The sequence below is a fragment of the Neophocaena asiaeorientalis genome, unplaced genomic scaffold, assembly GCF_003031525.2.
Source record: "Neophocaena asiaeorientalis asiaeorientalis breed wild unplaced genomic scaffold, Neophocaena_asiaeorientalis_V1.1 scaffold606, whole genome shotgun sequence".
NCBI classification, from domain to species: Eukaryota; Metazoa; Chordata; class Mammalia; order Artiodactyla; family Phocoenidae; genus Neophocaena; species Neophocaena asiaeorientalis.
Window position 1 is genome coordinate 11,877,245 of NW_020173687.1, and position 69,803 is coordinate 11,947,047.

The following is a 69,803-nucleotide window of genomic DNA, read 5'->3' on the forward strand; positions in this document are numbered from 1 at the left end:
AGAACCTCAGCCCTACACTCTTGATGGCCACACGGCTGCATGCAGTCTCTGCACAGAAGCAGATGAGTACAAAAGCATTCCCAAGATAGTCCTTCTGCAAGTTTAATCTGGGGGAGTCTCATTTGCTATGATTTGGGAAGACAGCACATCCAAAATTACTTTTTCATCTCTGCTACCTGAATTTCCACCATTTGCCACTCAAAGTTGTGAGGAGCAGCAAGGGGCTAGAAGAAAGGGGATCGCCAGGTCCAAATCCTACTGGATCACCTTGGCTGGCCAAAGCCCGCTCCTCTCTGAGCCACGCTCTTCCCATCTGCTGAGTAGGGACATTATTAAAGACCAGAGCCCCAGAGTGCTGTGAGACAGTAATCGGGTTGGATGAGAGACCCAGCCCACAGAGTAGGTTGGTGATCAATAAATGTTGGATCCCTTCAATTTTGAATTGTTTTAAAGCTGCCTTCATTTAAATATAAGTTCCTGATATCTCCAGGTAGAGGGCTCCAATCAATCACTCTTCTCCCTGACAAAGGAAAGTTAGATCATATCCGCTTGACAAGGTGACAGGATTTAGATTTTTGTGTCCAATGGGTGTGAAAAGGTTATTCCTGGAATTTAAAAAGGATGGAGTCCTCCCCACTGGGGGCTCAACAAAAGTGGACCCTAATTTCAACGCCTGGTGGATACCACTCTGGCAGGGGTCTCTAGAGGGAATGACCTAGACCCTGGTTCGGTGGCCACGGCCGGCACTAGGACCAGTGCCCGGACTTTACTTGCCCAGGGATCAGTACATCCCATCCCAACCCCCTCACATGTTCCACACACACACCCAGTTCTTCCGCCCCTCCCCGGACCACCCAGCCCGTTTCCTCTCTCGGCTCTCAGCGTCCCTCCACTCCAAACCCTCTCCAGGCTTCAGCCTTTCTCTCGGCTTCTCAACACCCCCTCCATCTGCCTTGTGACCTCCCTGCCCGCGATGTGGTGCGTGATCCCACTCGCAGTCCCTATGCCCCACGCCCTTCCGCCAGCTAAGGTTGCCAGATAAAATACAGGACGGCCAGTTAGATTTGAATTTCAGAAAAATAATAAGTTTTAATATAAGTATGGCCTGTGCAATATTGAGGACATACGTACACTTTAAAAGTATTTGTTATTTAACTGAAATTTAAGTTTAACTGGGCATCTTGGATTTTTATTTGCTAAATCTGGCACCCAAGCGCCCTCTGCGCCTTCGCAACCCCTCCACGCCTCACGAGCCCTGATGATCGCATACGCCCCCTCCTCCCTCTTACCCCTTCCAGCCGCGTGCACCCTCCTTAGCGAGTGCGCCCCCTGCTCTCTCTTGCCCGCTCCTCTCTTGCACCCCTCAGTGCCCGCACGAGCCTATTTCTGTTGGGGCCCCCGCGTCCCTCACCCGAGCTCCTGGCTTGCGCGCCTCTTCCACGAGCCCTCCATCCTCGCAAAAAATCTCGCCCGCTCTCCTCCCAAACGCCCCTCTATTCTCCTCGCATCCGTCTCCATTCCGCCCCCTCCCCCAGACTCGCGCAGCGGCGTCCATGCCCGCCCGAGCATCTTTCTCCGCGCGCACCTTTCCAGCCCCACTCTTCGCCTGGTGTCCTGAGCGTCCCCGTCCCCCTTGCTCTTGCGCCCCTCCAGGTCCAGAACCCCCTCCGAGGGCGGCTTCCTCTCTTCCTTGTACCGTCGCACCCCGGTACCCTGCTCCCCTCCGCGCTGGGAGCTCCGCCCATGCCACGTGCTCCCGGGGGCGCACCTGGGCAGGCCCGCGCGTAGTCGGGGCAGCAGTCCCGGACCTCTCTGCACGCCTGATCGCAGAAGCAGCGAGGGGGCCCGCGGGCCGCGCAGGTCGGGTCACGGCCCGGGCAGCAGCGGCCCAGCGCGGCGCAGCCCTGCCGGGACCAGAGCGTGCCCGACGGTCCCCGTGCCCAGGACACCGCGGCCACGGCGGTCAGAGCGAGCGCCAGCGGCAGGATCGGCGCCGCGCCGCGCGGGGCCATAGCCGGGCTCAGGCTGGGGACCGCAGGCCGACCGGGACCGACCCTAAGCGGCCCGCCCCATTGTGGGGCGGAGGCTCCTGGCCCGACCCCTCCCCAGACCCACCTCCTACCTGTCACGGAACTGTTATCCACCCCCATTCGTCCTATAAAAACTTTGCGCGGCTTGAGGCGGTGAAATATCAAGATAATAGTAATAATAACCGCAGCAACTTTGCAGCGTATCCCATTGCCCCCAGGTTCCAGGGAGTTAGAAGCGACACAGCGCTTCATCAAAACAATGCATTATAATAGATAACAATAGTGTATTGTTATAGCACTAATAACAGTAATAGCCGCTATGCCATAATTATAAGAGCAACAATAGCTGCCAATATTATTTAAATAGTAATAACGGGCATAATAATTGCCAGGTAAGCAGCTTGAGAGCCAGGCTGTGTACCAGGCCCTTTGTGTATCGTCAGTATTGCCCGAGTCCCTTGGATACACCTTCCTTTTTTGCTATATTCCTACCACTTTAACTATCATTTCCTGAATATTTATCCTTAAGTTGACCCATTTTTAAAATTTTTAAATGATTTATTTGTTACAAACCTGTATCACTCAAGAGGATGAGAAGAGGGACTTCCCTGGTGGTCCACTGGTTAAGAATCCGCCTTCCAATGCAGGGGACGTGGGTTCGACCCCTGGTGGGGGAACTAACATCCCACATGCTTGGGGCAGCTAAGTCCACGTGCCACAACTACTGACCTCTGGTGCCTCACTGAGGCAGCCTGTGTGCCGCAAACTACAGAGCCCACACGCCCTGGAGCCTGTGCCACCACATCTAGAGAAGAGAAAATCTGCACGCCACCACTAGAGAGAAGCCCACACACCACAAAGAAAAATCTTGTGTGCTGCAACTAAGACCCGACGCAGCCAAAAACAAAAAAGGAAAATAAAATAAATAAGTAAAAGAAAAGTATAATAAAAAAAAGAGGATGAGAAGACAAGCCACAGGCTGGGAGAAAATATTTGCAAAAGACACATCTGAAAATGGACTATTAGCCAAAACATGCAAAGAACTCTCAAAACTCAACAAGAAAACGAACAATTGGGTTAAAAATGAGCCAAAGACCTAAACAGCCACGCACCAAAGAAGAAATACAGATGGCAAAGAAGCATATGAAGAGATGCTCCACATCATGTCATTAGGGAAATGCAAATAAAACTATGAGCTACCACTACACACCTGTTAGAATGGCCAATATCTGGAACACTGACAACACCAAATGCTGGTGAAGATGTGGAGCAAAAGGAACTCTCGTACATTGCTGATGGGAATGCAAAATGGTACAGCCGCTATGGAAGACAGTTTAGCAGTTTCTTACAAGACTAAATACACTCTTACAACGCAAGCCAGCAATCGTGCTTCTTGGTATTTACCCAAATGAGTTGAAAACTTATGTCCATACAGAAACCTGCACATGGATGTTTATAGCAGCTTTATCCATAATTGCCAAAACTTGGAAGCAACCAAGATGTCCCTCAGTGAGTGAATGGATAAACTGTGGTACATCCAGACAATGGAATATAAATCACCGCTAAAAAGAAATGAACTATCAAGCCATGAAAACACACGGAAGAAACTTAAATGCATATTACTAAGTGAAAGAAGTCAATCTGAAAAGACTACATACTGTATGATTCCGACTATATGACATTCTGGAAAAGGCAAAACCATGGAGACAGTAAAAAGATCAGTGTTGCCAGGGATTAAGGAGGAAAGAGGGCTGAATAGGTGGAGCACAGAGAATTTTTAGTAGAGTGAAAATACCGTGTATGGTACCATACTGATGGGTATATGTTATTATACATTTGTCCAAACCCATAGAACTTACAACACCAAGGGCGAACCGTAGCATAGACCATGGGCTGTGGGTGATAAGATTGTGTGGATGTAGCTTCAATTTATCGCAACAAACGGATCACTCTGGTGGGGGATGTTGATGGGGGAGGGGCTGAGCAGGGGTGGGGAGCAGAGAGTTTATGAGAACTCTGTACTTTCTGCTCAATTTGACTGTGTCTAAAACCGCTCTTAAAAATAAAGTCTATTTAAAAAGAAAACATATCACTACCATAAGTGGAAAGCCGATAATATTTTTTTCCATAAATAGAATGAGAAGGAAGGAAGGTTGGAAAGAGAGAGGACGTGTAAGACAGAGGATACTGTAAGTGCGCTAAATCCTCATTTATTGGAGCAAAACTCAATAGATAATGTCTAAAGCTGATAAATCAACAAATGTCCACATGAGTACTTTATTTAGGTCTATGGAAATAACAACGAGAAGAAATAGCTACAAGGGCGAGACACAGTTGCCATGCCAACTAAGAATGTGAAGATAGTCAAACTTCCTAATAAGACATTTCAAATGTAAAAGTACAGAGATACCATTTCTTACCAAATAGGGAAAATCAAAAATGTTGATTTCTCTTTGAATAGAATTGGGGAGGGTATGGAGAAAGGATATTGAGTATGAAGTTGGTGGACAAGTACATCAGCACAGTCTCTTTGGAAGACAGTCCATCAATATCTATCAAAATTAACAAAAGTGTGTATCTTTGGACTCAGGAATCCTTACAGGTAGAGGCATGTGTGCAGGAAAATGAGAGTACAAGGTTCTTTGCTGCTTCACTATAATATCATAAAGTTGCCATCAGGCTTCCCTGGTGGCGCAGTGGTTGAGAGCCCGCCTGCCGATGCAGGGGACGTGGGTTCGTGCCCCGGTCCAGGAAGATCCCGCATGCCGCGGAGCGGCTGGGCCCGTGAGCCATGGCCGCTGAGCCTGCGCGTCCGGAGCCTGTGCTCTGCAATGGGAGAGGCCACAACAGTGAGAGGCCCGCGTACCAAAAAAAAAAAAAAGTTGCCATCAACCTCACTGTCCCTCATAGGGGCTGGTTAATATCCCTACAATGGGATATTATGCAGTCTCCTAAAATAACAAAGCACTTGTTTATGTACTGATACAGAAGATCTTGGAGATACATTATTAGGTGAAAAAGCAAGGTGTGTGACAGTGTTTGTAGCCTGTTACCATCTCTGCTTTATTTTAAAGAATATTTATATCATATGCTGACATATGCATAGCATATCTCTGTAAGGAGATGTACTAAACTGGTAGGAGTAATTGCTTTTGGAGAGAGGAGCTGCTGTGTGGTACCTTTTGAAATTTTCACATCATGCCCATATTACCTATTCAAATAAATGTGAAAAAAGAAAAAAAAGTTAAGTGATTGCCCCTAGAGAACTGAATAGGGTATGGGAAGGGTAGAATGGGATGGTGGCTTTTAATTACATATATATAATAAAATATATATTATATGTATGTAACAATATTACATATATATAAAATATTGATTTACAAATGCTTTAACTACCAAGAAAAAAGAAAGAAAGGAAAAAAGAAGAAAGAGATACAGAAACAGAGAAAGGTGGTCTCTATTGATGTAAGGGTCAGTTGGGGGCAGGCAACCACTCCTGACCATGGCATGTCCCCTTGACAAGGACCAGGGGCTTCCTGTAGTTTCCAGCCTCCTTTATCTGGTTTCTTTCTGTCCTGCCAGGTTTGAAGCATCCAAGTAACTGGTGACCCAGTTCCCAGAAAATCTCCCTTGTTGTCCTTTTGTAAGGGCCCTGGGGGCTGTGGGATTCTTGGCAGATGCCACATCTGTGGACACAAAGAGAAGCTTATTCTCCTCTTAGCAGGGAGGGGGGACCCATCAGAATGCAGAGAGCCGTCCAGCTGAGGCAGAACACCCCTCTCTCCATGGGTCTGGGCTGAAGGCTACTGGGCTCTGGGTGGGGGCAGGGGGGCTTGTCAGTCTCCCTTCACTGCTCACGTCTGTCTCAGTTATCTGCTGCTGCATAACGAACTGCCCCAGAACTTAGAGGCCTAAAACAACAATTTATTATTATCACTCATAGTCCTGTGAGTTGGTTCGGTAGTTCACTTGGGGTCTCTCATGCAACTGCAGTGAGAAAGCAGCTGCTGCTGGGAATTCCCTGGTGGTCCCATTAGGACCCCGCACTTCCACTGCAGGGGGCCCGGGTTCAATCCCTGGTCAGGGAACTAAGATCCCGTGAGCTGCTAAAATAAACAAACAAACAAACAAATAAATAAATAAGCAGCTACTGCTGAAGTCATCTCAAGGCTTGATTGGGCCAGACATCCAAAGCAGCTTCTTCACTCACCTGTCTGCTGCCTCGACTGAGACGGTTGGAACAACCAAGGACTAGCGGGCCATCTTTTTCTCTCCATATTGTCTTTTCACATGGCTAGCTTGGGCTTCCTCCCATCATGGTAGTCTCACAGCCAGACTTCTTCGATGGCAACTAATTTATCCCAGAGCAATGTTCCAAAAGCCAAGGTGGAAGCTACAGGGCTTCTTACAACCTCAGATGTCAGGCATGTCACTTCTACTCCATTCTGTTGGTTTTGCAGGGTCAGCCCAGAAATGAAAGTGGGAGGGGCCACACCGGAGTGTGAAGAGCAGAGTGTGTGGTTCTCTACGGGCCATCTTTGGAGGCCAGCCACTATAGTGTTGCCTGCCAGGAAACACTTTCTTCTCTTCCTCCTCCTCTTACCTCACCAGCCACTCCTTCTTAGTTGCTTTGAGTGGTTTTTGCTCATCTTCTGGCTTCAGATTAATCGAGTGCCCCCAAACCCAGATCTGGCCTCTTCTCTGCCTACACACTCTCCCTTACTGGTCTCATCTGGTCTCGCGACTCAAAACACCGATAAGTTGACAACTCCTGAATTTACATCGCCAACCTGGACCTTTCCTCTGAAGTCTAGCCTCTAATATCCAACTGCCTGGGACTTCCCTGGCAGTCCAGTGGTTAAGATGCTGTGCTTCCAACGCAGGGGGAGCAGGTTTGATCCCTGGTTGGGGAACTAAGATCCCACATGGCGTGGCCAAAAAATAAAAATAAAACTAACCATGCAACTGCCTAATTGACATCTGTGCTTGGGTATCACATGGGGACCTCAATGTTAGCAGCTTTAAAAACACCTTCAAGGGCTTCCCTGGTGGCACAGTGGTTGAGAGTCCGCCTGCCGGTACAGGGGACAAGGGTTCATGCCCCAGTCCGGGAAGATCCCACATGCCGTCGAGTGGCTGCGCCCATGAGCCATGGCCGCTGAGCCTGCGTGTCCGGAGCTTGTGCTCCACCACAGGAGGGGCCACAGCAGTGAGAGGCCCGTGTACCGCAAAAACAAAAAACAAAAAACACCTTCAACCCCCTGCTCCCAGACACTTCACAAAAGAGTATATGTGAATAGCCAGTAATTGCACATAAAAAGATGCTCCATAGCATTAGTCATTAGGGAAATGAAAATTAAAATCACAATGAGATACCACTGCACATCCATTAGAACATCGAAAATTACAAAGACTGATCATAACAAGTGTTGGCGAGGACAGGGAGCATATGGAACTCTCATACGCTGCTGGCGGAATGCAAAATGTGCTAAACCATTTTAGAAAATAGTTTCTTGAAACGTTAAACCTGTACCCACCGTACGATACCATCCAGCCATTCCACTCCTATGCATTTACCCAAAGAAACAAAATATTTGTCCACAAAGACTTGTACTTAAATGTTCAGAGCAGCTTTATTTGTAATCACCAAAAACTAGAAACAATCTAGAAAGTTCATCAACAGATGAATGGATAAACAAATCATGGAACATCCGTACATGGGATACTTCTCAGCAGTAAAAAAAAAGGAAAATTATTGATACCTATGACATCTCAATATCATCATACTGAAAAAAAGAAGCCAACCTCCGTCACCTAAAAATGAGTACATGCACTGTGATTTCACTTACATAAATTCTAGAAAGTGCAAACTAATTGATCGTGACAAGAGTAGGTCAATGTTCGGGGGTGGGGGGAGGAAGGGAGGGAGGATTGCAAAAGGGCACAAGGATGGATAACAGATTTGGAAGGTGATAGATGTGTTCTTTATCTTAATTGTGGTGAAGTTACCATGGGTCTGACACATAGCAAAACTAATCAAATCACACACTTTAAATATGTGCCATAGAGTGTATAATATAGTGTATTATACCTCAATAAAGTTGAATCAAAGGAAAAGAACAAAGGACCAAAAACAAGACATGTGTTTGGATGAATACACACCAAAAGTTAATGATCATTACCTTCAGGGAGTGGGAAGGGGGGGCAAGAACTATCACTTGTTACCTTACATGCACCCAGCTTCCTAGTTTAAATTTTTTCCAACACGCATGTATTACTTATGAGCTTAAGAAAAAGAGTAATACATTTTTTGCCCCAAACCTCAGCCCAGCGCTCAGGAGACCTGTGTCACATGTCCCCAGTGGACCAGGTTGTTCCGCTAAACAAAGACACCTCCTGGAATTGAGCCAAGGGTTTCTGGGCCAAATTCCCATCTGGAGACAATGAAAAATGCTCTCCCTTAGAACAGGGACTTTATTTACACCTTATATCTACATTCCAGACTGAGGCCCACATGGGATGATTGCCCAGGAAGATAATGGAGTCATTAATCTCTGCCCAAGACTGAGCTCTCCCAGCCAACTTCCCATCTGAGTAATTAAACCAGCTGGCAGCCTGGTATCAGTCTCCACGGCATCTGTGGGGCAGAGGGAGAGGGTACCTCTGGATGCCGCACTTGACTTCTCCAGAGGAGCAGCTTCCTGGATGACTTTAGGACAAGCGAACTGAACAAAGGCTGGGGTCCTTGGTCTTGACTTGGCTAAGGCCAGGACTCAGGCAAACATGGACCTCTTGGCATGTCAGGGCTTTGGGAACAGCTGTCTGAGCTTCTGCATTTGTGACGTTGCCCATGTGTGTGCTTCTATTTTTCCTAACCTCACCCTAAACACTGGTTCCACTGAATGCCACAGGAGTGGGCTACCCCACAGCTAGTCTACCTCTCCCCCAACTTTCTCCCTTCCTCAATAACAGCATCAAGATGTTTCAGGAGACGGCCGCCTCCCCCTGCCCTCAGACCCAGAAGGTAAATCTTGATGCGGCTTGGCCCTCACTACCCAGAACAGAGTCCAGCATCCGCATCACCTGGGAGCTTGTCAGAAATGCAGAATCTCAGGCCCCATCCCAGACTTACAGACCCAGAATCTTCTTTTTTAAAATTATTTATTTATTTATTTGGCTGTGGGGGGTCTTGGTTGCAGCAGGCAGGCTCCTTAGTTGCAGCACGTGGGCTCCTTAGTTGTGGCATGCAAACTCTTAGTTGCGGCAGGCATGTGAGATCTAGTTCCCTGACCAGGGATCGAACCCGGTCCCCCTGCATTGGGAGCGTGGAGTCTTATCCACTGCACCACCAGGGACGTCCCCGGGATCTTCATTTTTTTTTTTTTTTTTTTAGCAAGATCTCAGGTGATTTGAACACATTAGTTGTCAAACCTAGTTGAACACTAGAAGCCCCAGAGAGAGTTTTCCCAATACCAGTCCCTGAGATTCTCAGTTGAGATTTTGATTCAGTTGATCTGAAATACAATTTGGACATCTGTATTTTTTACATTTAGTAGAGTTAAGTACACTAACTTTAAATGGATAGATTGGTATTTTTACACACATGTACACCCATGTAGCCACCACCCAGATAATGACATAGAACATGTCCAGAAATTTCCCTCTTGCCCCTTCAAGGTAGGATGACACACTGTCCTGATTTGTCCAAGACTGGGGGTTTTTTCTGGGATGTAGGACTTTCAGTACTAAAACAAAGAATGTCCAGGGCAAAGTGGGACAAGTTGGTCACACTTCTTGAAGGTCTATACCCCAGCCCACTTCCAGAGGTAACCACCATTCTGATTTCTATCCAGTGGTAATTTTAAGAGTTACCCTGATGACTCCAGTGTGTAGCCCGGGCTCAATCCAGTGTGTATCAGAATCACTGGGAGACCTTGGGAAACCATTGCTGGGCCTCATCCCTCGCCTTTCTAATTCAGTAGACCTGGGGTAGAACCCAAGAATTTGCATATCTAACAGGTTTCCCAGGTGGTGCTGATCCTGCTGGTCTGAGCACCTTCCTTTAAGAACTGGCTGTCTAAGCCAATCACAGTCATCCTATCTCCTTGCCAAGGATGGTTTAGCCTTGACTGCAGGACGCTCTTCTGGCCAGGGAGATGTGAGGAGAAGACGGCTGGGAGCTGAGGCAGCGTTCCGGTAAAGTCTATTAAAGTGGTACCCCTGGGCTGTGCATATCAGTAGCCCTCCAGGAGCAGGGGGCTCTGGGAAAGACTTTCCCACTGATAGTGGGAAAGGCACAGGAGGGGATGCTCTCCTCTTCCCTTGAAAGTTCAGTAGTGTGTGGGTGTCCCCTGGAGCTGTCTCATGACCTTGAGGCAACAAGCCTGAAGACTAAACGCCAGCCACCTGGGATGGGGGACAGGAAAACGGGAGAGAGCCTGAGTCCTTAAAGAACTTGTTGAACTGCTGGATCAGCCAACCCTGAACTCCCTCCTTGGGAACTTCTTTCATTTTTATTTGTCACGTATAATTGGCTTCTCTCTTACTTGTGTCCAAAGGTATGCAACACCCTGCTATTCAAAGTGTTGTCCTAGAACCAGCAGCATCGGTCTCGCCCGAAATCTTGCTTGTATCAAATGGCAAAACTAAAACAATTTAGTAACGTGTTCGATGTCTTTGTTGAAGGGCAAACAATCCACGGAGTGGGGAAGTACAGTGTGCCTCCTGAGCAATGGGCCACTGTTCCTGAGGGGTTTGGGGCAAGAGCAAGTTTTATAAGAGCATTAGAGGAGGCAATACAAAACAAGGGGGACTTCCCTGGTGACGCAGTGGTTAAGAATCCGTCTGCCAATGCAGGGTACACGGGTTCGAGCCCTGGTCCGGGAAGGTCCCACCTGCCGCGGAGCAACTAAGCCCGTGCGCCACAACTACTGAGCCTGCGCTCTAGAGCCCCCGAGCCACAACTACTAAAGCCCGCACGCCTAGAGCCCGTGCTCTGCGGCAAGAGAAGCCACCGCAATGAGAAGCCCGCGCACCGCAACGAAGAGTAGGCCCCGCTCGCCGCACGTGCGCAGCAACGAAGACCCAAAGCAGCCAAAAATAAAAAATATTCAAAAAAATACAGAACAAGGCATGATGGGCTAGAAGGTCCTGCTTTCCAGGGTTAAGGTCAGCTCGTGAAGTTGGAGGATTGTGATTGCTGTATGTTAGGATTCCTTGACAGGTGTTTCCCATAAGTGCAGGCAGACTTAGGTTTGGATCTGTGACATGAGCCAGGCCACTGAAGCAGCCCTCACTTTGTGGGTCCTGATATACAAATTCACTTTATCACTAGAAATGCAGAACCTCGGGCCCCGGCGCAGAATCTGCCTTTGAACAATGCACATTACCCCCACAGTAAGGCCTGAGAAGTACTGCTCTAATCTACACAGCAGCATGTATGTATGCTTTGAATTTTCTGGGCCTTTCGGCGGGCTGCCTGCCCCACCTAATAGCTGCATGCAATCATGTTACTGCAACCACGCAAGGGCTCCTGTGCCCTTGGCGCAGAAAGCCAAACTCTTGACAGCTGATGTTTTCAGCAAAGCAGGGTGCCAAGCAAGGGAGTGGGAGACAAGCCTCAGATGACTCCAACTTGGTCTCTGATTAGGTTTTTTTTCTTTTAAAGGGGAAGAACAAAGAGGCTGGGATTAATCATCTTGTGACATTTCTTAATCCTAGTTTCGAGAGTCAGAATGTCTCTGGTTTATGATTCTCTGGCCAGGTGGGCCATGACTTGGGGGTCTGTTAACTCACCTTGCCCTGAAGAAACAACCTGAGTTCGTACGTTAATGATGACGTATCTATAACAGCGATTTTAGTACGTTAACAATATTACTGACAACGGCAATTGTAGTCACAATTGTAGTCACAACAGCAATTGTAGTCACTCATCTGGTTGATGAGTGGTTAGCAGAGGACTGAGGTCAGAGGGGACAAGAAAGGGAATAAAGTTTTGGAGAGAGAGATTAATCATAAACTCAGTGAGGGAACTTGGTTTTAGGGAGACTCAGTTTCATGATTATTAATAATCATATGAAAAGATGCCATGGGCACTGCATCTAGAAACTCCCTGGCCAAGTTTCCCTTGCATCTTATTGGTCAGAACTAAGCTGCGTGCCCTAATGCAAAGGAGGCTTGGAAGGTGAGTGGCTGGCTTCATCTGCCTCTAGAGTGAGAGACAGGTTCCAGCAAGGACACGAGGCAAGGAAATGGCTATTGGGTAGGAACCAGCAGTATCTACCACAAATAAATATTATTAATGACTTTTGCAGAGGTTGGACAAGGCTCAGAGGTGTGAAGTCACTTGCCTACAGTCACAGAGCTAGAAAGTACTTGCCACTTCGTAGAAAACTGGTAAATTTTTATAAATGAAGGTGGCTGAGTCAGTGCCTAAGCTGGAACTTTAACCCTGATGTCCAATATAGTGATCTAGCCACTTCCTCAAGCTGCCTTCCTCTCGCCCTTTGCGTGTGTTTATATCTTAAATAATATGTTTTTGAAGGACAGAGCTAACTCAGTGGGCAATATGTGTCTGTGTGACTTCCTGTATGGCTAGCCACACCCAGAGTGAACAGAGGGATGCCTGATAAAACTGGAATTTTCCCAGCTGCTTTTTGATACCACCCAAGCCAAAATGCATATGGCACCCTCAGGCACCAGGAAAATGTTATTTTCACCATTTCCTGCCAAATGTCTGGCGGGCTCCACTGGTAAATGATGAAGTTTAGGGTGGAGCCAGGTGCATGACCCTCTCTGGATGGTTAACCTTCCAGCTCAATTTCCCTCTCTGGCAGAGAGAGTCTGAGAAATTGGAGGCCCATTAGTTAGAGATGAGGAAAATTCCTTCAAAGCAAATGAAACACAAGTGTTTATAATGTCTGGAGTTTTCCATTTTTACTCCACATTAACAAGAGTCCAGGTCTGATAAGTGGTTTTTTGTTTTATTTTGTTTTTTATAATTTTTTTTTTTTTTTTTTTTGGTACGCGGGCCTCTCACAGTTGTGGCCAACCCTGTTTTTTATAAAATTTTTAAAAATAAATTTATTTATTTATTTTTGGCTGCCTTGGGTCTTCATTGTTGCACGTGGGCTTTCTCTTCCCGGGCCAGGGCTCCTACCCGTGTCCCCTTCATTGGCAGGCAGATTCTTAACCACTGTGCCACCAGGGAAGCTCCTAAATTTATTTATTTTTTATTATTTATTTTTGGCTGCCTTGGGTCTTCATTGTTGCACGTGGGCTTTCTCTTCCCGGGCCAGGGCTCCTACCCGTGTCCCCTTCATTGGCAGGCAGATTCTTAACCACTGTGCCACCAGGGAAGCTCCTAAATTTATTTATTTTTTATTATTTATTTTTGGCTGCGTTGGGTCTTTGTTGCTGTGCGCGGGCTTTCTCTAGTTGTAGCGAGCAGGGGCTACTCTTCGTTGCGGTGTGCGGGCTTCTCATTGTGGTGGCTTCTCTTGTTGTGGAGCTCGGGCTCTAGGCATGCAGGCTTCAGTAGTTGTGGCACACAGGCTCAGTAGTTGTGGCTTACAGGCTCTAGAGCGCAGGCTCAGTAGTGTGGCTCACAGGCTTAATTGCTCTGCGGCATGTGGGATCATTATGGTTTATCACAGGATATTGAACATAGCTCCCTTTCCTATACAGTAGGACCTCATTTATCCATTCTGTATATAATAGTTTGCATCTTCTAACCCCAAACTCCTAACGCATCCCTCCTCCACCCTCCTCCCTCTTGGCAACCACAAGTCTGTTCTCTATATCTGTAAGTCTGTTTCTCTTTCGTAGATAGGTTCATTTGTGTCACATTTTAGATTCCACATATAAGCGATATCATATGGTATTTGTCTTTCTCTTTCTGACTTACCTCACTTAGCACGTTAATCTCTAAGCCTATCCATGTGGCTGCAAATGGCGTTATTTCATTCTTTCTTATGACAGCATAGTATATCATTGTATATAGGTACCACATCTTCTTTATCCATTCATCTGTCGATGGAAACAACCTAAAAGTCCATGTCTTGGCTATTGTGAATAGTGCTGCTATGAACATAGGGGTGCATGTATCTTTTTGGATTATAGTTTTGTCTGCATATATGCCCAGGGGTGGGATTGCTGAGGAACCTCCCTACTCTTTTCCATAGTGGCTGCACCAACTTACATTACCCCCAACAGTACAGGAGGGTCCCCTTTTATCCAAACCCTCTCCAGCATTTGTTATTTGTAGACTTTTTAATGATGACCATTCTGACCAGTGTGAGGTGGTACCCTACTGTAGTTTTGATTTGCATTTCTCTAGTAATTAGCGATGTTGAGCATCTTTTCATGTGTGTTTTGACCATCTGTATGTCTTCTTTGGAGAAATATCTACTTAGGTCTTCTGCCTATTTTTTTTTAAAGCATTTTGGGGTTTTGTTTGTTTATTTCTGGCTGTGTCGGGTCTTAGTGGCGGCACATGGGATCTTCATCACAGCACGTGGGTTCTTTGTTGTAGTGCAAGAGCTTCTATCTAGTTGTGGCTTGTGAGTTTTCTCTCTCTAGTTGTAGCACACGGGCTCCAGAGCACGTGGGCTCTGTAGTTTGAGGTGTGTCTGCTCAGTAGTTGGGGCATGTGGGCTTAGTTGCCCCGCAGCATGTGGGATCTTAGTTCCCGACCAGGGATTGAACCCGTGTCTCCTGCATTGCAAGGCAGATTCTTTACCACTGGACCACCAGGAAAGTCCCCAAGACTGTCTTTTAAATGGAAGATTTCTTCAAAAATGACATATTCTAATTTTTTTTTGGATGTGGACCATTTTAAAAGTCTTTATTGAACTTGTTACAATATTGCTTCTGTTTTTTGTTTTGGTTTTTTGACCCAGAGGCATGTGGGATCTTAGCTCTCTGACCAGGGATCAAACCCACACCCCCTGCACTGGAAGGTGAAGTCTTAACCACTGGACCGCCAAGGAAGTTCCAGAAAATGACATATTCTAATAAGTCCATTGCCAGCAGAAGTTCATATTCTAATGATATGTCCAACACCAGCATTGCCAGAGGAGAGTTCATTATTCCTCACTGAGAAAGGACCCTGGGCCAGATGTCAGAAGAAACTCACTGTGTCCTTGAACAAAGCAAGCTCTCTCTTTGGGACTCAGTTTACTCATCTATATAATGGGGATAGGGTTGAGGGAGGGCCCTTTTCCAACAGCTCTTACATCTCTGACAGCCAATGACTATAAGCTGTGATGCAAATACTTTTTTCCATAAGGGTCATAAGCTAGTAGACCCACAACAGTAAAAACCAGAGGGGACCAGCTCTAAGATGAATTATTTGGGTGGAACTATTTTACACCTATGTGGGTCATGGAAAGTTACATTATGTTAACACTGTGGCAGACACTGCTCCTTCCATATTACCAGAGTTTATTGTTGTCCTTGAACATTTTTTTTCTAATTGTGGTAAAATACACATAAACATAAAATGTACCATCTTAGCCATTTTTAAGTGTACAATTCAGTAGTGTTAAGTTGTGCAACCAATCTCCAGAACTTTCTCATCTTACAAAACTAACACTCTGTACCCAATAAATAACCCCCAATTGTCCCCTCTCCTCAGCCCCTGGCAACCACCCTTCTATTTTCTGTTTCTACGTGTTTGACTACTGTAGGTACCTCATATAAGTGAAATCATACATTTTCTTGTCTTTTCATAACTGCCTTATTTCAAGGATACTGTCTTCAAAGTTCATCCATGTTGTAGCATTGCCAGAATTTCCTTGTTAAAGTTGAGTAATATTCTGTTGTATGTATATACCACATTTTAAAAATCCATTCATCTGTCGATGGACATTTAGATTGCTTCCACCTTTTGGCTATTGTGAAAATGCTGCTGTGAACATGGGTGTATAGCTATCTCTTTGAGACCCTTCTTTCAATTCTTTGAAGTATATACCCAGAAGTGGAATTGCTGGATCATATGTCATATTTTTAATTTTTTGAGGAACCACCATAACATTTTCTAAAGCAGCTAAACCTTCCTACCAACAGTTTGCAAGGGTTCCAGTTTCTCCATATCCTCACCAACACTTGTTATTTTCTGCTTTTTTTGTATAGTAGACATCCTCGTGTGTGTGACGTGATATCTCATTGTGGTTTTGATTTGCATTGCCCAAATGATTAGTGATGCTGAGTATCACTTCATGTCCTTGTTGGCCATTCATACATCTTCTTTGGAGAAATGTCTATTCGAATTCTTCACCCTTTTTTAAAAAAAATTTATTTATTTATTTTTGGCTGCGTTGGGTCTTCGTTGCTGTATGCAGGCTTTCTCTAGTTGCAGCGAGTGGGGGCTACTCTTTGTTGCGGTGCACGGGCTTCTCATTGCAGTGGCTTCTCTTGTTGCTGAGCATGGGCTCTAGGTGCGCAGTCTTCAGTAGTTGTGGCACGTGGGCTCAGTAGTTGTGGCTTGCGGGCTCTAGAGCGCAGGCCCAGTAGTTGTGGTGCACGAGCTTAGTTGCTCCGTGGCATGTGGGATCTTCCCAGACCAGGGCTTGAACCTGTGTCCCCTGCATTGGCAGGCGGATTCTTAACCACTGCGCCACCAGAGAAGTCCCAGGAAATGTTTCTCAAAATGATTCTCATTAAGAACTTGGGGGTAGGGTGAGCGTGGGTGTGCAAGACTTCACTAGGAGATTGTTCCTAAGAACAAGTCATGTCAAGCTAGCATTGTTTTTTATTTGTTTTTAATAGAGTCCATATACTAGCAGGCACAGAAAATGCACTTAGCAACATTTCCTGTAATTGTTGGAGTAAAGAACAGAAATGAGAGTAGATCCTGGTCCAACCCAGAATGAAAACACCGTGGCTGGCAGGAGCAAGCAGTTCTAGGATGCCATTAGCAAAGAGGTTATTTTGGAGTCCTTGGGTTCGAATCCCAGCTCTGCCTCTCTACCAGTCCTGGCCCACTGGAAATAGAATAACTCTAAGCAGAGTATAATTCAAGAAGAAAACAGTGGTGCTCACAGAATATAAGGAAACCACAGGAGCTAGTGCAAAACCTTGGAGCTGGAAGTAGAGGGGATACCCCTACATCTGAAGGGGCCAGGGAAGGAGCATCAGAGCCCAGAAGGAGGGTCAGGTGGAAGAACATCTGGAGAGGTGTCCCCACAGGGTGCGGCCAGGGGGATGCATAGGTCATCCTCACTCCCCAACCCCACCTCCATCTCCTGCTGAAGCTCCCACCACAGGGCTTAGAGCTGACGCTGATGTGTCCCTGCTCTAGGAGCGGTGAGCAAGGTGGACTAGGGTAAGTAGGGGACCTGGATGGACAAGGAAAGGCATTGGTAGAGCCATTTACTAACCGTGTGACTTAGGTAAGTCACTTCCCCTTTCTAAACCTCAGTTTCCTCATCTGTAAAGTCAGGATGATAATATTACTGCCCTTGCAGAGTTGAGGCGAGGAATAAATTATTTTAAAATGTAAAGTACCCTAGATTAGAGGCTGGTAAGAAATTTCAATAAATGGCATTGCAGTTATTCTGCTGTTACTATTATGATTCAAGTAGGGAGAAATGGAGCTTACAGAGGAATGTTTGGACTTGACCATACAGTGTGACAGTGAAATATTTGAGGCAGCCTAGCATTTACTTTGATGAACACCACCACTCTCAGCAGGTAGCTCCTCTAGCTGTAAAAACACCAGGTCAACCTGGGCACAGCCAAAAGTGACGACAAAGTCCCAGTTTGCACATGCCACCATTTTAACACTGGAGCAAAAAAAAAAAAAAGAAAAGAAAAAAATGCTCTCACCCACCAGGACCACCCCCATCCCAAACCCTCCCACCTGCAAACTGTGGCCCTGTGGCGCCAGTCTGTTTTAGCAAAAGGACCATTTGTTTAAATGAGCCTGCCAAGTGAAAGGATCCAGATTTCTCCTTTTCTCTCTTTAAAAAAGCCACAGATATAAATAAGCCCAAGATGGTCTGTTTCTGCCATGACTAACAGATAAAGGAAAAGACAGTTGCCTTCTAAACAAACCTGCAATTAATCAACATTGGGACCTTGGGAGAAACTGATCAGGGGACCAGCCCAGGGGACAATAGGACCTGCCAATTCTACCCATCCAGGCATTACAGCCAAATTGTAAACTATCGGGAAATTTCAGAAACCCCAATTACCCCCCACCAAATAATCTGAGAGGAAAGTTCAAGTTGGCAGAGATACAAGTTACTCAGAAGGAATGAGGTCCATCAAGGCTTCATCTTAAAGAACAGATGCACCATCCCAAGCCAGATGCTCCCTGGAATGAGGTTGCCAGATCTAGCCAATAAAAATACACAACACCCAGTTACATTTGAATTTCAGATAAATAACGATTTTTTAGTGTAAGTATGTTCCATGCAATATTTGGGACATGGTTAAAATTATCTGAAATTCAAATGTATAATAACTGGGCATCATGTGTTTTACCTGCACCAGGAATGACAAGGGCGGTGCTGAAAGGGTCACAGCTCAAACTCCAGAGGTCTTACACTGGTGGCCTCTGGGCTATATGAGGCTCACACGTGTGCATTGTTCAGTCTTCACAGTTTATAAAATTGGAATCAGTTGCCAACATTTTAAGGATTTCTGGCTTTCTTTAAAAATTGGAAGCTCCAACCATGTTGGTAGTAGCTGCTCCACTACAACGGGAACAGAAGGGAACATGGAAAAGTGAAAACTGATTACTGATATGTTAGATGAAGGGATCATGGGTAAATTTGTTTTTGGTTGTTTTCTTACACTGTGAGTGGTGGTCGCACGATCAGCAGCCCATGATTCAGGCCCGGGGAACTCGCCCTTTCTCAGGCTCCCCCGCGACAGCCAACCTCCAAAGTGCTGGCTGCAGGATCTGAAAATCTGGCCTAACTATGAAAACTCCCCTGCGGGCCATCTTCCTTCTTCCTAGCCGGAGAGTGGAGGCATCTCGCACAGGCTGGAGAAACGTGTGTCCACAGCGCCCCCTGCAGACACAGGCTGGAGCTGCAAGTTCTGGAAGGGATAAATGGGATTGTAATGAACAAGGGTGGGGTATGGATTAATGAAATAATAATACAATATGGCACATGGTAAGCACTCAATGAGCACACTTCTTACATATCCCCAGCACAGATTTTCTCCCATCTCAATGTGGCAGGAAGATTTGTTTATTCACTAGATATGAATTGTGTCCCTATAATGTGCCAGGCCTGGGCTAAGTGCTTTACAGACCTGATTTTATTGAAGATTTCAATTCTCTGAAGCAGGCATTGTTATGAACCCCATTTCACAGATGAGGAAACTGAGGCTGATAGAGGTAAAGAATGTGCCCGAGATCCCTCAGGTAAGAGGACAAAGAAGTAGAATGAGTCTGAAGCATCAAATGTTTTGTGGGACTGAAGCTAGGGAGACAAGATGCAAAGAATTTGAGCATCTGAGGCCTATCATTGCCTTTGGGGTTCAGGGAAGCAGTGATAGCAAAGCCTAGAGACTTAAGGGGGTGGGAGCTCTCTAGGGAACTTCTCTGATCCCTGGCTGGTAGGCATTTGGGGCCACTTCTGACCTCAGAGGTGTCTCACCAACAAGGAAGTCAAAAGCATTGAACTGGACTTCCCTGGTGGCCCAGTGGTTGAGAATCTGCCTGCCAATGCAGGGGACACAGGTTCGATCCCTGGTCGGGGAATATCCCACCTGCCGCGGAGCAACTAAACCCATGTGCCACAACTGCTGAAGCCTGCGTGCCTAGAGCCTGTGCTCTGCAACAAGAGAAGCCACCGCAATGAGAAGCCCGCGCACTGCAACGAAGAGTAGCCCCCTCTTGCCACAACTAGAGAAAGCCCACAGGCAGCAACGAAGACCCAACGCAACCAAAACATAAATAAATAAAATAATAAATAAATAAAAGCATTTGAACTTTTCAGAACCGGAAATTGGCTCCCTCCTGTATCAGTCAGACTGCATTTCAGTAAGAGGCTGCAATTAAGCCAAGGGTTACAAACTCAAGAGCCAGACTGACAGGGTTCGAGTCCTGGCTCTACTACTTACTGACTGTGTGACTTTAGACAAGTCATTTTATCTCTCTCAGACTGTCCCTTCAACTGTCAAATGCGGTTAATAATACAATCTGCCTCATATGGTTGTTGGAAGAATAATGTTTTATTACATTTGAAGAACTGTAATTAACACACAGTAAGGGCTCAATAAATGTTAGCCATTGTTAGTATTATTACTACAGGGGCGGGTATATTAAAAGAGGGAGGGCTTCCCTGGTGGCGCAGTGGTTGAGAGTCCGCCTGCCGATGCAGGGGACACGGGTTCGTGCCCCGGTCCGGGAAGATCCCACATGCCATGGAGTGGCTGGGCCCATGAGCCGTGGTCACTGAGCCTGCGCATCCAGAGCCTGTGCTCCGCAACAGGAGAGGCCGTGACAGTGAGATGCCCACGTACTGCAAAAAAAAAAAAAGGGAAATACACCATTGTGGGGAACTAGAAAGCACATGACCTGCCTAAAAACACATACATACATACATATTAATACATATATGCATAAAACGTTATTCAGCCACAGCTAATTATCAGGCAGGAAAATGGGTCTACTATAATCAGATCTTCCAATTTTCCATAAGAAGCCACAGTGAACTCCTTTCTATGCTCCAAACACAAAACCCAACAAGCAGGCTTTTGCCTCAAAACCTTTGCACTGGCCTGGAACGTTCATTTCCCACTGATACTCACACCACTCACTCCCTGATCTGGTTTAGCTCTGTACTCAAATGTCCACCTTTACATTTCCATTTCTTTTCCGTTTCTATTCCTTTTCCTCACTTTAGTTTTCTCCATTGCACTTATTAAATAACATACTACAGTATATTACTTTTTATTGTTTCTCTCTCCACTAGCAATGTTATGTCCCATGTAGGCAAGAATTTTTTTTTTTTTTCCACTATTGTATCCTCAGCACCTAGAACAGAGCCTGACACAGGGTAGATACTCAATAAATATTTATGGAATGAAATCATGTCAATGCATTTTCTTTTAAGAAAGATTTTGTGGACTCAATATATCTTCAGGTTACCAGGTTGAGTGCTGGTTCAAGGAATCATTTAGTCAGTTTTGCCTCTTTGAGCACCTACTATGTGCAAGGAACAGCTTTAGAAACTGCAGGGGATTCAAAGAACTGAAAACACTTCTTGTTCTGGTAAAAGGCAGTTAAGTTGGAGAGAGAAAAGGAGTCAAATAAGTCAGAGTTTGTGACCTGATTCTGTCTCATATAGAGACTGAATTTCCTCATCTGTGCAATAAGAGCAAGAATCATGCTAGTTCTCACCTCACAAGGCTGTTGTGATGAGTAACAAAGTGTGCCAGTCAAGGGCTTCCCTGGCGGCACAGTGGTTAAGAATCCGCCTGCCAATGCAGGGGACAGGGGTTCGAGCCCTGATCTGGGAAGATCCCACATGCTGCAGAGCAACTAAGCCCATGCGCCACAACTACTGAGACTGTGCTCTAGAGCCCACGTGCCACAACTGCTGAAGCCTGCAAGCCTAGAGCCTGTGCTCCACAAGAGAAGCCACTGCAGTGAGAAGCCCACGCACAACTAGAGAAAACCCACATGCAGCAACGAAAATCCAACGTAGCCAAAAAGAAAAAAAAAGAATAAAATAAACCTTTTAAAAAGGTGTGCCAGTCAAGTACCTTAGCAGTCCTGCCACAAGGCAAGCGTCTGATTCACTTTTTTTTTTTAATATTTATTTTGCCAGATCTTAGTTGCGGCACACTGGATCTTTGTTGCAGCATGCAGGATCTTTAGTTGTGGGATCACAGCATGCCGGCTTCTTCGTTGCGGTGTGCAGACTCTTAGCTGCGGCATGCATGTGGGGTCTAGTTCCCTGACCAGGGATCAAACCTGGGCCCCCTGCATTGGGAGCACGGAGTCTTACCCACTGGACCACCAGGGAAATCCCAGATTCATTCTTTCATTTAATATTTATTGAATGGCCTACCATCCATGTGCTGGGATCTGTGCTGTGTGCCATGGAGGGGCCACAAAGGAGGGACAGCTGCTATCTACACTATCTCTTGTACTATCTACCATGGAGTCATGATCTAATGTAGGGAGACAGATGACAAATATATATGCTACATAAACATACACATATAATGTATGTATACTGCATACACATAGGCACTATTTATTAGGCAGTGAAAAATAATACGAAGAAAAATATAAGGGAATAGAAAGTGATGGGGAAGATTGTTTTAGATAGGTTCCCAGAGAAGGTGACATTTAAGTAAACCAAGGGAACCATGCAAAGATCTGGCGGGGCTAGGCCTGGTCATTCATTCCAGGTTGGAGTGCACCTAAAGTGATGGAGGACAGTTAGACCTGTGTGACTGGTCTAACTGGCAAGAGGATGTCAACAAGTCTTTTGTTGCCAAGTCAACAAGGCAGAAGTAATACCCTTCTTGGACTTCCCTGGTGCAGCAGTGGTTAAGACTCCGAGCTTCCACTGCAGGGGCATCAGGCCGTGGTGTGCGGCAAAAAAAAAAAAAAAGTAATACCCCTTTAGCGAGTTTTCTATTCACCGGATGCACTAGGTCCACACACTCAAGGGACTTGGAGTCAACATCAGGAATCAGATTAGAAGGTACAAAGTCAAAAAAAACCACAATGGAATCCTATCTTCCTAAGATTAGTCAGATCAAGTATCTGGGACAGAGTAGGGAAGTTAAAGTGAAACCAGATTAGCCCTATGTCACTAGTCTGTTTGGAACTTTCCATGTTTAAACATTAAAATTTTAAGTTTAATCTTAAAAGCTCTCTCTGCCCCTAGAGCTTTTTACCTCAAGTATCATTTGGTTCAAGGTCTCTATCTCCAATGACCAAATACAACAGTATTTTGATTCAAAGGATTTTATTTTCCTTCTCCAGATAGGAAGGCTACAAAGTTAAGAAATTTTTACCTAAGTTTAATATAATACTTGATTCTTCAAAACAGCCAGAGGCTTTTCAGCTCTGGACACTCAGGTTACACAGCAACCTTATGAGACTGATTCAACCGGAACCTTCATGCTTTCTCAGTAAACAGGGTCATCTTTTTCCAAGAGACCTTGCATTCCAACTCCACAGTTGAGAAACTCCTTAAAAGAAAAAAGATACATCAACATCAGGACTTCATTCTGATGTAAACTGATATAAACAGCTACTTGTTTGGGATGTGGAAGTATCTAGACTTCAGGAACTAGGTGGATGTTGAATTAAGTACCAGACCAAGGAGAGACTTCCAACCTCGAGTCTGGCACCTCACTGAAGTCTGTGTTGTTCCTGATAACGTCAAAATGTTCATCATCAATCTATAGCCTTTCTAGGTACAGTAAATAGAGGTAAGGGAGACATACCCAGGACCACACCAAAAGTTATGTTGATTCTAGAGGGATTTAACACAAATGAAGCTCATTCAAAAGATACTTTAGGGACAAATGGGGGCATCTGAAATATTAAGTGGATAAGCAGACATTAGGGATACAAAGTGTTATTTGTTTAAAAAAGAAAGGAGGCAGGAGATAGAGACTGCCTGTCTCCTTGGCTTGCTCACTGTGATGCAGCAAGCCACTGTGTTCCTTACCCATGGGGTAAGGAACTGAGGTTGGCTTCCAGCTAACAGTGTGAAGAATTCAACCTTTCCAAAAAAATTACAACCAATTTCAATCTCAACTCAAAAGATGGCTTGGAGCTCCTCATCTCGTATTATCTGCCAAGGCAGAATTAAGTTTTCATTTAATTTTCCCCCCTTTCTTAGGGAAAGACCTGGTAGTACCAATAGGTCAACAGTACTGCCAAGGACACGATCTTCCCCTCCCGTTTTACCCAACTTGGAACTGGGTACTCAGGTTACTCCCAAGTGGGCAAACCCAACACCTCTCTACCCTGAGCACATTTAGTAATCATTTTACTAAGGAGGGATTAATACCTAGATAACAATTTGCAGAAACCTCACCTGTCACAGGACAGACTGAACCAAGCTGAGATCAGGCTGCAATCAACCTACTTATGCCCTGATGCACAAAGGGCTCCGGTCCTGTAGGAAGTTAACAGATGAAGCCAAGATAAATGACTTGAATGATGGAAGAGGGAAAAACCCCATAGGGCAAGCCCAATTCCCACTAAAAAAAGCCCCACAGAAAGTAGTCTGTTGGTGGTTAAGCAGAAAACAGATATACAGAAGTTATCTTTGTGGCCAATGCATCAGACAAAACTGGCTAATAGTTCAGTTAGATCAACAGGGTCGATCTGACGGGGAAAAAAGTTAAGTCATCAGCTGCAATGGCCATACAGAAAGTAGAAAGCAATGGCGATAACCTCTTTCAAAGAAAAGCAGTTAATAATGGACGTGACTTACCAATTCTCTCCCAATCCTGGATCCATCATGGTCCATTCAAAGTCTGCTTTCTGCCAACAGTGAACCTGAGATGAAAACAGAAACATGACCGCCAGTCAGCTAGATACCCAAAGGAGTGGGGGACAGAAGAGATGCTCAAGCTGGCATATCAGACAAACTGGCTTAGAGAAGTTAGATCAACATGGTCGATCTGTCGGGGAAAAAAGTTCAGTCATCATTTATGCCAGCAGGAAGCTTTTCGCCTCTACAGAAAGAACCCTGGGGACTTCCCTGGTGGTGCAGTAGTTAAGGATCCGCCCGCCACTGCAGGGTACATGGGTTCGAGCCCTGGTTCGGGAAGATCCCACATTCTGCGCAACTAAGCCCTTGTGCCACAACTACTGAAGCCCACACACCTAGAGTCTGAGCACCGCAATGAAGAGCAGCCCCCGCTTGCCCCAACTAGAGAAAGCCTGTGCGCAGCAATGAACGCCCAATGAAAGAAGGGAGGGAAGGGAGGGTGGGAGGGAAGGAAGGAAGAAAAAAAGGAACCCTGAACTAGGAATAAGATTTGGTTCGTCTGTTTCTCTACCTTAAACTTCATGCAGTATTTCAGCACTTCTGTGTCCTTTTCTCGGCAATAAGATAGTAGCTAAGACAAATACCTCTGCCTTCTGTGCTTACATTTGATAGAGGCCAGCGTGGCTGGCAAGAATTGTGGGGAAATGGCTGGCTTTTACTTAGGTGACTGCAGGGTTTCGACTATGTGTTAGGATGTTACACTTTAATGCAAGATGTCATCACTTAAAACGCGACTTAATACTCTGGGACAACAAGGTTTAAGGAACACTTCGTCCAAGTCCCACCCTTAAAGTGCATTTCTGGACTCAGTTAAGGAGTTGGTAATTAAAGCAAATAGGCCAACAGAAACACATTTGGCTTTCCTTAAAAATGTCATCACACCTAAATGGGAAATAAATCTGAAAAGAGGGGATATATGTATACATGTAACTGATTCACTTTGCTGTACACCCGAAACTAACACAACATTGTAGAGCAACTCTACACCCATAAAATTTTTTTTAAATGTCATCACATTATCCATCCACTTGGAAGCTTAAGTATAAAAGAAAGCTGTTTATTAAGAAACAAGTGAAGGAATGGCATCTGAAAATGTGCCTTCAAGAGCATTACAAAGACATTTAAAATTTAACACCTATTCACTTTCAAGAGATAGTTCACTTATTTCACTTTGTAATAAGGTATGTTTTTGTGAATTATAATATAACCAAGCACCCAGAACACCTCAAAGAAAACCTAGTAACTAAAATATGCTAATTGGCTGCCCTTAATCATCTTTTCTTTCCCTCCAAGCTGCCTAGCAAACTAAGAGGCTCCTCAGAGCATGCGTTTCTTACAATAGGCCAAAGACAAATGCTTACTCCAGAGGTCAGGAGATTGAAGGTTGTTCATGTCTACACGTGGTTTCCTTGAAGGCCCAGCAGGGACCCCTTCCTCCAAGATCCATTCTGTATGCTGTGATCGCGCAAACCTGCGAACCAACAAAGAAAGGTCATCAAGCGCCATTTTCCCACAGTCGGAAGAGAACATGGCAGTGCCTTTTGAGGCCGGTGTCTCAGAACTAACTGGCAAGTATTCAAAGACATCAGCATTGTCGATCTGACGGGGAAAAAAGTGAAGTCATCATTTACACCAGCCGAAGACTCCTCAGGCCCGAGCACAAGGCGCGGGCTTTTCCAGCTCTAACTGATCTCCCCAAAGGCGCTGAGGCCTATTTAGAGTCAGAGCAGAGGCAACCACGAGGAGAGGGGGCCACCGGTAGGGGCGACCGCACAAAAAAGGGAAAAAGAGGCACAGAGATCTCGAAGCGAGGTTTCCACTCACCACATACAGTAGTAAACCCTGGTTGCCGGGATGGGACGACACGGGAGGAGAAACGCAGGAGCAAAGTCGAAGAGACAGCACCGAGGACGGAAAAGAACAAGAAGCTCCAAAGCCTCCCTTATATAACCAAAGGGGACTCACGCCTGCGCACTGGACCCGAGGCGCTTCCTCCCCGCCCCCAAAGCCGCGCCACGCGAGGCCCTCTGGGAAATGTAGTCGCCGCGCCGCCCAGGCGGAGGAAGCCTAATGGTTGTCAAGGCCACACTAGCCCCGCCCCTTCCCGGTACACACGAGGCCACCCGGGCTCGTCGGCCTCGCCGCCATGTCGCGCTTCACACGCACCAAGCTGTCCGCTGGGTCCCCGCTCCTTTGGGTACGGCTGAGGCCTGCAACGGCCTCGGGTGCCGTTAAGCCGCCCCCCGCAGTCCCCTCCCCTCAGCGGCGCCGGCCCAAGACCGCCTGCCCCGCCACCGCGGGGAGCTGAGGCGACGCCCGCGGGTCCAACCGCCCCTGCCGGGCCTAAGGGCGGGGGCGCCGGCTGCGCCAGGGCCCGGCCCCCGCCCCCTCGCTCGCCGTCCCAGGCCCCCTCCTGCTCCCCTCCCTCCTCCTCTGGGCCGGCCCCTCGGCCCGCCCAGTGTCTGCGGGGAAAGGAAACCGAAAGTAAGCTGCGCCGGGCGGGGCCGCTGACCTGCTTGGGCCCGAGTCCGAGCACCAGTCGGCGGCGGCGGCGGCTTCGCTGGCAGAGAGAGGACGCGCTGGAGCCCGGTGAGCAACCCCCGCCCCGCACCCCAGTCATGCATTTGCTCCCGCCCGCCGCGACCCCCGGCGCCCCCGCCGTCCCTCCACTGCCACTTTTGCCCCGACGCCCGCCTCAGCGCCCCCGCCACCTCCTCAGCCCCCGCGCCCCCATCACTCGCTTCAGCACCCGTCACCGCCTCAGTACCCGTCACCTTCTCAGCGCCCCCATCACCCACCTGAGCCCCTGACCCCTCTCCTCAGCGCCCCTCTTAGCCCCCTCAGCGCCTCCATCACCACCTCCGCCTCCAGCCTCATCACCTAGCTCTCCTCTGTTCTCCCATCTCCATCCTCATTTTCTGCCACAGCTCCCCCTTCATCTTCCAGCGTCCTCAGCTCCCATCATCACCTCATTCATCCCCATCCTGTACAACCACTCCTCGCACCTAGACTCCCCACTCCTATTTCCAGGCCTTCATCACTTTAGCAAACAGCCCCCAGCTGAGCTCCGCCCCACCCTCTCCTTGAGGCCCCCAAACCTCTTCCACTGTCCCCCACCTCCCCAGCGGCTCCCCGCTTCAGCTTTGCCCTGGCAGCTTCTTCACTGCCGCACACAGCCCTGGTTCTCCCTTGACCCTACAGTATCTCCATCAGGACCTTCTGGGCGCCTGGGTGACAGGGACTCCTCCATCCTTTCTTATACTCTCTCAGGACCCTGGAGACTTCCCCCTGAAACCCAGCTCTAACCTCTTTCATCCCATCCTGGTAATTAATATTCCTCTCTAATTTAACCACTACAGCAGCTTGACCATCACTGATTTTCTTCATCCTGCCTTTATAGGCCTTGATTCCCAAAGAAACCCGTTCGATTCTGCTTTTGTGGTAGCATTTCCTGTTCCTCTCTGCTCCTCCCTTTCCTTGCCTTTCTTTTTTCTTTTCTTGTTTCTTTTATCCCAGAAAATTTGTGAGTTTCTATTCAACAAGAGGAAGAAGGAATTTTCCTCTGAGCATTTTTTTCTAATGAGACAAACAAACAAAAGACTCTCTAAATATTGAACCTGTGCCATGAGAGCTGGGTTTGAGAAGATGAGGGATGAGATTACCAAAAATATTCCCAGCAGGAAGGAAAGGGACTCCTTTCTCTGATGAGGGTAAAAGCTACTCCTCATGTAATGCCAGATCTATTCACAGTTTCCGACTATGAATGTTTTAAAACTCAGTGAAAGGGACAGTCGAAAAAGTCCCTTTGCTGAGGACTCTCAGTTAGCCACTCTTTCCCTAGCCCCAGCCCACATGATGTGTATGAGTAGGATGGAGAAGTTTCCTTATAAGGGGCTTCCTCTTTCTCTTACAGGACTACTGTCGAAAACCATCAAGATAGAAGAAAGAGAAGAAGGAAAGAACTGCAGATATCTAGCTGTCCTGAGGAAACAGCATCCTGTAGATGCTAAGCCTCCTGGTTATTGAAACGTAATTTCTTTCTCTTGATTCAATAGAGCGGAGGACTTAATCAGTTTGGCTGTGTTCCAAAGAGTAGTATAGGGACGACTGCTCACTAATTATTTATGTACTATAGAGTACTGTAAGCTATAGAGTATTATATAGTATAAATGCTGGATGGAATGGTAAATACATGGTTTGGGGGTTAATAAAAATGTACTTCTTTCTGTCGTGGCAACAATATTTGTTTGCTTTATAGGAGAGGAAAGTGAAACCTAGCAACTGGTTAAGTATCTTGGCTAAAGGCATAAACCAAACAGGAGTTTCGAATGGGAATTGATGACACTCCCTTAACCCAAGAAAGTACGAGGATAAAGGGAAGGGGGAATTTGATCCTTTGAAGTTTGATCCTAAATTGTGAATTTAGTGTTTTGTATCCCAATTGCGCATTCGCAGAATTGAACACTTGTGCAGATGATTAAAATCGATGTTTGACTCTTAATTAACGAATCGTTAAGATGTAGAGGTAGAAAGGATTAGCCTCATCCTGTTTGGGTTTTCTTCCTGCTGGATGCTGTATTTCAAAAGGCACTGATAACTGTCAACCTGTGCAGACTTGCAGACAACTGAAAGTAACGTGAACGTGGAAGAAATCAGGTGACTCAGTCATGGAGGACCGAAGACCTTGTCCGGAGGCCCGGCCCAGGAATCCTCCTATTAACCACAGAGGTGAGCGAGGGTTTCTACCTTCAGATGGTCCCAGACTGATGATGGTTCCACTTACGATTTTTTGACTTTGCAACATGGTCCAAAAGCAATATGCATTCAGTAGAAACCATACTTCAAATTTTGAATTTTGAACTTTTCCTGGGTAAGATACTGTCTTGTGATGTTGGGCAGCGGCAGTGAGCTGCAGCTCCCGGTCAGCCACTCTGTCCCAAGGATAAACAGCTAATACACTTACAACCATTCTGTACCCAGACAACCATCCTGTTCTTTCAGTACGTTATTCAGTAAATTACATGAGATATTCAACACTTTGTTATAAACTAAACTTTGTGTTAGATGAGTTTGCCCAACGGTAGGCTCATGTAAATGTTCTGAGCACATGGTAAGGTAGGCTTTGCTAAGCTATGATGTTTGATAGATCAGGTGTATTAAATGCTTTTTCGACTTAATGTTTTCAACCTACAGTGGGTTTATTGGGAAGTAACCCAGTTGTAAGTTGAAGAAAATCTGTAATGGGAAGGAAATTGAGTTACTTATGAATGAGCAGGCCCACCAAAATAGACTGCATCTCTCAAGTAAAGAATGGTTTATTCCTGGGAATTCCCAGATGGCCCAGTGGTTAGGACTTGATGCTTTCGCTGCCAAGGCCCAGGTTCAGTCCCTGGTTGGGGAACTAGGGTCCTGCAAGCCGCACAGCATGGCCCAAAAAAAAAAAAAAAGAGAATGGTTTATTCCCTAGCTACAACATGAATGACTCAGACTAGACGACCGTCCCCTTTCCTTAAGAGAGCTTCTAAATGGGTGCAGTTCACTTTAGCAAAGGTAGTGTTGAGGTGTCAGAAATGGAAATAACTGTTTTGGGTTTTTTTTTAATATTTATTTATTTGGCTGCGCCAGGTCTTAGTTGCAGCACGTGGGATCTTGTTCCCTGACTGGGATCGAACCTGGGTCCCCTGCATTGGGAGCGCAGAGTCTTAGCCACTGGACCACCAGGGAAGTCCCCGGAAGTAACTGGTTTAGAGGAGCTTTATCCAGTAGAAACATAATGCAAGCCCAAAACTTAATTTTTAATTTTCTAGTAGCATCATGAAAAACAAAAAGAAACAGGTAATATACATTTTAAAAACTTTATTAATATAATAAAATTTGGTATTTGTCTTATTTAAGCCAGTATATCCAAATAATATTTTATTATAATTGAATATATTTTACTATTATAGTACTTTTCTTGGAGTTTTTTTTCTTTCCAGTTTTATTGAAATATAATTGACATACAGCACTGTGTAAGTTTAAGGTGTACAGCATAAATGATTTGACTTACATGTATCATGAAACGATTACTGAAATAAGTTTAGTGAACATTTGTCATCTCATATAGATACAAAATTAAAGAAATAGAAAAAAATTTTTTCCTTGTGATGAGAATTCTTAGGATTTACTCTCTTAACAACTTTCCTATATAATATATAATGGTGTTAATTACATTTATCATGTTGTACCTTATATCCCTAGTACTTATCTATCTTATAACTGGAAGTGTGTACCTTTTGACTCCTTCATCCATTTTCCCCTCCCCCAACTCCTTGCCTCGGGAAACCACAAATCTGATCTCCTTTTCTATGACTTTGTTTTTGAAGTATAATTGACCTACAACATTATGTTAGTTCCTGTTACACAACATAATGATTCAGTATTTCTATGTATTTCAAAATAATCACAATAAGTCTAGTTACACAATCTGTTACCATACAAAGATATAACATAATTATTGACTATATGCCCCACACTGTACATTTCATACCCATGATGCGTTTATTTTGCAACTGTAAGTTTGTACCTCTTAATTTGCCTCATCTATTTATCTTGTCCCCCTACCTCCCTTCCCTCTGGTAACCACCTGTTTATTTTCTGTATCTGTAACTCTGTTTCTGTTTTTTTGTGTTTGTTCATTTCTTTGGTTTTTTAGATTCCACATATAAGTAAAATCATACAGTATTTGTCTTTCTCTGTCTTATTTAGCGTAATGCCCTCTAGGTCCATCCATGTTGTTGCAGATGGTAAGATTTCATTCTCTTATGGATGAGTAGTATTCCGTTTTATATATATATGTGTATGTATATATATATAGTGTGTGTGTGTGTTTGTGTACACCCCACATCTTTATTCATTCCTCTGTTGATGGGCACTTAGGCTGCTTCTGTATCTTGGCTATTGTAAATAATGCCGCAATGAACCTAGGGGTGCACATACCTTTTCTAATTAGTGTTCATAGTACTTTAATAATCTTAATATTTGTATTGACTCCCCCAAATATTCAAATATTATAATTTTAAGATGTTATCAATATAAAAAATTTTAATGAGGTATTTAACATGTTTTGCTGTTAAGTCTTTAAAATTCCATGTGTCATTTTACACATCTTAATTCAGACTAGTCATGTTTAAGATGCTTAATAACTACACATAGCTAGTCACCGTGTATTTGATAGTACATGTCTAGAGTCCTAGGCACCAAAGCAAAGTTAGTTCCGAAAGCATCACTCTACTGTAGTGATTATTCTGTTTGCTCAGAACTTTCTAAAATGAAACTAAACTGAATGGATTCTTGCCTTTCCCTAAGTTTGCAACATGTCTTCTGAGTATCAGTCATGGAACGAATGAGGAAGAACTGTAGAACTTTATTTTATGAGCTATGTGAATGTTGAAAGGATGAGAAATGATACAATTTTCCATTCTTCCAAAACACTGAGTCTTCTAATCAGATCAGATTATTAAAAGTAGGACTTTCTTACGATGTCTTGGGAGTTTGAAAAGTAAATATAAAAGTAACAATTATAAAAATTTAAAGTTCAGTATTACAGTATTTATATTTTACCAAACTTTCCTTTATCTTGTCACATTAAAATTTTCTCGACAACATACAAAACAAGGAAATGTACATTAGTGGAATTAGGATCTGATGGCATGAAATGGTACAATCATCTTGAATATGATGTGCATTTGAAACTTTCATAACATTTGTTATCATCCAATCATGGCATACAGTCTTCTTTTGTTTATTTGTTCTTAAAATCTCCAAGTCATTCTGCTAAGTTGGGTCAGCTTTAGAATCAGTTTTAGAGAAAAGGAAATTGAAACAAAAAGGGCTTGGGTATGTTGGCCAAGGTCACTTATGAAATGTGTGGCAGATCAAGGAAGACAAATTCAGCTTCAGCCACAGGATGATGGTAGCTTTCCTGTGTGTGCTGGGTATGTCTCCTCCTTCTCCCCACACCTCCTTGTGTGAGGCTTGGGAATAGATAAGTACTAGGTCGATGAACTCGTGCTGCAGAAAGGAGGAAAAGTTAATTTTCATTTTTCAGTTTCCTGAATCACAGTTTGAGTTTCATTTCTCAGTTTCCTGAAATAGAACTTGAGTTTTATTTTTCAGTTTCCTTCACAATCTATTATTTGGCTCAAGAACATCTTGGTAAAGGAAGCCCTACCTTCCCCTTTGCCATCTGATGCTGAGGAAGGTTCAAAAAGCATTTCCCTTTATGGTTTTATCCCATTTGACGTCTCTGTTGCCTATGACCTAATTGTTTAGAGGCAGAACGAATGGCCCTAGAGATCAGTAGGGTATTCCCAATAAAAAATTATTAGTATTTCTGTTAGTAATTAACATTAATGAGAGCTTTTTATGTGTCAGGTAGTATACTAAGCATTTTATAAACATTTAATCTTTACAGCAACCCAGATGGTGAAGCTTAGAGAAATTATGCAACTTAGCCAAGGTTATACAGTAAGGAAGTACCTAGACCAAGGTTTGAACCAGGTCTGTTTAGCTGTGAAACTCATGCTCTCACTGTTGTTCGGCACTGCCAAGAGACTGAAAGCAATGAGATGACCTTTTTGAGCCTCTGAAATAATCCCAGCTTGTGAGGATTAAATGAATAGTTATCCTCTATCATGTATTAGGCACTCAACAAATGTTTATTTTTTCTTTTGCACCCTTTGAAAAAACAATATTTTTGTAATATATACAACAACCATTGTAAACTAGTTTATATTTATCACGACTTGGTCGGAAACCTTTTTTCTCTCCAAATAAAACCTAAGCTCCTTAGTTGTTTTGGAAAATGAAAGTATGTCCATATCATTGTGCTTACCCCAAATTCCCATTGTGTTTAGGGCCTGTGGATGGAGAATTACCACCAAGAGCTAGAAATCAGGCCGATAATCCACCGGCCAGTGCTCTCAGAGGAGGAGCCAACCAGCCCGCAAGGCATCCTAGGGCCAACAACCATCCTGTTCCTCATCGGCAAAGAGAAGAGAGGTTTGGGGCAGTGGGCAGGAACCCACATCAGGGAAGGAGAAACCAGGAGGGGCATGCCAATGATGAACCTAGAGGCCAAAGACATGGTCAGGAAAATGACACCAGGCAGAGAAATGGCAACCAGGAGGGAAGGAACCGCAGACCACCACGATCCGGTGAAAACTTTCAGCAGTGGCGGAACCCCCACCAAAAGCCTGCAGAACAGCCACAGCAGGTGAAGAAACTGGGCTACAAGTTCCTAGAAAGTCTTCTGCAGAAAGATCCCTCTGAGGTGGTCATCACACTTGCCACAAGTTTAGGACTGAAGGAGCTCTTGTCTCATTCTTTTATGAAGTCCAACTTCCTTGAGCTCATCTGCCAAGTTCTTCGGAAGGCTTGCAGTTCCAAAATGGACCGCCACAGCGTTCTCCATGTTCTGGGCATATTGAAGAATTCCACATTCCTCAGAGTCTGCTTGCCGGCTTATGTGGTAGGGATGAGCACTGAATCCATCCCCCATGTTCGAAACCAGTATCCAGAACACATTAGCAACATCATCTCCCTCCTCCAGGACCTTGTAAGTGTCTTCCCTGCCAGCTCTGTGCAGGAAACTTCCATGCTCATTTCTCTCCTGCCAGCTTCTCTTAATGCTTTGAGAGCCTCTGGTGTTGACATAGGAGAAGAGACAGAGAAGAACCTGGAAAAGGTCCAGACCATCATCAAACATCTGCAGGAAAAGAGACGAGAGGGCACTTTAAGAGTGGACACCTACACTCTCGTGCAGCCTGAGGCAGAAGACCATGTTGAGAGCTACCGGACCATGCCCATTTACCCCACTTACAATGAAGTGCACTTGGATGAGAGGCCATTCCTTCGCCCCAACATCATTTCTGGAAAATACGACAGCACTGCTATCTATCTGGATACCCACTTCCGACTCCTGCGAGAGGATTTTGTCAGACCCCTGCGGGAGGGCATTTTGGAACTTCTCCAAAGCTTTGAAGACCAAGGCCTGAGGAAGAGAAAGTTTGATGACATCCGAATCTACTTTGATACCAGGATTATCACCCCCGTGTGTTCGTCAACAGGCATTGTCTACAAGGTGCAATTTGACACAAAACCACTGAAGTTTGTTCGCTGGCAGAACTCCAAGCGATTGCTCTATGGGTCCTTGGTGTGCATGTCCAAGGACAACTTTGAGACGTTTCTTTTTGCCACCGTGTCTAATCGGGAGCAGGAAGATCTCTGCCGAGGAATTGTCCAGCTCTGCTTCAATGAGCAGAGCCAACAGCTGCTAACAGATGTCCAGCCCTCTGACTCTTTCCTCATGGTGGAGACAACTGCATACTTTGAGGCCTATAGGCACGTCCTGGAAGGACTCCAGGAAGTCCAAGAGGAAGACGTCCCCTTCCAGAGGAACATCGTGGAATGTGACTCTTATGTGAAGGAGCCAAGGTACTTGCTCATGGGGGGCAGATATGATTTCACTCCCTTAATAAAGAACCCCTCTGCCACTGGGGAATCTCTGAGGAATACTGAGGGCTTGAGACATTCCAGAGTTAATGTCTTAGACCCCAGCCAGTGGCCCTCAAAAGAAACCCTGAAGCTGGATGACTCCCAGATGGAAGCCTTGCAGTTTGCTCTCACAAGAGAACTGGCTATTATTCAAGGACCTCCTGGAACAGGTAAGAGAAAATTTTTCAGAGCACATGACATCTGCCCTATGAGATAGGCAAGGGAGGCTTGACTCTAGGTTTCTGGAATGTCTCAGTTTAAAACATTCCCCTGAAATGGGCATTGAACTTGTTGAAAAAGCAGCTTCTCATAGTGATTTTCCAGTGAGGATCCATTGGTATGCGTAGTAAGACTGCTGAGGGGTCAGACTTAGGGAGATGCATTACTTCTGCTCTGTTGCAGGCTATATTAATATGCTTGATCTTATATAAATTTAAGTTAAATAATATCGGGTGTATAATAGCACTGGACACCAAATACTGCTGTATATGATTTGCATCTGTTAACTCATTGCAACTCTGTGAGGTAGAAACCATTCCATTTTACAGATGAAAAAAACTAAGGCAAAGAGAGGTTGAATAATATGTTGAAGCTCACACAGATGACAAGTGACAGACCTAAGACTAGAACTCAGGCAGTCTAGAAGCCGGCTCCTGGCTTCTCTCTCTCTTCTCTTGGAAATATACCTCCCTACATCTTCCTCCCTGTGTGCCACTCTCTAATCCTCCTCTGAGATGATAGCTACTATTAGCAGTTTGACATGTGTCTTTTGAGATGTTTTCCAAAGTTAAAACTGATATATCTTTGTGCCTTTATGGGTATTTATATGTTTACATAGCACACTTTTCCTATTTTTTAAATAGCAAAAACAAGATTATGCTCTGTATATTGGCCTACAGTTTATATATATGTATATAACATGTACGGATATTTTTACATTCTTTACACTACAGTCACATTTAGAAATATACCTCACTCTTTTTTACCATGCCTGCATTCATGGCATGAATGCACCAAGATTTTTTTTTTTTGGTTTCATAGACAGTGCTTAATAAGTATTCATAATCTATATCTGTGTGTGTTTATCTCTGAGTACTCTGCTTATTATTTCTGTAGTTTTTTTCCTAACGTGGGAATTCACATTAATAGTTAGGGTAGGTACTGCTAAATTACCCTCCCAAAAGAATATTTAAAAAATAAAAAACAAAACAGGAAGAGGTTCTTTAAAAATGACGATAAAAGAATGGCAACTCATGATAAAAAATTAATGTAACAAAATGCAAGGTTCTTTCTGATAAGAAACACCCATATGATGGGAAAATCTGCATAATTAAAGTGATGCTTTCAGGGCTTTAGAAGAAGAAAAAGGATGTACCAGTTTGTACTGCCACCGAGAATGAATTAGTGTTCCCATTTCCTTATATACTTTCCAGCATTGTTGTATGTTATCAATGTTTGCTCATCAGCAGTTTTTGCTGATCTGAGAGGTTAGAGTTTTTGGCTCATTATTAATTTTAACTTTATGTTTTAATAAAAAATGGTTCAAATATTTTAAAAATTCCACGTCTCTCTCCTCCCACCATCCCACTCAGTTCCTTTATCTAAAGCAATGTTATAGTCTTCCTGTTTATCCTTCCCGAGATAGTCTATGAATATTCAAGCAAATGCATACTTATATTTATTTCCCCCCACTTTTTTTTGACTGACTATGCTAGAAAACACTTTGCATGTGTTTTGCTTTGCTCACTTATAAAACACATTGGTGATCCTTTCATACTGGTGCATAAGTATTATCTCAGTCCTGTTTGTGGCTGCATAATATTCCATTGTATAGATAGCTCATAATCTCTTTAACCAGTTCCCTATGGAAAGATTTACTGATACAAACAATAGGTCAGTGAATAACCTTGTTTGTGAGTCATTTCACACAGAAGCAGAGTATATCCAGGAGAGAAATCCCTAACTGAATCAAAGAATATGTGGATTAGTAATTTTAATAGATAGTGCCAAATTGTCCTCTGGAAATGTATATCACAGTGGTTAATTTGTATTTCTTTAATCAAGAGTGAGATTAAATATCCTTTCTTGTCTTTATTAGCTATCTATATAACTGTTTCTGTAGATTGCCTTTTCGTATTTGCCATATTTCTGTTGAATGGTTTCTTTTTCTTACTGATTTATAGAAGCTGTTTGTATTTTCAAAATATGCATGTTGCAACTAATTTCCCCTAATGTTATCATTTGACTTGAGATTCTTTAGCTCCAAGTATAGTAATATAATCATTTCATGCTGGGTTGATACACACACACACAGAGCACTAAGAAACAGCCTACCTGTGAGTTTGAGAGGGATGTGACAAAGGGGATCATTTTTGAGGTGGAAATCCTGAAAAGTATCCATTCTAAGGGGAAGGAAGCAGTAGGAGAGGATGGGGTAAATATTGAATTATAAAGATTTTCTTTCCTCCGAAGGACTCCTTAGCCATCCAGTCCTCCAAATTAGAAACATAGGAGTTATCCTTTTCTGTTCCTCACCCCAGCCAAACCATTATCAAGTTCCAATCAAGTTTATCTCTGAAACTTCTCCCCAGTCTGCGTAATTATCTCAACTGCTGGAGCCAGACCTTGTCCTCACTCACTGGAAGATGTCAGGAACCTCCCAACCAGTCCATCTCTATTCCCCCTTGCCTGCTCTTACTCAGTTAGCTTCCCAGGGAAGCCTCTTCTAATCTCATTGAGTAGGCCAGAATCCCAATTATTTGTTTTCTTGGTACCATGTATTTCTCATTTCCCACATTTGTGATTTTTACATGTGTTTGTGTGATTATCTTTCTCTTCTGCAAGTCTGTCAGGTCCAGGAAGATAAGAACCATGGCTGTTTTGCTCACCATTGTATTTCTTGCACCTAACCCAGTGTCTAACACCTGTTTGGCACTCAATACATATTATTTGAAGAAAAAAAAGGAAGCAAGAAATTGTTACTTATCTATACTGAAAAGTATTCAGCTGTACTGAAATGTTTATTTTCTTGTATTGCTCACTCAACATTGAGTATTTTTTAGGACAGTGGCTACCTTCTCAGCTTGACACAATGTAAGAATTTAGCTGTTTGTAAACAATTAATTATTGACCATTTACTAATGAGCCCATAACTCTAACTCCGATGTTGATTTCTGTGAGTTTTTCACTCCTATCACAAAGGCAAGTCTACTGTGGTATATTAAAAGCATTTCTAGGGCTTCCCTGGTGGTGCAGTGGTTAAGAATCCACCTGCCAATGCAGGGGACACGGGTTCGAGCCCTGGTCCGGGAAGATCCCACATGCCGCGGAGCAACTAAGCCTGTGTGCCACAACTACTGAAGCCCGTGTGCCTAGAGCCTGTGCTCTGCAGTAAGAGAAGCCCTACAATGAGAAGCCCAAGCACCACAACAAAGAGTAGCCCCCGCTGCCCACAACTAGAGAAAGCCCGCGTTCAGCAACGAAGACCCAACACAGCCAAAAATAAATAAAATAAATAAATTTATTTTTTAAAAAAAGCATTTCTAATTTGCCATGTGAGATTGGAAACAATGTATATGTCCATCAACAGAAAACTGGCTAAAAAAATGCCTTACAGCTCTGAAAAACAAAAAGAGGATTCTTTTTATGTACTGATAGAGAACTATATTAAGTGAAAAAAGCAGGATGTAGAACGGTGAAAATAGTCTGCTACTGTTTGTATTTTAAAAAGGGGGAAGGCTAGAAAAAGACTGTATATTCGTTTTTGTTTGTGCATAGAATGACTACCTCTGGAAAGTTACACAAGAAACTAGTAACGCTGGTTGCTTCCAAGAGGAACTAGGTGGCTGGGGGCAGAAGAGTGAGGAGGACATAACACACCCATTTGCGCTTTAGGATTTTAAACCATCTCAATATATTACCTTAAATTTTAAAATAATAAATTTGCTGTACATAATTACTCCTTTTAGAAAGTCTCTAAGTTTTTTAACTCTCCTTTTTCCTTGTTTTTTAGGCAAAACCTATGTGGGTCTAAAAATTGTTCAGGCCCTTCTAACCAACGAGGCTGTTTGGCAAATTAGCCTCCAGAAGTTCCCCATCTTGGTTGTGTGTTATACTAATCATGCTTTGGACCAGTTTCTGGAAGGTAATATCTGTAGGCAAAATTGTTCTCTGTTGGGAGTTCCCTGGTGGCCTAGAGGTTAGGATTCTGGGCTTTCACTGCTGTGGCCCGGGTTCAGTCCCTGGTCAGGGAACTGAGATCCTGCAGGCTGTGCAGTGTGGCAAAAAAAAAAGTTCTCTATTAAGACATTTGTAGTTGAACCATCAGCAAGTTCAGTAGCTTTCTGTTGCTCTTTGGATAAAGTCCACAGCCTGAAAGGCTGTGTGTGGTTTGCTCCAGCTTAATTCTGAACCTCATCTCCTACCTCTTCCCTTGTTCTCTCTAACTCCAGCAACCCTGACTGTCTACAGTTTCTTGACTTCCTCCAGCTTCTCCCTTGGCCCATGCTGTTCCCTCTGCCTAGCATGTACTTTTTCTTTCTCCCGCTGTCTCCATCTTGATGCATCCAGCCTGGATGGCTCCAGCTGATTCCTCAGGTCTCACTTCATGTGGACTTGCCCTCTTGGCCCCAGACAAGGTTAAGACTCCTTTTGTATTTTTCCTTCAAATACTTAATTAGCATATATGTACCAGTTTATTTGTATGTGTCTCTACCTAGACTATAAGCAGTAAGTGGATTGGTCCTGTTTCTTGCTATATTCACAGATCCTGGCACATACTAGACACTCAAACAATACTAATTGCATAAATGAATGAATAAATATTTGTTTTTCCTCTGGAAAATAATGCTTAGACTATTATTTTCCACTCTTTCATATCCTCCTTTCACCTAGATTAAATCTTCCTTATTCCTAGAGTATCAGTTTAAATTAGATCCTTAAAAATTAGATCTCTACCCCACCCAAGCTAGTTAAGGTCCCCTGTTATACACTTTTAGCATGTATTTATAGTATTAAGTTTTATTATGATAAAATGTTTTAATATGTATCTTCTCTGGTAGACTGTGAGACATGAGAACAAATGAGGAACTGAGCCTGTGTTTTGACCACTGTATCTTCAGAAACTAACACATGCCTGGCACAAATAAGCAATTAGTAAATATCTGCAGAGTGAATAATAGAGAACATTTACTAATGCTTACTTTGGGCCAAGCCCTCCCTAGGAGCTATAAGGATACGCTCTCGTTTATCCAGACTATAGCCCTATAAGGAAAGTATTACTGTCTTCAAATCACAGACAAAGAAACTGAGGCTCAACTTAAGTAACCTGCCCCAGGTTACATAGCAGTAAGTGTGCAGACAAGACTTGGGTCCCCAAGTGTCTGATTCTAAAGCCTGTGCTCTTAAGCACCACACTTTACTGCTCTTCAGGTCACATCATCTCAGGGGCCTTCTTGTTCACTGGTGGGGTAGGTTCCCTGTAAGTACCAGTTTGTACCCTAAGGGACCGGCTGCAACAACATCCCAAACATATACAGCTCTCACCTGAGAGAATCCAGCATAGCTCCTCTTAACTCTGCCATGTTCTGCTTTGCTCCACAGGCATCTATAAGTGTCAAAAGACCAGCATTGTGCGGGTAGGTGGAAGGAGCAACAGTGAAATCCTGAAGCAGTTCACCCTGAGGGAGCTGAGGAACAAGCGGGAATTCCGCCGCAACCTCCCCATGCACCTCCGAAGGGCCTACATGAGTGTAAGTCCCAGCTTTGGAGATCTGAGGTAGCTCAAGGGAGAACTAACCAAGATAGCAGTGGCTTTCTGGGTAGGCAGTCCAGGGGAGATAGGGAGGCTCCACAAAGCTGTGAAGGACCCTGGTTCCTCCAGCATTCCATTCGGGTAATCCTACGGTGTGATCTTTGCCCTCATAATCCAAGATGGGGAAAGGACAGAAAAGGGCACACCACCCCTCCCAGCCCCTGCCAGGGCCTTAAAGCTACTTCCCCAAAACCACACATAGCACTTTTACTTACAGCCTGTTGACCAGGTAAGTATCATCTTCTAGCTGGGCAGCATTGTGCCCAACCAAAACTTGGAGTTCTTATTACTAAGGAAAAAGAGAGAGGTCTCCACCACAGAATATTTGGCCTGCTCTTCTGTTGTATTATTTGTTTCCTTTTCTTACTAGTTAGTAGGAGGTTTTTAGACATTTTAGATGTTAATCCTTTGGTTAAAGACTGGCTGTTCCTGTGTTAGCTTTGTTTTCCCTTAAGGCAGAGACTGAGTTTGGGACATGATGATACTTCTTCATCATTTCTTTCCCTCTGTTCTTGATAGATCATGACACAAATGAAAGAGTCAGAGCAAGAGCTGCATGAAGGGGCCCAGACCCTCGAGTGCACCATGCGTGGCGTACTACGGGAACAGCATCTGGAGAAGTACATCTCCCTCCAACACTGGAAAAGCCTGATGAATGGACCAATACAGGTAGGGGTCATCTTGTGGGGCACAAGCATCTCTCTTGTCCCCATATTTGGCAGCAGAAGTAGAAGTCCAAAGCATTAGCTATAATCTGCTAAGACGCTGCTGTGATGTGAAAAGTTCCTTTTTGTGAGAAAAGGCAGCTGAATATACTAGTCAGAAACAAGACTCTGGAGCCAGTCTGCTGGATGTGAATACTGATTTTGCTCTAGGCAAGTTACTTAATTTTCTTGTTCCTGTTTCCTTTTATAAAGTGGGGATAGGGACTTCCCTTGAGGTCCAGTGGTTAAGACTCCAGGCTTCCACTGCAGGGGACACGGGTTCCATTCCTGGTCGGGGAACTAAGATCCTGCAAGCTGTGAGGCGTGGCAAAAAAAAAAAAAAAAAGTGTGGCTAATAACATTAAGTTGAACCCCGTGAAATTGCCAGTATTTTTAAATTTAACTTGCAAAAATGGCAGTTTCTTACAGATCAACTTAATTCTTATAGGATTGTTATTGAATAAACAAGTCAATATCTGTAAACCTCTTGATTTAATAAGTGTGCTCTAAGTGCTTGTTAAATTAAACAAAATCATAACGAGGCAACGTAGCACATATAGAGGGTCTGGGACTTGACAGACTGGTCACACAGACTTGTGACTTGAGCCAGTGTGATCCTCAGGTCCCTCAGCAGTCAAGCAGGAATAATAATAACGCCTGCCTTCAAAGGATATTATAAGAAGTATCTGCTATCTGTGTATTTTTTTTTTCTTTGTTGGCTGTACTGCGCGGCATACAGGGATCTTATTTCCCCAACCAGGGATCAAACCCGTGCCCCCTGAAGTGGAAGCACAGAGTCTAAACCACTGGACCACCAGGGAAGTACCTGACACGATCTCTGTAAAGTGGTTGGCCGGGAATCCAGTGAGATGGTAGCTCTACTATCAATGGGTTGGTGATTTCCAGGGTTTCAAGCCCCAAAGCCTAAAAGGGTCAGTCAGAGTCCTATAAAGGACTGAAGCAGGCTAGATGTGAGGCATTGGGAAGTAGCAAGGACTGAGGCAAACTGGAAAAGGGGTGGCGGCAGCCCACTTCAGCCATTTGTTGCCATTTAGGAATGCAGGCTCATTGCTCCCATAGCTCCTGATTTTTTCAAAAGAGGCAGGACATTTTTGTTTTTAAATCTATGCAAGTCATATTAAATGATCCAGTTGTTCAAACGTTGCATTTTTAAGAGAATTTTAAGGGAATTACCTCTTGATCCTTTGAGAAGACCTTTCCTCATGCTAGTCATAGAATTCTCATGACTAATAATTCTTTCCTCAGAATAGCGAATGGGTTTGCTTCCAGGGCTGGAAGCATTCCATGATGCTGGAGTGGCTGGGTCTAGGTGTTGGTTCTTTCACCCAAAGTGTTGCTCCAGCAGGACCTGAAAATACAGGTAAGAGGTGCATGTCTACCTAGAATCACATCTTAAGGTGGAATATGGTAAAGACTAGAAGAGCAGGGCTTAAAAGTAAAGCGCTATAATCAATCAGAAAAAGACAAACAATAGCTTAATAGGAAAACAGATAAAAGACTTTTAATAAGCACATCACAAAATAAATCCTCATGGTCAATAAACATGAAAAGTGCTCATTAGAAATGAGAGGAATTAAAACTACAATGATATACTATTACACACGTACTAGATTGGCAAAAATTAAAATGTTTGATATAATCCCACATTGAAAGAATGTGGAGCAGTGGGAACTCTGATATGAGGCTAATGGCGATATTAATTGGCAAAACCACTTTATGATAATAGAAAGGCAGAAGGAACTCAAATATCCATCCACATTTGTACACCAGATGGATAAATTACAGTCTATTCAGATAATGGATACAACTGTGAAAAGGATTGAATTACAGCATATACAGCAATATGTATGACTCAAAAACATGCTTGGGCGCAGTGGTTGAGAGTCCGCCTGCCGATGCAGGGGACATGGGTTTGTGCCCCGGTCCGGCAAGATCCCACATGCTGCGGAGCGGCTGGGCCCGTGAGCCATGGCTGCTGAGCCTGTGAGTCTGGAGCCTGTGCTCCGCAACGGGAGAGGCCACAACAGTGAGAGGCCTGCATACCGCAAAAAAAAAAAAAAAAACCATGCTGAATGAAAAAAGCAAGTTATAGGAAAATATTGATATATACAGTATGATTTCATTTATATAGAGCTCAGAAAAGTCAAAACTAGATGATGGTTGTTGTTTGAAGATATATATATATTATATATGTGGTAAAGTTAAAAGGGAGGAATGACTAATATAGAATTCAGGTTAGTAGAGCCCACAAGGGTCTTCAAAGAAATTGGTAACTTTCTGCTTCTTAAGTTGGGTGGAAGGTACTTGGATGTTCATTTTATATACTTTTATAATCCTTTAAGTTGCACATTTACGTTGTATACTTTTCCTTTGTATATGTATTTGACATAAGTAAAACCTTCCTTAAAAAGGCATACATTCATGTGATTTTTTAAATGTAACAAAAATGTATGCAAGGAAACCTAAGTCTCTCTCCCCTCTCATTCCTCCCATCTCCCTACCCAGAGGTAACCACTTAAACCCCTTAAGAATGTCTTCATGCATCTAAGCTCTTATAGGTACCCTTTTTCATCCTTTGGCTTCAAGAGTCTCCATCCCTGTCCTGACTGCTTTCCTCTCTTAGCCAAGGCAGAAGGGGAGGAGGAGGAGGAAGAAGGGGAAGAGGAGGGTTCGCTGATTGAGATCGCAGAGGAGGCTGAACTGATTCAAGCAGACCGGATGATTGAGGAGGAAGAGGTGGTGAGGCCCCGGCGACGGAAGAAGGAAGAGAATGGGGCAGTACAGGAGTTGGCTAAAGTGCTTCTGGCCATGAGGCTAGACAACTATGGCCCCGGGACAGCAGCCGGGCAGGAGCAGGCTGCAGGAGAGTGGGAGGTAAGCTCACTTCCTCGTAGCCCCTGCAAGTCCTAACAGAGTAGGAAATGGGAGTTCAGTTATTATTGCCAGGTGGGTGTGGGTAACTCTCCTAACGGGCCTGAGAGCATCTGTTCTGACCAGAACCACAGCCCCTGATTTTCACTCACTTCTGTTGCACCGTATTCACTTCATCCTCATAATTAGCTTAATTTACCCTTTTACAACCTAACCCTAGTAAAGATAGGGCTACGGCTCCCCTGGAGGCGCAGTGGCTGAGAGTCCGCCTGCCGACGCAGGGGACGCGGGTTTGTGCCCCGGTCCAGGAAGATCCCACATGCCGCGGAGCGGCTGGGCCCACGAGCCATGGCCGCTGAGCCTGCGCGTCCGGAGCCTGTGCTCCGCAACGGGAGAGGCCACAGCAGTGAGAGGCCCGTGTACTGCAGAAAGAAAAAAAAAGATAGGTCCAGTTTCCAAGAGTATAAAAATTATGGCCTTTTAGAGGGGCCCTGGCAAGAAATGCTAACTTAGAAAGACAGGAAGTAGGTAGCCAAGTGCTTCTCTTGAACTTTTAGAGAAGCGCAGCACATATGAGTCAGATCAAACACTTACGGTCTCAGTGCTTGGTGCTTTCATGGATATTCTGTTTTCAACTACAAACAAATCTGTGCATTAAGATTTTAGAGGATTCAAGTAAAACAGAATGAAGTAAGCTATGTAGACTGGATGGAATATTTATCCTTCAATCACTTTGAAATTTGATATTTCTCTTAGAGCCAGAATAGTATAAATGCCCAGACTTTCTGTCTGCTCCTTCCTTTGGTAGAACCCAGTGGTCCTCAGAATTTACAGTGTCTTACTCTGACAATAGAACACTGAACCCCACTGATGATTTAAGGGATTTTAAGGGCAGCTTTGAATGCAGCTTTCTCCAGTCTGCTGGCTTTGAATCTGATCTCCTAGTTCAGTTCAACATCTCTATGCGAGGGACAGAACCATGAGCCCAGTACTTGGAAGCATGGATTGGGCATCTCTGCCATCTGGCCTCTGGAGGAGTTGAATTGTTTGGTTTTGAAGCGGAGGGGGGTCCATAGTACTGTGACATCTATCTGGCATGCCAGTCCTTCTAAAGGCTCATGCAGAACCGGGGGGAGGACTTTCTCCAAAATGGTGCCTTTTACCCACTTGTTAAAGGTACTATCTTGATATAACGGCATTAAGACCATCTTAGCAGGACCTGTATGGCATTTAACGAGAGAGACACACCTCCACTACTGTCATGACATACGTTTTAGGAATGAGAAGCAGACTGTGGTCAAAGATGTTCAGTAATAACTAGTGCCAGCACTCTTCTAAAGTGCTTTCCATGTATTTACTCCTTCAGTCAATCCAGCAACTCTGTGAAGAGGTACTGTTGTTATTCCCATTTTATAGAAGGGGATGCTGAGGCACATAGAGGTTCAGGTTCAGTAACTTACTCTAGGTCCCGCAACATATAAGAGGTAGATGGGACTTTGAACCCAGACAAACTGGCTCCAGAGCCCTCATTTAGCAACGAAATATCTGTTGGGAGAGTGTGAGACACTTAGAGAAGTTCATCAGAGATGACAGCTCCTTTTTTAAATGTGCTCTAGCCCCCGCCTCGGGCTTAGAACCAGGCCCACCTCTACTCAGTGACTCTGACTGGTATTGATATCCACAGAACCAGCGCAACCAGAAAAAGAAAATGAAGAAGAAGGTGAAGGTTGAACTTCGCAAGCTGAACACCATGACTGAGGCCGAGGCCAATGAAATCCAGGATGTTTGGCAGCTGGACCTGAATTCTCGCTGGCAGCTTTATAGGTACTGTGCCCACCCCACCCCCACCTACCCCCAGCCCCAGCCAGCCCATGTAATTTCCCCAGGGGGTTCCTTTCCTGTTCCTAGAATATAAGCCCTTCAGATCTTCAATATTAGTGTTAACCGACGATTGATTGAACACCCCACTGAGCTGAGTGCTAGATGCAGCCATGGGATAGAATAGACACGCTTGGTTCTACCCTCACAGGGTTTAGAGGCTATCCAGGAAGACAAATCAGTTAGTTCCACAAATAAAAAGTTACAAATAGGCATCAACACCAAGGAAGAAAAGAGCAAGGAGTGCTAAGAATATTAACATGGGAGCTGATCTGATCTGAGATATCCAGGGAAGTGGCATTGGTGGCAGGATCTGGAAGATGAGTGGGCATTAATAAGGCCAGTTGGGAAGGGGGAGCAGATGAGCTTGCAGGGACCACACGGGTTTAAAGGCCTCGAGGGGGGAGGGAGCATGTTAGAGAAATTGAAAGAAGGCAGCCAGCATGGCTGTGTCTCAGACAAATAGAAAGTGAGGTCAGAGAGGTGGGCAGGGGCCAGACTGTGCAGGGCCTCTTAGGGCTGAAGAGAACCACTGGAAGGTTTTACAGCAGAGTGGTGACATGATCTGTTTTACTTGTGGAGAGTTACAAGTAATTCTCCACAATTACAAGTAATTGTGAGGGGAGGAGTGGGGACTCGGGCAGGAATGGAGTAGGGACAGTTTGTGAGAAATTCTTCCTGAAGCTTTTAAAGTCCCTTGCTCTTGTCCAGTAGTTAACCTCTGTTCTTTATCCCCCTCCTTCCTTAGCTCCTGACCACTTATATACATCTCCCTGCACATCATTTTGTTGGCCATTTTGGACTCTCAGGTGCCTGCACATCTGGGTCTCTCCTTTCTCTGTGGCTTGTAACTTCCTCTAGGGTGTAGGTTCCACTTCATGCACAGGGCACACTGAAGGGGCTTCCTCCACCTTCTCAAAAAGTACATGGCTTCCTCTCCCTGGTTCTTCACATTCTCCAGGCTGTGGCTACAGATGTACCAGGCTGACACCCGCCGAAAGATCCTCAGCTATGAACGTCAGTACCGCACATCAGCAGAGAGAATGGCTGAGCTGAGACTCCAGGAAGACCTGCACATCCTGAAAGATGCCCAAGTTGTAGGAATGACAACAACAGGTAAGAAAGCATAGAGTTCACTACTGTTGCCAGTGCCTATCAGATTATCTAGGACAGGTAAAGAGAAACTTCTTTAGTAGGTTAGAGGAAAATACCATGAAAAGCTATTGAAAGCAAGCTGTGTTTAGGGTTCTCTTGGTGAAATTCACCCACTTGCTTCTACTGCATTTAGAACCTCAACAGTGACAACATGGGGATGATGCTCTGGAGACCACCCAGCAGCACTCATTCTCATCCAGTGGTCACCGTGGCCCTGGGTGAATGTGAGGACTCAGTTGTAACAGACCCAGGCTCAGGGGTCACCAATCCAGAAACCAGTGGCACAGTGAGTCCAGTACATCTGCTCAGAGAACTCTCTTTGTTCTCTTGAGGTGCTGCCAAATATCGCCAGATCCTGCAGAAGGTGGAGCCTCGGATCGTCATCCTGGAAGAGGCTGCTGAAGTCCTTGAGGCCCACACCATTGCCACCCTGAGCAAAGCTTGCCAGCACCTCATTCTGATTGGGGACCACCAGCAGGTAGGCCAGGGGCCCCTGGAAGATGGGCTGGCTCTCTGCAGGAGTGGAATCAGGAATCAGACAGGAAGACCCTGGTCTCTGCTTCACCAGTCCTCAAGCTTATTAGTGGCTGTCTGTGACACCTCTTTTTCTCACCTCCCATGTTCAATCTAAGAGCAGGTGCTCTTAGATTTGGGGCATGTTTTAGAGGTAGCATCATCCATTTCATGTTCCCTTTGCTACTTTTTTTTTTTTTTTTTTTGGGGATACGCGGGGCTCTCACTGCTGTGGTCCCTCCCGCTGTGGAGCACAGGCTCCGGACGCCAGCGGCCATGGCTCACGAGCCCAGCCGCTCCTGCGGCATGTGGGATCTTCCCGCACCGGGGCACGAACCCGGGTTCCCTGCATCAGCAGGCGGACTCTCAACCACTGCGCCACCAGGGAAGCCCCTTACTACTTTTTAATCTACCGTGGCCTTTTTTTTTTTTGCGCTGCGCAGGCCTCTCACTATTGTGGCCTCTCCCGCTGCGGAGCACAGGCTCCAGATGCGCAGGCTCAGCGGCCATGGCTCGCGGGCCTAGCCGCTCTGCGGCATGTGGGATCTTCCGCGACTGGGGCACGAACCCGTGTCCCCTGCATCGGCAGGTGGACTCTCAACCACTGTGCCACCAGGGAGGCCCTACCGTGGCCTTTTAAGTGGACTGTTACAACAGCATGTTCCCCATCCCCCTGCTTCCATTTTTGCCACCCTCTAATCCATTCTTCATAAAGGAGCCAAAGTGAATCTTTTCAAAAAAGTAAATCAGGTCATGTTACTCCCCAGCTTAAAACCTTCCAGTGGTTTCCCATTGCACTTAAAATAAAAATCAAGCTTCTGGGGCTTCCCTGGTGGCGCAATGGTTAAGAATCCGCCTGCCAATGCAGGGGACACAGGTTCGAGCCCTAGGTCTGGGAAGATCTCACATGCCGTGGAGCAACTAAGCCCATGCGGCAGTACTACTGAGCCTGTGCTCTAGAGCCCGTGAGCCACAACTACTGAGCCTGCGTCCTGCAACTACTGAAGCCCACCTGCCTAGAGCCCATGCTCCGCAACAAGAGAAGCAACCACAATGAGAAGCCCACGCACCGCAATGAAGAGTAGCCCCGCTCGCTGTAACTAGAGAAAGTCCATGCACAGCAACGAAGACCCAACGCAGCCAAAAATAAATAAGTCAAGCTTCTTAAAGTGGCCTACAAAGGCCAGTATTCTCAGGGTTCAGCCTGCTTCTCTGACCTCACCTCATACCACCATCTATCTCATTTGCTCACTGTGTTCCCACCCTCTTCTTTCTGCTCTCTGTTATGGCTTGCTCTTTGAATGACTGGTGACTTCCTCCATGCTGGTGTCAACTCAGATGTCACTGTTCAGAGAGGCCTATGTAAAGAACCTCCACCCCTGGGCATTCTGTCCCATCACCCTTATTTCTTGGCTTCATGGCCTTTGTCACTCTTTGTCTTTAGCCTGTTAACAACTAAAGCAGTGCCTGGAACACAGAAGCCACTTGAAAAACATTTGATAGGTGGGTAGATGGATGGATGGTTAAAATACATTTTCAGTGGAGAATCCTCAGACATGTTTCTCTTCTCAGCTGCGCCCCAGTGCCAATGTGTATGATCTGGCCAAGAATTTCAACCTTGAGGTGTCCCTCTTTGAACGGCTGGTGAAAGTAAACATTCCCTTTGTCCGTCTGAACTACCAGGTGAGAAGCTAGACCTTTGTTACTACCAAATGTCCAAGAGAAGGCTCCTGGGAGCCTGCCAAATGCCAACAAGAAAGCTTCGCATTTTTATTTCATTAAAATACTGCTAGTTTAGTAATGAAATGACTCTGTCAGATTTTGTTTTGTTTTGTTTTAAAATACCACAAGTTCAGCCTGTGTTGAGTTTGTGTCAGATGAAGGAGCTGTTTACATTCTGCTCTTTTTTCCTTATTATTCTTTTCAAATGTTACCGCCCCAGATTTTCCACTGGCAACTTAGTCTTTAGAAAACTGTCCATTTTACTCTCTGCCCATGTTTTTAATGACATACATGTCTTGTTTCAGCACCGCCCATGTTTTTAATGACATACATGTCTTGTTTCAGCACCGCATGTGCCCTGAAATTGCCCGGCTTTTGACACCCCACGTTTACCAGGATCTGGAAAACCATCCCTCTGTTCTCAAATACGAGAAGATTAAGGTGAATCTGCCCTACCTGATCTTTCTCTGATGCTGTCAGCAACCTAGGAGGTCATATTTTCCTCAGGACAAAAAAGGGCTTTCAGAAGGGAAAACAGCCAGCTTTTTAAAAAGCTGCCTATTGGGAATTCTCTGGTGGTCCAGTGGTTAGGACTTGGTGCTTTCACTGCCGGGGCCTGGATTTGATCCCTGGTTGGGAACTAAGATCCCCCAAGCCATGTGATGTGGCCAAAAACAAAAATCAAAACAGTAAAAAGCTAGTTATTAAGAAGAGGAATAGAATATAAGTTGAGAATACAGACCTGGGTTTTTGAATCCCAGCTCTGCCATTTAGTAGCTGTGTAACCTTTAGCAAATTATATACCAATTCTGAGGATCAGGGTCCTCTTTTGTACATGAGAATAATGGTTGCTGCCTCGTAATATTATTGTATTGAAGGAGATAAGGTATATAAAGCATTCAGCACAGTGGAAGGCTCCTAAATTAAAGATTATGGTACAGAGTATGTAGAAGCCTTCTAAGGTCCTTCCCTGGAACAGGGTCAGTGGCCAACGCACATGAAGATAGAAAAAACTACCATGAATGTACCTTCTCTTCTTTTTCTTTCCAGGGGGTCTCTTCCAACCTTTTCTTTGTAGAACACAACTTTCCTGAACAGGAAATCCAAGAAGGCAAAAGCCACCAGAACCAGCACGAGGCTCGCTTTGTGGTGGAGCTGTGCAAGTACTTCCTGTGTCAGGAATACCTGCCCTCCCAGATCACCATCCTCACCACCTATACCGGGCAGCTCTTCTGCCTGCGCAAACTCATGCCTGCCAAGACATTTGCTGGTGTCAAGGTCCATGTGGTGGACAAATACCAAGGGGAGGAGAATGACATCGTCCTCCTCTCACTAGTGCGCAGCAACCAGGAAGGCAAGGTGGGTTTTCTCCAGATATCCAACCGCATCTGCGTGGCCTTGTCCCGTGCCAAGAAGGGAATGTATTGCATTGGAAACATGCAGATGCTGGCCAAGGTGCCCTTGTGGAGCAAGATCATCCATACCCTTCGAGAGAACAATCAAATAGGCTCTGCCCTCCGGCTGTGCTGCCAGAACCACCCTGTTACCCACACTTTAGTATCCAAAGCTTCTGACTTCCAAAACGTGCCCGAAGGAGGCTGCAGCCTACCCTGTGAGTTCCGGCTGGGCTGTGGGCACGTCTGCACCCGTGCCTGCCACCCCTATGACTCCTTGCACAAGGAGTTCCAGTGCATGAAGCCATGCCAGAAGGTGATCTGCCAAGACGGGCACCGGTGCCCCCTTGTTTGCTTCCAGGAGTGTGAGCCTTGTCAGGTGAAGGTGCCCAAAGTCATTCTCCGGTGCGGCCATGAACAAATGGTCCCTTGTTCCATGCCTGAGTCAGATTTCTGCTGCCAAGAGCCTTGCCCCAAGGTCCTGAAATGTGGGCACAGGTGCAGCCACCCATGTGGTGAAGACTGTGTGCAGTTGTGTTCAGAAAAGGTCACCGTGAAACTCAAGTGTGGGCACAGCCAAAAGGTGAAGTGTGGCCATGTGGAGGACCTCAGGTATGACCTGCCAGTCAAATGCACCACCAAGTGTGGCACCATCTTGGACTGTGGGCATCCATGTCCCGGCTCCTGCCACAGCTGCTTCAAAGGGCGCTTTCACGAGCGCTGTCAACAGCCCTGCAATCGCCTGCTCATCTGTTCACACAAGTGCCAGGAGCCATGCATTGGTGAGTGCCCGCCCTGCCAGCGGACCTGTCAGAACCGCTGCGTCCACAGCCAGTGCAAGAAAAAGTGTGGGGAACTGTGCAGTCCCTGTGTGGAACCCTGTGACTGGCGCTGCCAGCACTACCAGTGCACCAAACTCTGCTCTGAGCCCTGTGACAGACCCCCCTGCTACGTGCCTTGTACTAAGCTGCTGGCTTGCGGCCACCCCTGCATTGGTTTGTGTGGGGAACCATGCCCCAAGAAGTGCCGTGTCTGCCACCAGGAAGAAGTCACCCAAATCTTCTTTGGCTTTGAGGATGAGCCAGATGCCCGCTTTGTACAGCTGGAAGACTGCAGCCACATCTTTGAGGTGCAAGCCCTGGACCGCTACATGAACGAGCAGAAGGATGACGAAGTTGCCATCAAGTTGAAGGTCTGCCCTGTCTGCCAGGTGCCCATCCGCAAAAATCTGAGGTATGGAACTAGCATCAAACAGCGGCTGGAAGAGATTGAAGTTGTCAAGGAAAAGATCTTGGGCTCAGCAGGGGAAATTGCAGTCAGCCAGGAACGACTTAAGGCCCTACTGGAGAGGAAGAATCTCCTCTACCAGCTGCTCCCTGAAGACTTCCTGATGTTGAAAGAGAAGCTGGCCCAGAAAAATCTGTCAGTGAAGGACCTGGGCCTTGTTGAGAATTATATCAGCTTCTATGACCACCTGGCTGGCCTATATGATTCCCTGAAAAAAGTGCATGTCTTAGAACAGAAGCAGGTGAGGACTCGGTTAGACCAGGTCCATGAGTGGCTGGCCAAGAAGCGTTTGAGCTTCACCAGCCAGGAATTGGATGACCTCCAAAGTGAAATCCAGAGGCTCACATACTTGGTGAACCTGCTGACCCGCTGCAAGATAGCAGAGGGGAAGGTGAGAGGCAGCGTAGCAGAAGAGGTCTCCAGAGTCCGGAAGATCCTCGAGGGGACGTGTAAGTTCACCCGGGAGGATGAACAGCTTGTGCAGAGAAAGATGGAGGCTCTGAAAGCCACCCTTCCCTGCTCTGGCCTGGGCATCTCAGAGGAAGAACGAGCGCAGATCGTCAAAGCCATAGGTTACCCTCGTGGCCACTGGTTCAAGTGCCCCAATGGCCACATCTATGTGATTAGTGATTGTGGGGGAGCCATGCAGAGGGGCACGTGTCCTGACTGTAAGGAGGTGATTGGGGGCGTGAACCATACTCTGGAAAGAAGCAATCAGCTTGCTTCCGAGATGGATGGGGCCCAGCACCCTGCCTGGTCTGACACGGCCAACAACCTGATGAACTTTGAGGAGTTCCAGAGGATGATGTAGGAAGATGACATACCGCTGCCTTTTGCCCCGGCCACCATATGGCTGGGGCCAGCTCCCCCACGAAAGAACCGAAGTTTGTTTTTTATTACTGTCCTTTTAGTCTTAGCACCTATTTAAGGATCCACTTTTAGGGCTTGCCCACATTTGTTTCTAGATTTACTCCTGCTCTAGAGTAAGCACTTTACTTCCAGAACTGAGAGCGAAGTTAACAGGTCTCTTCTCTCTTCTGCAAGTTAGTGGACAGACTGCCTGAAGCACGTTTGGGGCTTCCACCTAGGCTACCTAGTAGTGTCTCTGGGTCCTGACTCATGTCGCATGCTTTTTCCGCAGTGCCCAGAGGCAGATGGGAGCTCAGTGAAGCAGTTCTACATTGCCAGGACCTAACTTGCACACTCATTTCCGGTCTAATAAAGAGGCCCAGAGGGGCTGCTTATGAGCTGCTTACCCTTTCCAGGAGCACAAGAATCCCTCCTAGCCGCCTCCTCGGGCACCCTCATTCTAGGCGACGGAGGCGCGGGATAAGACAGACTTCACTGACTAACCCTGATGTTACATATTCACTGAGAGTGGGGGAAAGCGTGATAGGCCACAGCTGGGGGCTTATGCAGCAGGCCCAGGCCAACTAAGGAGTGATCCCTGTACCCTTCCTGGGACTTGCACTTTGGGATGGTTGAGGTTTTTTTCCCTGCAATAGGAGAGGCTCAGTAGCTGTGCTGGTTCCCCAGGGCCTTGAAAGGACTAAATTCTCATTTATAGTACCAGCAGCGCGTATCCAAAGTGTGACCCTTTTGTCCCAACACCCTCTATTGCAGCTTTTGCCTGGGCAGGGTTAGCATGCCAGCAGCTTCTGTAGGTCCCAGGTCCATACCAGAAGCCAGCCCCCAGGCCTGCTGCCTGCATACATATTCCCTCAGTCCAGTGGTCCCTAGAACTGACACTTAGGCATCTCAGGTCTTTCTAATGTTGGCGAGAAAACGTCCCTTTGCTATGTATACATTTCCTTTTTTGTCTTTACTATGCACTTTAGCCTATAAAGCCAATTAATAAAAACAATGATTGAGAAAATCAGTGGTCTGTGTTTGTCCTTAACTGTTAAAAGCAGCTCAAGCAGCTTGAGACAGTGAGGATGGGAATGGAGGCAGTGCCTACGAGGAGGTCATGTCTGTGGTATGTGTCTGTGTCTTTGGCTGGTAAGTCATTTTTACTCTTGGTGAAAAGAAAACTCCAAAGGTATGCTTGAAGTTTCCTTCCCCAGAGTCACTCCTATTAACAGCTTTATGAGTCCTCCCAGAGAAAATCGATCAATCTGTGCACAGGCAATATCTAACCCTTAAAAAAGTACGTAGTTCTGCACTTGGCCTAACGATCTCGCTTGGGGATCTTTTTGTAAGCACGTAAAAACGGTGAGTCTGGGCTTCCCTGGTGGCGCAGTGGTTGAGAGTCCGCCTGCTGATGCAGGGGACACGGGTTCGTGCCCTGGTCCGGGAAGATCCCACATGCCGCTGAGTGGCTGGGCCCGTGAGCCATGGCCGCTGAGCCTGCGCGACCGGAGCCTGTGCTCCGCAACGGGAGAGGCCACAACAGTGAGAGGCCCGCGTACCGCAAAAAAAAAAAACAAAACGGTGAGTCTGGGACTGCCCTGGCAGTCCGGTGGTTAAGACTCTGTGCTTCCACTCCATGGGGCACGGGTTCAATCCCTGGTCTCCATCTTGTGTGTGTGCCATTATTTACTGAACTGGAACCCTCTGTTGGCAACTTTTAGGTACAGCCTAAATGAATAGCGTTAAACATACTCTAATCTTGAGGGTATATGCTACTGGATAATAATTTTTGAGCTGAAAGAAAAAGGTCTGTGTACTGCTTGAAATTATGACATAAACTACAATCACAATTTTTCCAAGGAGTGTCCTCTGGCTTTCAATCTAATTGTCAAGGGGACCTGTGATTCAGAAAAGGATGAGAACCACCATTCTACAGGGTACAACCTTTTTTTGCAACAAAGAGCTAATTTATCTGGTACCCTTTCTGGGGTTTTTTGGCCGTGCCGCATGGCATACGGGATCTTAGTCCTACTGGGGATCAAACCTGTGCCCTGTGCAGTGGAAGCGCAGAGTCTTAGCCACTGGACCACCAGGTAAGCCCCTATGTGGTACCCTTTATGTCCCCTTTGAGCTTCCGTCTCTCCAGTAGCACTTTAGTAAAGGGTCAGGGTATAGGTTGAGATATACCACGATTTCAAAAACTTGAATTCCCAACTGTGCAATTTTGGAAAGTTACTCCATCTTTCTAAGCCTCTGTTTCTTTATCTGCAAAATGGGCATAACAGTACCTGCCTCATAGGGCTGTAGTGAACTGAATGAAACAGTGCTCAGTACACAGAAATGTCTGGTGCACGGCTGGTGCTCAATAAATGACAGCTTTCTGTTTTAGGACATTAACAGAACTTCTAGCACGAATATCCTTATTCCACACCCAGCTCCTCTACAAGCATAGAGATGCATACCAAGTATATATGGCAGTGCCAAGCTAGCAGACGACGTAGACTGTGCTATGGAAGGAAGAGACAGAAGGATAAGATATACAATTAGACTGGTCTCTTCAGCCTCCCAAAAATACTTCTTCCATTTGGTATTTTCTTTTTTTAATTAGTTTATTTTTGGCTGCGTTGGGTCTTCATTGCCGCACACGGGCTTTCTCTAGTTGCGGCGAGCGGGGGCTACTCTTTGTTGTTGCATGCGGCTTCTCATTGTGGTGGCTTCTCGTTGTGGAGCACGGGCTCTAGATGTGCGGGCTTCAGCAGTTGTGGCTTGCAGGCTCAGTAGTTGTGGCTTGCGGGTTCTAGAGCATAGGCTCAGTAGTTGTGGCGCACAGGCTTAATTGCTCCACGGCATGTGGGATCTTCCTGGACCAGGGCCTGAACCCATGTCCCCTGCACTGGCAGGCAGATTCTTAGCCACTGCGCCACCAGGGAAGCCCCCTAGTATTTTCTTTATGTGAAAGCTAATCAAGAAAGGAGTCTTGGGGCTTCCCTGGTGGCGCAGTGGTCGACAGTAAGCCTGCCGATGCAGGGGACACGGGTTTGTGTCCCGGTCCGGGAAGATCCCACATGCCGCGGAGCAGCTGGGCCCGTGAGCCATGGCCGCTGAGCCTGCGCGTCCGGAGCCTGTGCTCTGCAATGGGAGAGGCCACAACAGTGAGAGGCCCGCATACTGCAAAAAAAAAAAAAAAGGAAAAGAACTTTTGCTGACAAGGATGCTTAGGAAACAGCTATATACCACCCCCCCCCAACTTTTCCGTTTCTTTAATGTACAAATGACAAAGATGTATTAAAGTTTTAAATAATTTTTTTTTACAAACAGAAAAGAGAGACCAAACCAGGATGACTTCCCACAAAGAAGGGATCTAAGAGCCGCCCCATGAACTTCTTCAGGCCACCACGGCTACTTCCTCCTCTTGTACCTATGAAGAAAATGAGCAGAGTAAAGACCAACGCCAAGACCAGAAAGAGGAAGGAGAAGCTCCTTTCCCAGGAAAGCTTTCCTCTCCAACCCCACTCATAGCCTCTGGTCCTCCAGAACTATAAACATTACCTGGATTTAGATTTAAAGTTTCCTCCTCGTCTCTGGTGGGGCAAGCCCAATTGTTTTCTTTCTTCAAAGGAGGGGCTGTGAATGAGAGAAGACGGCAAAATATTGGACAAGCAGGCAATGTTTCACCCCCCATCCTACCAGCTCCCACACAAAGCAACAGCACCACAGATGTGTCATTTTCAGGGCCTGAGGTTCTAAGTCTGTGTTCTTCCACCTGATAATATGGGTTTATGGAAGTCAGGGCCCAGCACTAAAACAAGACGAAGAGGCTCTTCCTTCTTGTGTATGTAATAAAACTGCTTGGGTAACTTAGTTTACCCAGCCACCAACCCCAGCCCAGAGGATGTGAGGAGGAACAGCACATTCCCAAGAGCACACCAGAATCCTTTCTTTGGGGTTCTATCACTCCCCTGAGAGAAAGCTCTATTTCTGAACCAAAAATGTGCTATTTCACCTCCAAGGCAGGAGGGTCTTAACACTTCTCTTACTCTCACCCTGAGAATCTACAGATGGGCTGGTGGGGGAGGGGGCAGACAGGAGCCCTTAAAATTATATACAGGCAGACCTCAAAGATATTGAGGGTTTGGCTCCAGACCACTGCAATAAAGTGAGTATCACAATAAAGCAAGTCACACGGATTTAGTGGTTTCCCAATGCATGTAACGGTTACATTTACACTATCCTCTAGTGTCTTAGTAAAGTCTGCAATAGCATTATATCTAAAAAGACAAACAATGCACATATCTTAATTTAAAAATACTCTATTGCTGGGAATTCCCTGGCGGTCCAGTGGTTAGGACTCCGCACTTTCACTGCTGGGACCCGGGTTCAATCCCTGGTCGGGGAACTAAGATCCCGCAAGTGCATGGCGCGGCCAGAAAATAAATAAAAATTTAAAAAATAAAAATACTCTATTGCTAAAAAAAAGGCTAACCATCATCTGACAATGCAGGATTGCCACAAACCTTCAATTTGTAAAAACTGCAATGTCTGCGAAGTGCAAAAAGCGAAGTGCAGTAAAGCAAAATACAATAAAATGTGGCATGCCTGCATTATAAAGCTGTAGGTATATGAGAACTGGGAGTGGGGAAGGAAGGAGGGAGAAGATTCATAGCTTTCATCAGAATACCAAGAGCTCCATGATGACTTAAAACCCTACCCAGCTCGATACTGTTTCAGGGCCTTCTTGCTTGTGTTGGTGAGTTCTTCATCAAATACAGATTTCTTCACCTGCTTCTGCTTCTTTGCTGTGCACAGAGAGAATGGGTTAGATATGGCCTTTTTGTCCCAAGCTCCTAAATCCCCTTAAGCTCAAGGTAATGGTTCCAAGTTCAGTGGATGCTCTGGCCTGATGTTTTGACATGGAAGCAAGACATCAGATCCCAGCAGAAAAGAGAGAAGGAATCATAAGTACCAGGTGTGAAGAACCACTCCAAAGGATGCCTGCAGAGTCCAAAGGTGGAATGGACCATGTGAACATAAAATGGGCTGAAAACATCTTCCCCTCATTCTACCCTGACCCACTCCCTCAAGCAGCAGCTGGTAAGGATTTAGGCTCCAGAATCAGAAAGGCTTGAGTTCAAATCCTACTAAACATGGGGTCACTTCACCCCTTGGAGCCAATAAAGGACAGCTGTACACACCTACATACTCATTACTCAAAAAGTGTGGGCTCTTAGCATCATCCCTCCCCTTTTGTCCCTGACCACAAGCCCAGGTTTCAGGCAGAGCCTTCCTACCAGCTCCTTCAGGCTCCCCATCTGCCTACCAGGGCCCCCCGCTGGCTCCTCCTCGGGCATTGCTCTGGCCCGCTTGGCTCTGCGGTTCCTCTTGGCCAGCCGCTCAGCGAACATCTGTGCCTTGAGGATTTCAAACTGGGACCTTTCGTCTGCCTGGGGAGAGGATGACATGTAAGTGTGGAACAGACTTGGCAGCCTTGACCCACATCCTCAGGCAGGAACCTAACTCCAAAGGGGAGGCTACTCACTGTCATCTCCCCCTTTTTCTTGACATCCTTCATAAACTTCTTCCTTTTCTTCTTTCCCCTTATGGCTAAGTCAAACTCCTGCAGAGCCTTGGCAACTGGGATGAGAAGAGAGCATGAAAGTCCAGGTACCATTTCATAAAATCTTTTTTTAAACTTACAATAAGAAGTGTACATATTTGGGCTTCCCTGGTGGCGCAGTGGTTGGGAGTCCACCTGCCGACGCAGGGGACGTGGGTTTGTGCCCCGGTCCGGGAAGATCCCACATGCCGCGGAGCGGCTGGGCCCGTGAGCCATGGCCACTAAGCCTGCGCGTCCGGAGCCTGTGCTCCGCAACGGGAGGGGCCACGACAGTGAGAGGCCCAGGTACCGCAAAAAAAAAAAAAAAAAAAGAAGTGTACATATTTAAAAGTGATACATTTAAGGGCTTAAAATGAAAAGCAGCAGTCACTTCCTCTCCTGGCAGTTACCTCCATCTCACTAAATAACCTGCTGGTTCCACTATTTCTTAATTAATCCACTTGAGACATTCATTATATATCTGCCTCGTATTTTTTTTTTTTTTTTTTTTCGGTACGCGGGCCTCTCACAGTTGTGGCCTCTCCCGCTGCTGAGCACAGGCTCCGGACGCGCAGGCCCAGCCGCTCCGCGGCATGTGGGATCCTCCCGGACCGGGGCACGAACCCGTGTCCCCTGCATCGGCAGGCAGACTCTCAACCACTGCGCCACCAGGGAAGCCCCTATCTGCCTCGTATTATGAAAGATATACTTCCCACCCCTTCCCACAATATAGTTATAACTCTATTTATAACACAGAAACTTAACATACATACACCTTAATTTTTTGTCCCATCAAATATAGACAGTATTTCTTAAATGCTGGTACTACCTCTTTGGAGGATAATTTTGCAATCCCTAACAAAATAATAAATACACATAGCCTCTGACCTACAATTTCACTTTTTGGAACTTACCTTATAAATCAAATATGCTTGCTTAATTGTGAAAGGGCATCTGTATCGCTATCTACTACATCACTTGTTTATAATAGCAAAAGATTGGAAACAACCTCCATGTCCCTCAATGGGGAACTAATTAAAATAAACTATAATCCACCTATGTGATGGAAGACCACATAGCCACTGAAAAAAAGAAAAGACAGCTATATATGTGCCTATATAAAATGATCTCCAAACTACAAAATTCATTGAAAAAAGCAAGGTGTAGACAATGTGAATTTGTTTGTTTGTTTTTTAAAGGGAGAGAAAAGGGAATATATATATCTAAATATCTTTCTGACTTACTTTTTCTAAATTGTGGCAAAATATATATAACATAAAGTTTGCCATTTTACCTGTTCTTTAGTGTACAATTCGGTAGCATTAATGACATTCACAATATTGTACAATCATCACCATTATCTGTTTCTAAAACTTTTTCAGCATCCCAGACAGAAGCTCTATTACCGTTAGAGCTTCCCCACGGCTCCTGCTAATCTCTCTTCTACTTTCTGTGTCTATGTATTTGCCTATCCAGGTACCTGTTATAAATGGAATCATAAAGATTCCTTGTCTGGATTATTTCACTTAGCATGTTTCCAAGGTTCATCCTTATGGCATGTACCAGAACTTCATTACGGCTGAATTAATATCCCATTGTATGTACCTACCACATTCTGTGTATCCATTCATCTGCTGATGAACATGGTTGTTTCCACCCTTTGGCTATTGTGAATAATGCTTCAATGAATACTGGCATACAAGTATCTGTTTGAGTCCCTGTTTTCTGTTCTTTGGGGTATAGACCTAGGAGTGGAATTGCTGGGCCTGATGGTAATTCTATGTTTAGCTTTTTGAGGAACCTCCCCAACATACTTTTTTCCTTCTTCCTCTCTTCTTTGGTCTGGAACCAGCTCCTTTCAGGCTCAGGGTTTGGTGCCCCCTTCCCTTTCTCCAGGAGCCGCTGTGCTGTGTTGATCTGTGGGGACAGCAAAAGGATGCCTGCCATGAAACCTACATCTGATAATACAGAACATGGCAGGAAGCCACTGCCTGTAAATACTTGGGGCTCTGATGATACGTTTGGCAGACACAGCATATCAGAAGGCAGACCAGCCGGGGCCCATGCAGTCTGCTTACTCAGCAGCATGTGGACCAGAGCGCTCCTCACAGCCTCACCTGGGCTTCTGACTTTTGCATCTCTTTTTCTTCAGCCTCTAACTGCAGAACTGCATACACATCCTTCTCCATTTTCTCAATCTTGTCCCGGAATTTGAGGATGACATCTCAGGGGAAAAGAACGAAAAAGGTTTTAAAATAAGGATGAATATGGTGTAGCTGATGCAAACAACGCAGATGGCTATTTTTCTTTAATTATTTATTTATTTTTGGCTGTGTTGGGTCTTCATTGCTGCGCGTGGGCTTCTCATTGCGGTGGCTTCTCTTGCTGTGGAGCACGGGCTCCAGGCATGCAGGCTTCAGTAGTCCTGGCATGCGGCCTCAGTAGTTGTGGCTCGCGGGCTCTAGAGCGCAGGCTCAGTAGTTGCGGCGCGTGAGCTTAGTTGCCCCGCAGCATGTGGGGTCTTCCCTGACCAGGGTTCGAACCCGTGTCCCCTGCATTGGCAGACGGATTCTTAACCACTGCGCTACCAGGGAAGCCCTCAGATGGGTATTTAGTGACGCAGAAAACTGGGTTTTTTGGGTTTTTTTTATGTGTGGCTGCTCTGCTTAACACCTCCCCAAAGGCTTCCTGATGCTCGTGGAATAAATTCCAAACTCCTCAGCATGGCCCCTGCCTACCTCTCTGACCTCTGCCTACCCCTTGCTCACAGGCCTCGGGCCTCTGGCCCTCCCTGTCTTCTACTCCCACATCAAGTGTGTTCCTGTCTCTGAGGCTTTGCCCTGGTTTTCCCTGCTTGGCACACTCTGTCCCCAGACCACCCACAGCCATCTCATTCTCGTCATCCGGGACTCGGCTCAAATGCCATCTGTCAGAGGCCTTTTCTCAGCAGCTTTCTAAAGTAGGCACTTCTCCTGTCGTTCTCAATCACACCTACAATTAGCTTATTTCTTGTGTCTTTTTCCCAACAGTGTCAGCTGTTTTGTTTCCTGCTGTATCCCCAGTACTTAGAATACAACAAACAGCAATAGACTGAATGAATTAAATGAAAATTTTTTAAATGAAAGGAAAAAAAAAAGACCTATGGATGGAAAAAAGGTCTTGAAAAGATGTGTATCTAAATGCTATGAGTGGTGAGCTCTTTCACATACAATTACATTTTTACTCTTATTTGATTTACTTTTTTCCAACACTGAATACATATTACTTTTGTAACTTAAAAAAAAATTTTTTTAACGATGTGCATTATATGACCGCTACAGATGAGTAAAAAAGGAATGAAAGATATACAAAAAGAGTAAGTGCTGACCTCCTCCCCATCCTGGGCCCCCACCAAGAGGAAGTGGTGAAGGGTTAGTGGGGGTGGTGCCTTAAGAGGCCTTCTTGGGCTTCCCTGGTGGCGCAGTGCTTGAGAGTCCGCCTGCCGATGCAGGGGACGCGGGTTCGTGCCCCGGTCCAGGAAGATCCCACGTGCCGTGGAGCAGCTGGGCCCGTGAGCCATGGCCGCTGAGCCCGCGCGCCCGGAGCCTGTGCTCCGCAACGGGAGAGGCTACAACAGTGAGAGGCCCGTGTACCGCAAAAAAAAAAAAAAGAAGAGGCGTTCTCTTCCCAAAGGCTGGCGAATACCTATGACTAAGCACTTGGGGCACAAGTCTCTCCTCAGTCCCTTTCACACACGGAGAGAATGAAGCCCAGAGAGGCAAGGGGAGACCTGCCCAGGGCCCCTCAGCAAGGAAGTGGCAGAGCTGGGATTCAAATCTGGCTCCTAACTGCAAAGCACCTGCTCTCACCCATTACCCTCTGCCCGCTGCCCCGTCCTTCGGGGTCTGAGCTAGGATGCTCCCCCACCCACCCGAACCACCCTGAGCCGCAGCACTGACGCCTGCTCACCCTGGGGCGGCGTCCGGGCCTTCACGGGGGCCTTGGCAGCCTTCACGATCTCCTTCAGCATCTTCCGCTCCTCCTCTCCCACCAGAGAGACTGAGCGCCCGGCCCGGCCAGCACGAGCTGTTCGCCCCACCCGGTGGACATAATGCTTGATGGTATTGGGCATCGTGAAGTTGATGACCTGGAAGGCCAAAGTTAAGCATCAGTCAGACCTGGGAGTTGGCGGGGAGAGGGGGAACGTGAGGAGGCAAAAGGATTCCCAGCAAAAACTCAAGGAAGATGGGGCCCGCTCACCGTTTTGACCCCATCGATGTCAAGTCCACGGGCTGCTACATCTGTGGCCACGAGGATGTCAATCTGTTCATCCTTAAAGCGCCTGGAAACAGCCACAAACATATTCCTCTGAATACCTGACCCCACTCAATACTCTGCAGAAGCCTGAGCCAGCGAAGAGAACACAAACCCTTCTGGAGTCAAGCAGCAGAGTACAGACCATCACAGTGGAGACAGATCCTAAGTGTCAGCCTAACGACACTTACATGCCCCCCAAACATCCCACGACATAGAGCAAATGTAGTCTTGTGTGTACCACGTTAAACAGTAATTCCTATAAATAGAGAAGCTTGGGAACCACAGAGCTAGACTATAACACGGAGCAGAGGCAAGTGCCTCAGCATTGAAAACAGCCTTTAAGAAACAACTCTCAGCTGCCTGTGTGAATAAGGACCAGTGCAGAGTCCTAAAGGGCTCCTCCTTGCCTACCAAGCTGACTCGATTCTGCGAGAGTTAAACAAGAAACCACGCCGAAAAGCACAGGGCCTGGCAAGGTAAGTGCTCAAGAAATACGAACGGATTTGCTTCAGGATCTCATTCCAGCAGACCTGGGTATGTCCCCTGCTCTGGAAAGGCTGCGGAGATCAGAACGTGTGCTGCATCATCCCAGGTCAGTTTTCTGCTGTGACCCCGCGCAGCAGCTCCCACGCTCAAGCCCTGGGGCAAGAGTATCGTTTTCTACAAAGTCGGAGTTCTGAATGTCTCTAAGACCTGACCTTAGAATGGTTAGGCTAGAATGTGTGAAGTGGGGAACTGTACGGTATCCCTTGGTACCGCTCACACATGACCTCTGGGTGGCACTTTCCGTCTCTGGAATGAACAGAGCACTCTCTGAAGGATGGGTGGGAGCCTCAGCCCCCGAAACTTTACCGGAGGGCCTCCAACCGCTGCGTCTGTGACAGGTTGCCGTGGAGCTCGCCCACCTGCAGCCCCATCAGCCCCAGGAGGATGTGCATGCGGTGGGCCTGCTTCTTGGTCTGGGTGAACAGCATCACGTGGTCGGTGAAGGTTCTCATCAACAGAGCTGCCAGGGAGAGAAGAGTGAGCGGGTGGCTGCCTCCAGCACGTCCTCCCTCCTCGCCTGCAAAGCAGCTGCTGTGCCTGGTTCGGGGGTGGCAGGTGAGGCCCCTGCCTTGCGGAGCTCCCACTCCAGGGCAGAGACAGAGAGGCCGAGTCCCAATTCTCAAGGGCGGTAAATGCCGTGAGAGAATGAAGAGAAGATGTGGCAGCTTCAGGGCTGGCCTCTCTGGGGAGGTGACATTAGGCTGAATGACAAGACAGTCTCATCCACGAGAAGATTTGGGGGAAGATTCCAGGCAGCGGAAAGAGCAAAAGCTTGGGGGGTTTGAGAAAGCGAAAGCAGGCGGGTGTGGCTGGAGTGCCATGAGTTAAGGCACCATGGCCGGGGGCTCCGGACAGGCCGGGGCAGGTCCAGGGGTCTTACAGAACTCGCTAGGGAGCATGGATTTCAGTCTAAGAGCAATGGAAGACACCAGAGGGTTTAAACAGCGAAGGAACAGGAGCGAATGCTTGTTTGTACATGATCCTTTTAAATGGTCTGCAGTGTGGAGAAGGCACTTCCACAGGACAGGGTGGAAGCAGACGGCCAGGTCAGAGGCCACTGCAACAATCCAGGTGACACAGTAGTGGCCTGGACGAAGGGCCAGAGGGGCAGCTGGAGGGAAGTGGCTAGGAGTTCAGCAGGACATAAAGAGGACTGGACGGTGGAAGGGAGGTGAAGCGACGAAAGAAAGAAAGGGAGGAAGAACTCGTGGAGCAGAGGAACAGCAGTACCACACTCTGGGGCAAGGGAGACCGGATGGAGGAGTCGCCGGGGAAAAACCAACACTTCGGTGTGAAGCTCAGGGGAGCTGAGCAGCCCTCCCTGCTCAGTCCCACCCTGGGCTTTCACCTGCCACGATGGCTTCCCGGTCCCCTTCCCGGTTTGGCCGGATCCGGATGAACTCCTGCCGCAAGAAGGGGGCCACGTCCGTGTTGCTGTTCACAAATATCCGGACGGGATTCTTCAAGGAGACAGAAGCCAGCTCTTTCACCTGCCAGGCACAAAGGCAGGGGCGCTGACCAGCCTGTCAGGAGGCAGGGAGGGAGGCAAGCCGGCGCTCCAGCTCAGCCCGGGGTCCTCTGTGCCGCCCCTCTGTTCCCTACAGCCCACCTCATCCGTCATCGTGGCTGAGAAGAGCATGGTCTGGCGGTGGTGGGAACACATTCGGATGATCTCCTTCATCTGCTCCTCGAAGTACTCGTCCAGCATCCTGGCAAGCAGGGGAGGGGAGGAATCAAGAGAAATGGACTGGGCTTGCATCTGTATTGATGAAGGACAGAAAACACTGCACAGATGATGTTTCGATACTGTCATTGGTTATGTTTCAGGCTCATTTATTTACTTATTTTATTAGCGTTATTTTACCCTTTTTCCAAGATTCACCAAGAATTATCATTTGCCCATATTTGCTTATTCTTTTTTTTCTTTTGCTGAATCATATGCTATTAAGTTGCAGGTATCATGACACCAGACCCCTAAATATTTCAGCACACATTCCCTAAGAATGGTGACTTTCTCCTACATAAACACAATGTCGTTATCACACCTGAGAAATTCAAGTGTCTGAATGATATCTAAAGTAAAGTACAATGTATATTCAGTTTTCCCTAACTGTCCCCCAAACGTCATTCTAGAGCTGTCTTTTTATTTTTTTAGTCCAGGAATGACAGTTCCTACGTTGTACTTGGTTGTCACATCTCTTTAGTCTCCCTTAGTCTACAAAGTCCTCTCATCCTTTTTCACACTCTGAATAAGTCTAATTATTCCCCAGTGACTGGATTCAACAATCGTTGCTGGGAGCAGGGTGGGGGGCAGCTGTGCACCTCACTCTCACTCCATCCGGAGACAGACAGTTCCAGCATCGCAGTTTGGTCACTTGGTTGAAGTGGTGTCTACCAGCTCTCTCCACTAGGAAAGGAACCTCTTTCTCTTTGCAGATAATAGTCATCTGTGAGATTACTGTGACTCCAATTTTTTCAACCCATCCAATCCTTTACAGTATTTCTCGTCCAGTTCAGGCTGCAGTTGAGGGACAGGTATCACCTTTAGTTGTCGTGTCTCTTTGGTCTCAGTCTGAAACTTCCACAGCCTTTCTTGGTCTTTTGAGACATTGATATTTTTGATATTTAAAACCTAAATCAGATCATGTTCCCTTGGCTTAGAACGATCTCCTTTACCTCCTTCAGGCCTCAAGAATGCTCGGGGGAGGCAGTCTACCAGTTATTCAACACCTATCGTGCACCTGCTAGATTCTAGACACGGCCCTGGCACTGGGATGTGGCAGCAGGCAACACAAACACAAAGTCGGTCCTTCTCGAACATGAAGTTCTGGGGAGAAGAGGGACACAGCCACCACACGAGCATTTAGGTAACAATGCGGGAGGTCAAGGAGGTGTAGCACCTCAGAGAACATAAGGCAGGAAGGGAAGGACGAGGCGGGGGTGTGGGGGGAAGGGAGGAACTGGTTTTTTTTGTTTTTTAAAAAATATTTCATTCATTTATTTATTTATTTGGGGGCTGCATCGGGTCTTCGTTGCTGTACCCAGGCTTTTCTCTCTAGTTGCGGTGAACGGTGGCTACTCTTCATTGCAGTGTGTCAGCTTCTCATCGTGGTGGCTTCTCTTGTTGCGGAGCACAGACTCTAGGCGCACGGGCTTCAGTAGTTGTGGCGTGCAGGCTCAGCAGTTGTGGCGCATGGGCTTAGTTGCTCCGCGGCACGTGGGATCTTCAGGGGTCGAACCTGTGTCCCTTGCATTGGCAAGCAGATTCTTTTTTTTTTTTTTTTTTTTTTCTTTTGCTGTACGTGGGCCTCTCACTGTTGTGGCCTCTCCCATTGTGGAGCACAGGCTCCGCACGCACAGGCTGAGCGGCCATGGCTCACGGGCCCAGCCGCTCTGCGGCATGTGGGATCTTCCTGGACTGGGGCATGAACCCGCATCCCCTGCATCGGCAGGTGAACTCTCAACCACTGCGCCACCAGGGAAGCCCGCAAGCAGATTCTTAACCACTGGACCACCAGGGAAGTCCCAGGAACTATTATAGAGTGGCCAGCAAAGTGACAGCTGGAGCAGAAACCTGAGGAGGTACAGGAGGTCATTCCAAGCTGAGGGAACAACGATGCAGAAGAGAAGCCCCAAAGTGGGAGTGTGTGGATCGGATTTACCAATGGATATCCTGGGGGGATGAGAAAATGAGGAGACAAAAATGGCACTGAGAATATGGCCTGAACAACTAGAAGGCTGGAGTTGCCCTTCAGTTGGATGGGAAGCGGGAGAGGGGCACAGAGGATGAGAAACTTGGTTAAGGACCTGGTTAGTTTGGAGATGCTTCAGTTTGAGAGTAAACTTGAACAGCCTCCTTACCCTGCCACCTCCACAGCAGTCCAGTTCATTAAGAGTTCATTCTGTTGAGTCACGAAGGAAAGAGGTGAGCAGATGAGACACGAATGAGAGATAGGAAGGAAGAGAGGGAGGGAGGGAAGAGGAGGGAGCGGGGAAGGAGGGGGAGCCTGCATCAGAGTAATGGAGGCTGTTGGTTGAATCCTCCCTATGCACTGGCACTACACTGGAGTTACTCCTGGAATCTTCAACGGCATGAGGTGGATACTTATCCCCCACTTACAAACAAGATAAGATTTGCTTTAAGACTCTAAATAACGTTTCCCAATCTCAGGAAGCGGTGGAGCCAGAATTTAACTTGCCTTCCCTCTTAACCATCACATTATAGAAAAAGAGCAGGATAATCCAGGCTAAGATGGACAAAGGCTCAAACGTGAACAGCTGAACTGGTCAGAGCCAGGTAGGACCAGGCAGAGTGCAGGTTCCCGCCCCGGGGTGTGGCCCTGGGGACCCCACCATTTCAGGTGTACCTGTCAGCCTCATCCAGGATGAGCACTTCGATGCTGCTCAGGTGGAAGGAAGGGCAGTTGTGGAGGTGATCGATGAGCCGGCCCGGGGTGGCGATGAGGATGTCAGGTGCTGTCCGGAGGGCTGCTTCCTGAGACTTCACGTCCAGGCCGCCTGCAAAAAGCAAAGCCCAGCAGGCAGCCAGCTGAGTCACTCACCAGTACGGACTTGAGCCCTGCTACCTGCCAGCTCCCACGGCAGATGCCGAGCAAACGGCAGAGCACAAGACTGACAGAGGCCCCACTTGCGCAGATTTTACAATATGGAGGGAGAGACAGATTATTTAATTACAATTGTGCTAAGTGCAAAAATCTAAAACGATGATGACACAAAGCCACTTCAGAATACAACAATTCAACCATCCACCAACTGAGAGATGCAGCTGAGAAACTGATAATCTTTCTAAATCACCTACAATTTCCTACTGCATAAGGAGGGTAAAATGAAGCTTAGATAACACTATCATATAACATCATCAGAAAGATTCTGCCCCAATAAATATCTGATTCATTATTCGTGCAAGACAAAATTACATCCTAAATTTGTTCAGTAGCAAGAAAAAATTTGTTTCATCATTTTGAAGTTTCGTTTTGCAAGGCTGGTGAAGCCTCAGTCAAAGCCCTCCCCATCGCCCTCACTATCTACTGTGAAAACGTCATCTGGTTTTTAACTGGTTTCAATCACATGAAGGCTTTCCTGCACCCATCACCCTCAGACAGTGGTGCGCATCCCCCCTCCACCGTGCCACACTCTGTCAGAGGCAGCCAGCCCTCAGCCAGACACTCACCCACAGCCAGGCAGGTGGTGATGCTGCAGAACTGGGCCAGCTGCTTGGTGACGGAGTGCACCTGGATGCCCAGTTCCCGGGTGGGAACCAGCATCAGCACACGGGTCACCGGAGCCTGGCGGGGTTTGTAGATCAGACGCTCCAAGACGGGAAGGGCAAAAGCTGCAGTTTTACCTGGAGGGAAGGGCAGCAGGAAAGCAAAGGGAGAAAAGCTTCTATCCTTCCCAGGTCCAGGTTTTCACCTGCACACAGAAAACCTACATATCTACTCAGAGGGAAATGAAGCAACTTATTTTTCATAAAACTTTTTTTCTGGTTTTAAATCACATGGTCAGGGCTTCCCTGGTGGCACAGTGGTTAAGAATCCACCTGCCAATGCTGGGGACACAGGTTTGAGCCCTGGTCCGGGAAGATCCCACATGCCGCGGAGCAACTGAGCCCGTGTACCACAACTACTGAGCCTGCGCTCTAGAGCCCGCCAGCCACGACTACTGAACGTGCGTGCCACAACTACTGAAGCCCGCACACCTAGAGCCTGTGCTCCGCAACAAGAGAAGCCACCGCAGTGAGAAGCCTGTGTGCCACAACAAAGAGTAGCCCCCGCTCGCCGCAACTAGAGAAAGCCCGCATGCAGCAATGAAGAACCAACACAGCCAAAAATAAGTAAATAAAATAAAATTTAAAAATCAATCAATTGGGCTTCCCTGGTGGTGCAGTGGTTGGGGGTCTGCCTGTCAATGCAGGGGACACGGGTTCGTGCCCTGGTCTGGGAAGATCCCACATGCCGCGGAGCGGCTGGGCCCATAAGCTATGGCCGCTGAGCCTGTGCTCCGCAGCGCAGCGGGAGAGGCCACAACAGTGAGAGGCCCACACACCGCAAAACAAACAAACAAACAAAAAAATCAATCA

General features: G+C 46.2%; 3 protein-coding genes, 1 long non-coding RNA gene and 3 other non-coding genes across 8 annotated transcripts in view; 1 reads left to right on the forward strand and 6 right to left on the reverse strand.

Annotated features, from left to right (window-relative positions):
• LOC112403083 (somatomedin-B and thrombospondin type-1 domain-containing protein-like) overlaps positions 1-2,012 on the reverse strand; it is an 18,278-nt gene extending 16,266 nt beyond the window's left edge. Inside the window, exon 1 of the mRNA XM_024750409.1 lies at positions 1,586-2,012. Within this exon, the coding sequence (XP_024606177.1) occupies positions 1,586-2,012 (427 nt within the window). The remainder of the gene's footprint in view (positions 1-1,585) is intronic.
• Positions 2,013-20,468: 18,456 nt separating this feature from the next.
• LOC112402995 (uncharacterized) lies at positions 20,469-26,472 on the reverse strand. 2 transcript variants are annotated; one of them, XR_003003826.1, is made up of 6 exons: positions 26,348-26,472; positions 25,885-25,994; positions 24,464-24,528; positions 24,062-24,142; positions 23,028-23,204; positions 20,469-20,512 (listed from the first exon to the last, which is right to left on the reverse strand). It is a non-coding gene; the product is annotated as an uncharacterized LOC112402995 (long non-coding RNA). The 2 variants fall into 2 exon arrangements; XR_003003825.1 differs by lacking the exon at positions 20,469-20,512 and having other exon boundaries at positions 22,962-23,204; positions 26,348-26,471.
• Positions 24,301-24,392, reverse strand: LOC112403112 (small nucleolar SNORD12/SNORD106). The gene has a single exon (XR_003003845.1). It is a non-coding gene; the product is annotated as a small nucleolar SNORD12/SNORD106 (small nucleolar RNA).
• LOC112403113 (small nucleolar SNORD12/SNORD106) lies at positions 24,603-24,691 on the reverse strand. Its single transcript, XR_003003846.1, has one exon. It is a non-coding gene; the product is annotated as a small nucleolar SNORD12/SNORD106 (small nucleolar RNA).
• Positions 26,070-26,160, reverse strand: LOC112403114 (small nucleolar SNORD12/SNORD106). The gene has a single exon (XR_003003847.1). It is a non-coding gene; the product is annotated as a small nucleolar SNORD12/SNORD106 (small nucleolar RNA).
• Positions 26,473-26,548: 76 nt separating the features above from the next.
• ZNFX1 (zinc finger NFX1-type containing 1) lies at positions 26,549-54,295 on the forward strand. Its single transcript, XM_024750255.1, has 15 exons — positions 26,549-27,112; positions 28,437-28,552; positions 29,137-29,251; positions 33,421-35,229; positions 39,072-39,203; positions 40,661-40,809; positions 41,391-41,540; positions 42,842-42,956; positions 44,220-44,470; positions 46,152-46,291; positions 47,307-47,461; positions 47,833-47,978; positions 49,586-49,696; positions 50,081-50,176; positions 50,786-54,295. Exons 3-15 carry the CDS (start codon positions 29,191-29,193, stop codon positions 53,225-53,227), a joined length of 5,757 nt encoding a protein of 1,918 aa, XP_024606023.1. The 5' UTR covers positions 26,549-27,112; positions 28,437-28,552; positions 29,137-29,190; the 3' UTR covers positions 53,228-54,295.
• A 2,220-nt stretch (positions 54,296-56,515) lies between these two features.
• The window catches only part of DDX27 (DEAD-box helicase 27), a 20,300-nt gene continuing 7,012 nt past the window's right edge, over positions 56,516-69,803 (reverse strand). Inside the window, exons 8-21 of the mRNA XM_024750359.1 lie at positions 68,895-69,068; positions 68,071-68,221; positions 65,313-65,412; positions 65,052-65,193; positions 64,010-64,163; positions 63,101-63,182; positions 62,810-62,987; positions 60,979-61,085; positions 60,676-60,778; positions 58,805-58,899; positions 58,586-58,709; positions 57,977-58,064; positions 56,818-56,892; positions 56,516-56,686 (exon numbers count right to left, since the gene is read on the reverse strand). Coding sequence (XP_024606127.1) covers positions 56,668-56,686; positions 56,818-56,892; positions 57,977-58,064; positions 58,586-58,709; positions 58,805-58,899; positions 60,676-60,778; positions 60,979-61,085; positions 62,810-62,987; positions 63,101-63,182; positions 64,010-64,163; positions 65,052-65,193; positions 65,313-65,412; positions 68,071-68,221; positions 68,895-69,068 — 1,592 coding nt within the window. The 3' untranslated portion in view covers positions 56,516-56,667. The remainder of the gene's footprint in view (positions 56,687-56,817; positions 56,893-57,976; positions 58,065-58,585; positions 58,710-58,804; positions 58,900-60,675; positions 60,779-60,978; positions 61,086-62,809; positions 62,988-63,100; positions 63,183-64,009; positions 64,164-65,051; positions 65,194-65,312; positions 65,413-68,070; positions 68,222-68,894; positions 69,069-69,803) is intronic.

Bases quoted from the DNA above. Each gene is read 5' to 3' on its own strand.
- ZNFX1 (XM_024750255.1), top strand. From the start codon at position 29,191: ATGGAGGACCGAAGACCTTGTCCGGAGGCCCGGCCCAGGAATCCTCCT. The intron at 40,810-41,390 runs GTAAGTCCCAGC...TGTTCTTGATAG, and splicing joins TCCGAAGGGCCTACATGAGT to ATCATGACACAAATGAAAGA. The intron at 47,462-47,832 runs GTAAGAAAGCAT...TGTTCTCTTGAG, and splicing joins TGTAGGAATGACAACAACAG to GTGCTGCCAAATATCGCCAG.